A 72,089-nucleotide genomic window follows, 5' to 3' on the forward strand; every position below is an offset into this window, starting at 1 on the left:
TTCACTTTTGCCCACCAGTTGTTATGATGCTGGTCACCAATGTTATGCAGATCACCATTATTATCTCTATACTTAAATACCTCTTCTGGCTTATATTTTGCAGATTGCTTTTATCACCACTGGAGACGTATTCCACAAGTGTAAAAAAGCCATGTATACACCCATTAACCTTTCTGTAATGTTGACTTCATTTACACACAGGTCTCTGTCCCTTTATTGGTAATGTGGTCTGGTTTACTTTAAATAAAGTAAAAAGGCAATGACCTTTGTGTGAATGAAACTTATTAATGTGACACTATACATTTTTATAACACCACTGTGTTTTTTAAGTTTAAAAAATAAAAACATAAAATAGTACACACCACTAAATTATTAAAATTTTTATTAAAACACTAAAAAAAATTCTAAAATCATCACTAAATTATTAAATACTTGAATTAAAACAAATAGCAAAAAAGTGTCACATCGCATGTCATTTTTGTACGATTGCGATGCGAGGCGCAGATCTTACGGGCTGACCATAATATTTCTCGCAATTGCATGTAAATAGGCAGACATCGCAGTGCATTTGTACTCCTGCGATCTGATCGCGTGCGCTTGCTTGGAGGAACTCATTTGACTGGCACCTTGGACACTCCCATACACACGCCCAGCAGCAGCAACAGTACGTTAGATTGCATGCGATAGATCAGATGTAAAATTACACTCAAGTAGCAAATCGCAATCGTAGGACTCCCAGGAAGCTGCCGGCCAGATCGCAGGAAGAAAAGATCCAACTAATTGGTATGATAAATCTCACTAGTGGATGGGGGCCTTAAAGGAAAAGGACTACTCGAACTAGGTAAAAAAAAAAAAGCCTGGCCCTCCAGGAATTGACTGAATACAGCAAAAACCACAACAGCAATTTGGACGTTGATTGGGGTTCAAAAATCCCAAATCTCTGCACTGTATTCCTCAAAGAACACAAAAAGTGGAAGGAATCACTAAGATATTGAGCAGGGGCAGATGAGGTCCACCAGCTGTCATTGTGGTACTACGAACTGTTAAAGTTCACATTGGTACACAGGTTCCTGCTCCAATCTCGGTTCACATCGGTTACACATTTGAGAGAGGAAGTGGAAGATGAGTAAAAAACCTTCGTCAAAATACAATGTAAGCACACCATATAAAATGTTCAGTAGTCTGTAAAATGTCCAATTTGTGCTGGATAGTTTATTTTATGCTTTCCTCCTGCCCAGAGCCGGCCCTAACCAATATGATGCCGTAGGCAAGATTTTGGTTGGTGCCCTCTTGTACAGACGCTAGTTCTGCCACTCACCCTGTACCCCTTTCCGAGCACCATCACCCTTCACCTATAGTAGTAATCATTTTGGTGCTGCTACCCCCTATATTTTAAATATGATCTGTGTGCACATTCAGTGCGCAGCCCAAAACGGTGCGTGTTCTTGCTGGGAAGGGGCATGGCCAGACAATAATACCCCCCAGTTGAAAGTAGGCCACACAGTGCTGCAACTTTATTCACATTATATCATGCAATAGTGTCTCTTATTCACGGTACATCACACAGTAGTACCACGTTACTCCTCACAGTAGTGCCCCTTATTCACATTACACCACACCATATTGCTCTTTATTCACATTAGACCACACAGTAGTGCCCTTATTATACTTTTCGCCACCAAGTACTGTAGTACAACTTATACACATAATGCCTCACATTAGTGGGTGGCACTTGATATGCCGGTTGTCGGGATCCCGGCACTCAGCATACCCGGCGCCGGAATCCTGACAGCTGTCATACCGACAGCTGTCATACCGACAACTATTTTCCCTTTTGGGTGTCCACGACTCCCCTGGATGGAGAACAAATAGCGTAGCGTGACACCGTACCGAAAAGGGGCTCTTGTGCGCTTGCCCCACTGCCGGTATGCAGATAGAGCCGCAGTCACACACAGAATGCTACATATCATTTTACTCAGCAGAAGCTGCTTGTGCCCCATGGCATTACAAATGCCATAGGCATTTGCCTAGTTTGCCTATGCCTAGGGCCGGCTCTGCTCCTGCCATGGCACTGCCCCCACTATGTTAAAATAGGTCAGGTATTCCTCCCTGACCTGTTTTACATGTCCAGGGGCCATTTGTAGAACTCCTGATACAGCTACCGTTCCATGTCCTTGTTTTGGTCTGTGTCATCTGGCCAGGTCCAGCCCAAGCTTATTTTTTTTAGTAAGCAAAAATCTATTTTGGCGCCCCTTGATGGGATAAAAGTGGTGTGGTCTTACAATAAAGGGGTGTGGCTACATAATTGTACTTCCCATGGTAAAGGGGGATAGTGGGTGACAGAGATAATATGTTACTGGTGAGGCAGGGGTGACAGGGAGAGCGCAGCGTGCGCCTCTCCTACTCCGGGCCCTCAGTCTCCGGCGGTGGTGTCTATCTTCAATTCGGCGCCGGCCCGTGAGCCAATCAGAGCTCGCAGTCCGGCAGCCAATCAGGAGCCTTAACTGCCGGTCCACGAGCTCTGATTGGCTCACGGGCCAGCGCCGAATTGAAGATAGTCACTGCCACCGGAGACTTCTGTGCGCGCCGGGCAGCGGTGGCCGGGAGAGGATCGAGCCACTTTCTGGCCACCGCTGCTGTAGAGAGTGAAGTCACTGTGACTCACTGTCAGCAGCAGCGCCCTCTACTGCCTGGCGCTCAACACGGCTGCGTAGCCCGTGTATGCGTCGGGCCGGCCCTGCATCTGGCACAGCTCTACAGCCATGGCCAAAAGTTTTGAGAATGATACAAATATTAATTTTCACAAAGTCTGCTGCCTCAGTTTTTATGGTGGCAATTTGCACATACTCAAGAATGTCATGAAGAGTGATTAGATGAACTGCAATTAATTGCAAAGTCCCTCTTTGCCATGACAATGACATTAATCCCAAAAACAACATTTCCACTGCATTTCAGCCCTGCCACAAAAGGACCAGCTAACATCATGTTAGTGAATCTCTTGTTAACACAGGTGAGAGTTTTGATGAGGACAAGGCTGGAGAGCACTCTCTCATGCTGCCTGAGTTAGAATAACAGACTGGAAGCTTTAAAAGTAGGGTGGTGCTTCAAATCATTGTTCTTCCTCTGTTAAATATAGATACCTGCAAGAAAACACGTGTAGTCATCATTGCTTTGCACAAATAGGGCTTCACATGCAAGGATATTGCTGCTAGTAAGATTGCACCTAAAACAACCATTTATCGGATCACCATAGAACATAGGTATGCAAACTCGGCCCTCATTACCCCACACAGTGCATGTTTTGCAGGTAATCCAGCAGGTGCACAGGTGTATTAATTACTCACAGACACATTTTAAAAGGTCCGCAGGTGGAGTTAATTATTTCACTTGCAATTCTGTGTGGAGACCTGCAAAACATGCACTGTGTCGGGTAATGAGGACCGAGTTTGCAGACCCATGGTATAGAACTTCAAGGAGAGAGGATCAATAGTTGTGAAGAAAGCTTCAGGGTGCCCAAGAATATTCAGCAAGCGCCAGGACCATCTCCTAAAGTTGATTCAGCTGTGTGATCGGGGCACCACCAGTGCAGAGCTTGCTCAGGAATGACAGCAGGCAGGTGTGAGTATATCTGCACGCACGCACAGTGAGGTGAAAGTTTTTGAAGGGATGGCCTGGTGTCAAGGACAGCAAAGAAGCCACTTCTCTCCAAGAAAAACATCAGGGGCAGACTGATATTCTGCAAAAGGTACAGGGATTGGACTGCTGAAGACTGGGGTAAAGTAATTTTCTCTTATGAGTGCCCTTTCAGATTGTTTGCGGCATCTGGAAAAATTGCTTGTCCGGAGAAGGGAAGATGATTGCTACCATCAGTTTTGTGTCATGCCAATAGTAAAGCATTCTGAGACCATTCATGTGTGGGGTTGCTTCTCAGCCAAGGGAGTGGGTTCACTCACAATTTTGCCTAAGAACACAGTCATGAATAAAGAATGATACCAAAACATCCTCCAAGAGCAACTTCTCCTAACCATACAAGAACAGTTTGGTGACGAGCCTTTGCCAGCATGATGGAGCACCTTGCCATAAGGCTAAAGTGATAACTAAGTGGCTCAGGGGAAAAAAAAAAATCGACATTTTTGGGTCCATGATCAGGAAACTCCCCAGACCTTAATCCCATTGAGAACTTGTGGTCTATCCTCAAGAGGTGAGTGGACAAACAAAAACCCACAAATTATGACAAACTCCAAGCATTGATTAGGCAAGAATGGGTGGCCATCAGTCAATAAGTGGCTCAGAAGTTGATTTACAACGTAAGAGGGTGAATTGCAGAGGTCTTGAAAAAGACGTTTCAACTAGTGATGAGCGCCTGAAATTTTTCGGGTTTTGTGTTTTGGTTTTGGGTTCGGTTCCGCGGCCGTGTTTTGGGTTCGACCGCGTTTTGGCAAAACCTCACCGAATTTTTTTTGTCGGATTCGGGTGTGTTTTGGATTCGGGTGTTTTTTTCAAAAAACCATAAAAAACAGCTTAAATCATAGAATTTGGGGGTCATTTTGATCCCATATTATTATTAACCTCAAAAACCATAATTTCCACTCATTTTCAGTCTATTCTGAATACCTCACACCTCACAATATTATTTTTAGTCCTAAAATTTGCACCGAGGTCGCTGGATGACTAAGCTAAGCGACCCTAGTGGCCGACACAAACACCTGGCCCATCTAGGAGTGGCACTGCAGTGTCACGCAGGATGTCCCTTCCAAAAAACCCTCCCCAAACAGCACATGACGCAAAGAAAAAAAGAGGCGCAATGAGGTAGCTGACTGTGTGAGTAAGATTAGCGACCCTAGTGGCCGACACAAACACCGGGCCCATTTAGGAGTGGCACTGCAGTGTCACGCAGGATGTCCCTTCCAAAAAACCCTCCCCAAACAGCACATGACGCAAAGAAAAATAAAAGAAAAAAGAGGTGCAAGATGGAATTGTCCTTGGGCCCTCCCACCCACCCTTATGTTGTATAAACAAAACAGGACATGCACACTTTAACCAACCCATCATTTCAGTGACAGGGTCTGCCACACGACTGTGACTGATATGACGGGTTGGTTTGGACCCCCCCCAAAAAAGAAGCAATTAATCTCTCCTTGCACAAACTGGCTCTACAGAGGCAAGATGTCCACCTCATCATCATCCTCCGATATATCACCGTGTACATCCCCCTCCTCACAGATTATCAATTCGTCCCCACTGGAATCCACCATCTCAGCTCCCTGTGTACTTTGTGGAGGCAATTGCTGCTGGTCAATGTCTCCGCGGAGGAATTGATTATAATTCATTTTAATGAACATCATCTTCTCCACATTTTCTGGATGTAACCTCGTACGCCGATTGCTGACAAGGTGAGCGGCGGCACTAAACACTCTTTCGGAGTACACACTTGTGGGAGGGCAACTTAGGTAGAATAAAGCCAGTTTGTGCAAGGGCCTCCAAATTGCCTCTTTTTCCTGCCAGTATAAGTATGGACTGTGTGACGTGCCTACTTGGATGCGGTCACTCATATAATCCTCCACCATTCTTTCAATGGTGAGAGAATCATATGCAGTGACAGTAGACGACATGTCCGTAATCGTTGTCAGGTCCTTCAGTCCGGACCAGATGTCAGCATCAGCAGTCGCTCCAGACTGCCCTGCATCACCGCCAGCGGGTGGGCTCGGAATTCTGAGCCTTTTCCTCGCACCCCCAGTTGCGGGAGAATGTGAAGGAGGAGATGTTGACAGGTCGCGTTCCGCTTGACTTGACAATTTTCTCACCAGCAGGTCTTTCAACCCCAGCAGACTTGTGTCTGCCGGAAAGAGAGATCCAAGGTAGGCTTTAAATCTAGGATCGAGCATGGTGGCCAAAATGTAGTGCTCTGATTTCAACAGATTGACCACCCGTGAATCCTTGTTAAGCGAATTAAGGGCTCCATCCACAAGTCCCACATGCCTAGCGGAATCGCTCCGTGTTAGCTCCTCCTTCAATGTCTCCAGCTTCTTCTGCAAAAGCCTGATGAGGGGAATGACCTGACTCAGGCTGGCAGTGTCTGAACTGACTTCACGTGTGGCAAGTTCAAAGGGCAGCAGAACCTTGCACAACGTTGAAATCATTCTCCACTGCGCTTGAGACAGGTGCATTCCACCTCCTATATCGTGCTCAATTGTATAGGCTTGAATGGCCTTTTGCTGCTCCTCCAACCTCTGAAGCATATAGAGGGTTGAATTCCACCTCGTTACCACTTCTTGCTTCAGATGATGGCAGGGCAGGTTCAGTAGTTTTTGGTGGTGCTCCAGTCTTCTGTACGTGGTGCCTGTACGCCGAAAGTGTCCCGCAATTCTTCTGGCCACCGACAGCATCTCTTGCACGCCCCTGTCGTTTTTTAAATAATTCTGCACCACCAAATTCAAGGTATGTGCAAAACATGGGACGTGCTGGAATTTGCCCATATTTAATGCACACACAATATTGCTGGCGTTGTCCGATGCCACAAATCCACAGGAGAGTCCAATTGGGGTAAGCCATTCCGCGATGATCTTCCTCAGTTGCCGTAAGAGGTTTTCAGCTGTGTGCGTATTCTGGAAAGCGGTGATACAAAGCGTAGCCTGCCTAGGAAAGAGTTGGCGTTTGCGAGATGCTGCTACTGGTGCCGCCGCTGCTGTTCTTGCGGCGGGAGTCCATACATCTACCCAGTGGGCTGTCACAGTCATATAGTCCTGACCCTGCCCTGCTCCACTTGTCCACATGTCCGTGGTTAAGTGGACATTGGGTACAGCTGCATTTTTTAGGACACTGGTGACTCTTTTTCTGAGGTCTGTGTACATTTTCGGTATCGCCTGCCTAGAGAAATGGAACCTAGATGGTATTTGGTACCGGGGACACAGTACCTCCAACAAGTCTCTAGTTGGCTCTGCAGTAATGATGGATACCGGAACCACGTTTCTCACCACCCAGGATGCCAAGGCCTCAGTTATCCGCTTTGCAGTAGGATGACTGCTGTGATATTTCATCTTCCTCGCAAAGGACTGTTGGACAGTCAATTGCTTGGTGGAAGTAGTAAAAGTGGTCTTACGACTTCCCCTCTGGGATGACCATCGACTCCCAGCAGCAACAACAGCAGCGCCAGCAGCAGTAGGCGTTACACGCAAGGATGCATCGGAGGAATCCCAGGCAGGAGAGGAATCATCAGAATTGCCAGTGACATGGCCTGCAGGACTATTGGCATTCCTGGGGAAGGAGGAAATTGACACTGAGGGAGTTGGTGGGGTGGTTTGCGTGAGCTTGGTTACAAGAGGAAGGGATTTACTGGTCAGTGGACTGCTTCCGCTGTCACCCAAAGTTTTTGAACTTGTCACTGACTTATTATGAATGCGCTGCAGGTGACGTATAAGGGAGGATGTTCCGAGGTGGTTAACGTCCTTACCCCTACTTATTACAGCTTGACAAAGGGAACACACGGCTTGACACCTGTTGTCCGCATTTCTGTTGAAATACCTCCACACCGAAGAGCTGATTTTTTTTGTATTTTCACCAGGCATGTCAACGGCCATATTCCTCCCACGGACAACAGGTGTCTCCCCGGGTGCCTGACTTAAACAAACCACCTCACCATCAGAATCCTCCTGGTCAATTTCCTCCCCAGCGCCAGCAACACCCATATCCTCCTCATCCTGGTGTACTTCAACACTGACATCTTCAATCTGACTATCAGGAACTGGACTGCGGGTGCTCCTTCCAGCACTTGCAGGGGGCGTGCAAATGGTGGAAGGCGCATGCTCTTCACGTCCAGTGTTGGGAAGGTCAGGCATCGCAACCGACACAATTGGACTCTCCTTGTGGATTTGGGATTTCGAAGAACGCACAGTTCTTTGCGGTGCTACTGCTTTTGCCAGCTTGAGTCTTTTCATTTTTCTAGCGAGAGGCTGAGTGCCTCCATCCTCATGTGAAGCTGAACCACTAGCCATAAACATAGGCCAGGGCCTCAGCCGTTCCTTGCCACTCCGTGTGGTAAATGGCATATTGGCAAGTTTACGCTTCTCCTCCGACAATTTTATTTTAGGTTTTGGAGTCCTTTTTTTACTGATATTTGGTGTTTTGGATTTGACATGCTCTGTACTATGACATTGGGCATCGGCCTTGGCAGACGACGTTGCTGGCATTTCATCGTCTCGGCCATGACTAGTGGCAGCAGCTTCAGCACGAGGTGGAAGTGGATCTTGATCTTTCCCTAATTTTGGAACCTCAACATTTTTGTTCTCCATATTTTAATAGGCACAACTAAAAGGCACCTCAGGTAAACAATGGAGATGGATGGATACTAGTATACAATTATGGACGGACTGCCGAGTGCCGACACAGAGGTAGCTACAGCCGTGGACTACCGTACTGTACTGTGTCTGCTGCTAATATAGACTGGTTGATAAAGAGATGTAGTAGTATGTATGTATAAAGAAGAAAGAAAAAAAAACCACGGGTAGGTGGTATACAATTATGGACGGACTGCCGAGTGCCGACACAGAGGTAGCTACAGCCGTGAACTACCGTACTGTACTGTGTCTGCTGCTAATATAGACTGGTTGATAAAGAGATGTAGTAGTATGTATGTATAAAGAAGAAAGAAAAAAAACCACGGGTAGGTGGTATACAATTATGGACGGACTGCCGAGTGCCGACACAGAGGTAGCTACAGCCGTGGACTACCGTACTGTACTGTGTCTGCTGCTAATATAGACTGGTTGATAAAGAGATGTAGTAGTATGTATGTATAAAGAAGAAAGAAAAAAAAAACCACGGGTAGGTGGTATACAATTATGGGCGGACTGCCGAGTGCCGACACAGAGGTAGCTACAGCCGTGAACTACCATACTGTACTGTGTCTGCTGCTAATATAGACTGGTTGATAAAGAGATGTAGTAGTATGTATGTATAAAGAAGAAAGAAAAAAAAACCACGGGTAGGTGGTATACAATTATGGACGGACTGCCGAGTGCCGACACAGAGGTAGCTACAGCCGTGGACTACCGTACTGTACTGTGTCTGCTGCTAATATAGACTGGTTGATAAAGAGATGTAGTAGTATGTATGTATAAAGAAGAAAGAAAAAAAAACCTCGGGTAGGTGGTATACAATTATGGACGGACTGCCGAGTGCCGACACAGAGGTAGCTACAGCCGTGAACTACCGTACTGTACTGTGTCTGCTGCTAATATAGACTGGTTGATAAAGAGATGTAGTAGTATGTATGTATAAAGAAGAAAGAAAAAAAAACCACGGGTAGGTGGTATACAATTATGGACGGACTGCCAAGTGCCGACACAGAGGTAGCTACAGCCGTGGACTACCGTACTGTACTGTGTCTGCTGCTAATATAGACTGGTTGATAAAGAGATGTAGTAGTATGTATGTATAAAGAAGAAAGAAAAAAAAACCACGGGTAGGTGGTATACAATTATGGACGGACTGCCGAGTGCCGACACAGAGGTAGCTACAGCCGTGGACTACCGTACTGTACTGTGTCTGCTGCTAATATAGACTGGTTGATAAAGAGATGTAGTAGTATGTATGTATAAAGAAGAAAGAAAAAAAAACCACGGGTAGGTGGTATACAATTATGGACGGACTGCCGAGTGCCGACACAGAGGTAGCTACAGCCGTGGACTACCGTACTGTACTGTGTCTGCTGCTAATATAGACTGGTTGATAAAGAGATGTAGTAGTATGTATGTATAAAGAAGAAAGAAAAAAAAACCACGGGTAGGTGGTATACAATTATGGATGGACTGCCGAGTGCCGACACAGAGGTAGCTACAGCCGTGAACTACCGTACTGTGTCTGCTGCGACTGGATGATAAATAATGATATAAAAAATATATATATATCACTACTGCAGCCGGACAGGTATATATTATATAATGACGGACCTGCTGGACACTGTCTGTCAGCAGAATGAGTTTTTTATAGAATAAAAAAAAAAACACCACACAAGTGAAGTCACACGACGAGTGTTTAACTTTTTCAGGCAATCACAATATAGTATACTACTAACTATACTGGTGGTCAGTGTAGTCAGGTCACTGGTCAGTCACACTGGCAGTGGCACTCCTGCAGCAAAAGTGTGCACTGTTTAATTTTAATATAATATGTACTCCTGGCTCCTGCTATAACCTATAACTGGCACTGCAGTGCTCCCCAGTCTCCCCCACAATTATAAGCTGTGTGAGCTGAGCACAGTCAGATATATATACATAGATGATGCAGCACACTGGGCTGAGCAGTGCACACAGATATGGTATGTGACTGAGTCACTGTGTGTATCGTTTTTTTCAGGCAGAGAACGGATATATTAAATAAAACTGCACTGTCTGGTGGTCACTGTGGTCAGTCACTAGTAAACTCTGCACTCTCTACACTTCTACAGTACTCCTAAGCTCCAGTAAATCAGGTCAATCTCTCTCTCTCTCTTCTAATCTAAATGGAGAGGACGCCAGCCACGTCCTCTCCCTATCAATCTCAATGCACGTGTGAAAATGGCGGCGACGCGCGGCTCCTTATATAGAATCCGAGTCTCGCGAGAATCCGACAGCGTCATGATGACGTTCGGGCGCGCTCGGGTTAACCGAGCAAGGCGGGAGGATCCGAGTCTGCTCGGACCCGTGAAAAAAACCATGAAGTTCGGGCGGGTTCGGATTCAGAGAAACCGAACCCGCTCATCTCTAGTTTCAACACTGCAAATATTGACTGTTTGCATAAACTTAATGTAATTGTCAATAAAAGTCTTTGACACTTATGAGATATTTGTAATTTTACTTTAGTATACCATAGTAACATTTGACAAAAAGGTCTAAAAACACGGAAGCAGCAAACTTTGTGAAAAACAATATTTGTGTCATTCTCAAAACTTTTGGCCATGGCTGTACGTGATACACTTTTTTTGTTGTTGGATGGTCTTCCGCCTCAGAAAATTCTGCAGGGCACAGCATGCCAAGACAACCCAATTTATCTTGTCCACACGTTGATGGCTGAGCAATATCCTGAATAAATTGTTGAGGATGCCAAATGCATTCTCCACAACACGACTTGCCCTGGAAAGCCTATAGTTGAAGAAATGCTTCTCCTTGGTCAGCCTCCTTTGCACATACGGCTTAATGATGTTCTCATGCAGTGCAAATGCCTCATTGGCAATGAAAACAAAATTTAGGCTGTACTTGGTTTCCTCATCAGATAGTAAATTGAGGGTTTAGGCGATGAGCCTCTCGTAGAAAGTAGTCTGCTTCAAAGACCCACCATCCAAAGCACGGCCATTTTTGCTAACATCTACATTTAGAAATTCATAGTTAGCAGTGATGATGGCCATCATAGCAATGCTGGGGGTTATCCTCCCATGTTTACTTTTAATGGCTCCCCCTCAGTTAGAGATGTTCCACTGCAATTCAAACTCCTCAACAATGCTTTTTCATTCCTCCGGAGTTGTAGGGAACTTGAATGGGAAAAAAACAGTAAATACATTAAGTTTTTCTAAAACGTTATTCTTTTACAGACATCAACACCGATTTGGACATTGACACTGCCATCAACGTGCCAACTGAAATGGTGAAAAGCAAGGCTGAAAGCACCCCACAGCCACCCGCCATGAAGAATAGGAGGATGCCATCCAAACCAACTGTGATAACTCCAACTGCATAACTCCAACATCCAGGAAGCATGCCGAGCAAGTTCTGCAACCCTGCAGCCCCCCCCCCCCCGATAAGTTTGATATGTTTGTGCCTCACCTAACCTGCCGAATGTGGGAAGTGGACAAGGACAACACATGTACTTTGAAAGAATAGTGTCTGATACAGTGGTGCATGCCATGGGTGGGCAATTAACTGCGCACACTTTGCTAGTGGAGCCACAAAACAGGCCCCTTCCCACTACAGACACCTATCCCTTCAGTACAGGTATGATGGCTCACGCACCAACAATCCCTCAGCATTCATCCAACCATCCCTCTGATACAGGTATGATGGCTTACATTCCAACAAACCATCAGCCCCCAACCACCCATCCCTCCAGTACAGGCATAATGGCTTATGGGCCGTACACACTGGCCGATACTAGTGAAAGATATGAATGATCTTGTTCATTAATGAACAAGATACTGTTCATATCTTTCAGTGTGTAGGCACCAGTGATGAACAATGTGCGGCCCGCGCTCGTTTGTCGCTGTGCCGGCTCGTTTATACATGCAGGCCAATATGGACAATCTCGTCCATATTAGCATGCAGTGCTATGGAGGCGGGTGACGGGGGGAGTGGAGAAACTTCATTCCCCCCCACTGCCGGGTCACCCTCTGAGGAAACGACCAGTTTGTGCCGGTCGAGAAACGCGTCAGAGCTGCATTAGGATCCAAGCACATTCCACAGTTCCACGGCCTCCACTTATTTCAGTTCCATCTACACCGCCGGGTCCGGTCTGCCCAATTGGAGCCACTTGCACTGGTCCCCTTTGCAATACGGGGACCGTGGCCGCCAGCCTACCTCCTTGAACCAGCGGTGCCTGGTTATCTACAGCACCGCTAGAATACTTCTGGAAGTGGTAAGCGTTAACCGCTCTGACACGCTGCTACAGTGAGAGAGCGATAGACGTAGCCGCTAGAGCCAGCGGCGCCTGGTTACCTGTTAGTGCCGCTAGAACACTCCTGGAAGCGGTAAGCGTCTACCGCCCCCGACACGCTGCTACAGTAAGAGAGCGGCAGACAGAGCCGCTGCAGGGTATCTTGAATACAGACATATAGTGTTTAACAATATGTTAAACAACCAGGAATTTTGCTTAATTTCCAAAAGTAACAGTGCATTTGCTACATATTTATTAATTTCAACCTGATAAAGGAAAAGTACTTTTAACCACGGGACTGAATTATTAATATTATCTGAGATTTTCCTTGATAGAACTATCAGCTGTTGGCTTCTTTTATGAACTGAAGGATACATTGATTCTAATTTAAGGATCACTACATCAATCAATTTGATATCCATTAGTGCACTGATCCTGTGGGAATATTTATGAACTTCAGTGTGGATCCTATCAATACTAATCTATTGGTTCTATGTTATGTATCATTAGTCATATGTAAACAAATTTTAATACGTTGTGACTGTGTATATTTTAAGATTAAATTTGTTTAATTTAAGTGTAGTCTGCTTGCGCTCTCTTCTCCTTTTCCTTGTCTTGCATTTGTATAGGGTTGCTAATACCCTATTCCTCTGAGAGCAGCAGGCAGCATATCAACATAGGCTCAGTTAGGCGCCTTTCTTTGGTAGACCCGTATCAGCCGTCAGGCAGTTCGGCGGCGGGTTGCATTGTGTGTAGGGCCTTTACACACAAACAAACCCTCAGCCCCCATCCACCCATTCCACAAGCAGGTCAAGCAGAATGTATTCTGCAATGCTTAACATGGAGGCTCCAACTCAGGCAGATCCACAGTTTTACAATTTATAGTTTTATGTGTTTTTATTTTTGGTTTCTATTTGCACTACAATGTGCGTTTTGTAATGGTTATAGCATTTTATTAGGTTATTTATTTCTTCTAAATATATTAGAATAATCTTGTTATATTAAAAAAAACTATTTTTTTTTACCATCTTCAGACGGTACACAATTTGTAGACTTTTAATAAAGAAAAATTATTTCCCAAGAAATTAAAGGGTGGTGTTTTCTTACTTTAAAGTATTGCTCCTTGAGGACAGTAATGAATGCTTTGCAGGTCTCTGGTATGATGAAGCACAAAGCTTGAGGGGAGATGAGGGAGACAAATTTCAGGTCAGCCAAGAACTTGCCAATCACCAGGAAGCACATGGCAGCGATCAGCCTCTCCGCAGCAGGTACTCTTCTCAGTATCCTGCCTCCTGCCTCCGGATGTAAAGTGTTACCAGACTCAGCAACTCCTGAAAGGTGGCATCAGCCATGTGCAGGGAGTTGCGGTAGTGTCAGAATTGTTCTCTGGAATCTCCATGAGCAGTGGCATGTGAGAGAGAGAATCCCTCTGCAGCAGCAACTCCTTCGTCCAGTATGATCTCAAGCATCTCCTATTCTGGGTTTCAGTATGGAATCCCGATGGTCGGGATCCCATCGATTATAAGACCGACGCCAGAATCCCGACAGGTGGGATCCCCACGGTGAGTGCAGTGTGTCCCCTCGCAGGATCACTGCGCTCACCATGGTTCGGGCCCAGTGGTGAGCCTGGCTCACCACACTCATTTATTCCTCCTCTGGGGGTGGTTTGGACCACCTCTCGAGTGGGGATTCCGGTGCCCTGGTTAGGATTCCCATGGCTGTCGGGATTCCGGTATCGGTATCCTCACCGCCGGGATCCCGACAGCCAGGAAACCTACTGCTTCCCCTATTCCTGGCCCTCTCCCTATCAGCTAAGACCACAGCTGCATCATGATGTGACAATTTGATAGCAAAAAAGGATCCATCACAAGAGTATGAAGTAGATAAAGGGGATCATTCTGACCCGATCGCACACTGCAGTTTTTCGCAGCATGGCGATCGGGTCAGAACTGCGCCGGTGCCGCAGTGCGCCGGCGCATGGCCGGCCGTCACTGCGCTACGATCGCCTCTGCCTGATTGACAGGCAGAGGCGGTCGATGGGCGGGAGGTGCGAAATGGCTGCGTTTGGCTGGCGTTTTGTGGGCGCGGTCCGGCCAACGCAGACGTGGCCAGACCGTGCCGGGAGTGGCCCGCCGCAGCTGCGTGATGTCACATGCAGCCACTGCGGGCCGGAGAGCGAATAGTAGCTCCCGGCCAGCACGCTAAAGCTGTGCCAGCCGGGAGCTACTCTTGAAGTGCAAAGGCATAGCCGTTGTGCGACGCCTTTGCACTTTTGCGGGGGGGGGGGGGGGCGGCGGCACCATGAGGGGCGGACTAGCCCTGTGCTGGGCCTCCCCCTGCATGTCTGAGTTAATGATCGTAGCTGTGCTAAATTTAGCACAGCTGCGATAAACTCGGAATGACCCCCTAACTGGTCACCGTCTCCTGAAGTTCTGTCTACCCCTCCTGAAACTCCTACCCAGTATTTAAATTAGGCTGAAACCCAACAATTTGCTAATGTCGAACGACTCAAATATATACACAAGGAAGAGAGAAAAATAAGTCTCTTTGTTGGCGCACTAGAATAAATTATATATAAAATATATATAGAACTCCCAGCTCCGGCACTCCCCAGGTTAATCAGAAATACTTTGCCAGGTGCCTTCCATCACGTAGTCATCCAGGCTGCGTGCATCATATGTCTCCAACAGCGGCACTCCGGACGTGAAAAGAATACTCAGAGTCGGCTAATATAAGCAACGTTTCAGCGCTCTGCGGCGCTTTTTATCAAGCCATATACACCCAGGTACAACACCAAACAGCTTTATACATCCCGCCACCGTCGCCCGTGGTCCGCGCCGAACTCCCAGTTCTGGTCACTGCACTGACCTCACAGGAAGTGATGGCGGGGCTCCATAGCAACAATACAAACATAAACATACCAACGTGAAGTGACTACATATCACATATGCAATACAACTAGTTAAAAACAAATCAACCACAATAATTGTAATCGGAGCCGCGTGTCATGTAGAGTGTACATGTAACGAACGTAATCCATCCTGGCGATTTACGCCGGTGGTGCCACTCTAGCAAAAATGCTGAACATTATACCTCTAAATGTACACTCCACATCCAAAGTCCGGCGCCGATCCAAACTACAATACACATGTCACTTATGAGAAATACATGTCTATATACAATTACAAGCACAAATTTCACATGATAACTACTTAATGCGTGTGATGTAGATCTTATTAGATAAAGATCTGCATTCCCAAATTCTCATTAAGGCCACGAGGGTCCAACGTGTCCAAACGCATAATCCATTCGCATTCTCTCTGTAACAACCGAGCAGATTTATCACCACCCCTAGATGGGGGGAGGGTACATGATCTATAATGCTGTAACGTAAAGATGACAAATTGTGTCTGGTCTCACAAAAGTGTTGGGAAACCGGTTGTACACAGCTAGAGAGTATGAGGAAGCTCCAATTGGGAGCGAAACGCGTCAGTGAAAGTGCCCTATTTGTGACCCAGCTGACATAATTTGCTGTCCCTTATTGGTGTGAGTACGTGTGCATCGCTGCTGTTTGTGGCTGACAAGCGGGAGAAAGGAGGACGCTATATGCGGCGGCTGGAAGACGGGAGCTCAATCAGCTGGTAGGCGCCTGCGGTGCGCCGAGCCCCGGGAGCCGGACTTCATCCTCCAAAGCCAAAAGGTGTGTGTATTGCTTCTGTGAGGCTGACATGTGGGAGACGGAGGACGCCACTTGCGGTGACTGATAAACGGGAGCTTAATCAGCAACTAGGTGCCTGTGGTGCGCCGAGCCCCGGGTTCTTGATTTCATCCTCCGGGATTTGAAAGACATTTCTCCCAAGTGAGAACTTACCTGTGAGCACACGGACATTTCCCTGCATTGGTAACAAAAATCTCCATCTACGCTTTACTGTATGATATCCAATTTAGGGGACAACATATAGCACACCGTATGGGACTGTCCTATTTAGGAATAAAATAAGGACACTAACATTTCTGCAATTATCAGATTAGTCCACTGTGGTCAATTATAGAAATATAGATTTATGATCCACCTCTTATGCTTAAGTACCAATATTTTTATTTTTGGGGTTTTATATGCGCATATTAACTTTTGATGTTAGTATTCTTTATATGATTGATTTCATAGATATTAAAAATATTACAAAGTAATTAATCTATTGAGTACATTCATGTCCTGTTGCCTCAATTTGATTTTATTAGCGCGAGGAGATACAATATTTATATTATCAACCTGGAGAAAGCAGCTTCCGATGGATGAATATGTTCAAGATAGACCGAGCCTTCAAGCAGACAGATAGCGAGCCTTGTTTTTATTAGCAATTTAAACACTTTATTCACTGTGTGTAATATATCTATGTGTGTCTAATTTATTGTCTTTATTTCGTGGTTGAACTTTTTAAATAAAACAATGATACAATAAATGTCATATTTTACATTTATTCTAGTGCGCCAAAAAAGAGACATTCTTTTTCTCTCTTCCTTGTGGTCATTAATATTGTCTCTGGTAGCACCCCCAATAACGAATTGATACTTATATGATTTGTGATGGTTATTAATTGGGTTTATCCTCAGCGTATTACATTTTGTATTCAACTTGTGCAGAGTTACATCCATTTACCCATTCCCACATATGACTCAAGTATAGCGTTTGGTCGTTTGTAAAATCCCTCAGTGTGTATGCACAATATCGTTTGTCTGGGATAGCAAGCCACCTCTTAGTGTATAAGATCCTTTCTGTCTCCAGGTAAAGCCAGTGGCACTACAAGATTGAGGGGTATAGTTACTGCTGGGCTTCATAATTATTCAGATGCAGGGACAGGGACTCCGATAGGAGCCTTGCCCTGTGATGTGTAAGAAGTAAAGTGTTTACTGTTGCAATCACTTCCAGGTTTAGACCCAAGCTTTGGTACTGCACAAGTGCTTCCATTGGACTACGCATTTGCAAGTGGAGACTACTGAGGGTGGGGGGAGGGAACCATGGAAATCTACGAAGGGTGCATTTGCAATTGAAAATAAGGACCTTCACCACATATCTGCTGTGTTTGACTATAAATACATCCAGGATTAGGTTAATATTTGCGAACAGATGTTTTTGAGGGACATGCCAAAAATGTTATTGATAAATATGCTCCTGAGAGTTATAAAAGAAAGTTCTCCATATTTCATTTATGCACTAGTTGGGCATGGTTTTTTTGTTTATTGTCTTCCTTATTTTTTAGATAGCTTTAATAACAGAGCAAGTAGTAGAGGCATATACGCCTGAAATAGAAACATGGTGTATACAGAGCATTTACAACTTCAGGGGCCGGATGTAATGAAGTCCGAGTTGGCCGGAGGTGTGGGTTCCCAGCCGAACTTAGATTTTTTTTTAAAAGTGGCAATCATTTACAAGGCATGGTTCGCCCAGGAACCCGCGCCTCCGGCCAACTCGGACTTCATTAAATCTGGCCCCAGGTTTGAAGTTAAATGTTATGATAAGCAAATTAAAATATAAATTAATAAATCTTTAGAAAAAATAATCTTATGAGGATGATTTTTGTTCCAGATATCAATTGCTAGTCTGTGCATTAGAGGACAAAATCAACAATTACAGTACATGACCCAAGATTCCTGATTGAGGCTTTTGGAAATCAAAATCAAAAGATAACAATGATATGACCCAAAGTAAAATGGAATTCCTTAAAATTGCTTTAAGGTAAAAGAGGATTTCCCTTGGTTGAAATTATTTTAGTTTTGATTAAATACAGTAGTTACAGTATTTTATTTTTTCGTTTATTCAGATGCAAAACTTAAAGGGTCGTGTATAGAGTACTAGTGTTTGATGGGGAGGGGAGATGGAAAGGTTGGATACAGAGCTCTCCATTGATAGATATAAATGCTTTTAATCAGCAGTATAAAGTCCATCTCAGGGGAACAATGTAAACGATTTGAAAATATGTTTGTGGAATGTTGGTGGAATAATCTCCCCCATTAAAAGGAAAAAAAAATATTTTCTATCTAAATAAAATGAAAGCAGATGTTTCTGCAGGAAACACATTTGGATGATAAAGAACATGAGAAAATACCCATGTTCAAAAAGAAGGTGTTAGGGTATGTCTCCGAAATCTCCACATCAAGAGGAGCTGCCATTCTAATAAAAAAAAAATCAAAAGTGACAGTTTATGCCCAAAATATAGACTCAGATGGAAGTCCCTTGAATAATCTCCCTTGGCCTTTGATATTGTCTTAGTGTGGATGACCGTCTGAACATTAGCACAGTTTGTAAGATTTTTTTTTACCACACAGAGAGTATTTATTCTTCTGCACACCCACATACTGAAGAACATTGTGGAACAAGAAAAAAAATACACCACCCCATCTGTCTCAATACACAGTGCGTAGATGGCCCATTTGTCAGCCCATCATGGAGAGAAGGGTGGTAAGTCAAACTCGTGTATATATATATATATATATATATATACAGGTTGAGTATCCCTTATCCAAAATGCTTGGGACCAGAGGTATTTTGGATATCGGATTTTTCCGTATTTTGGAATAATTAGATACCATAATGAGATATCATGGTGATGGGACCTAAATCTAAGCACAGAATGCATTTATGTTACATATAAACCTTATACACACGGCCTGAAGGTAATTTTAGCCATTATTTTTTAGAACTTTCTGCATTAAACAAAGTGTGTGTACATTCACACAATTCATTTATGTTTCATATACACCTTATATACACAGCCTGAAGGTCATTTAATACAATATTATTAATAACTTTGTATATTAAACAAAGTTTGTGTACATTGATCCATCAAAAAACAAAGGTTTCACTATCTCAATCTCACTCAAAAAAGTCCGTATTTCGGACTATTTGGATATGGGATACTCACAGAGGCAGAACTCTGGGAGGCAACGGAGTCATCTGCCGACGGGCTCCTGCTCTGAAGGGGGGCACCTCTCCTCCCATTCTGTGAGACCATTGAATTAAGTTAATTGATAGCTGCTGCTGTCTTTTCAGTGGCCGACTTCCTCACTGGTCCCTGCACCTTACAAATCACAGCCTCTTTATTATACATATTTTACAAGTGTCATACCCAGGATTAGAAACCACAACCTATTACACTGGAAGCAGACACCATACTGATGAAGCTGTTTGGTCTTGTATAGAAAATATGAGAATTTTAACTATATGAAGATACTTCTCTGACAATTACACGTAACTTCATATAGTTAGCATTCTGATGCTTCCTCTACAGGAGCAAATAGCTCCATCAGTAAAGTGTCTGCTGTTAGTGTAACAGGCCATAGGTTCTAATCCTGGGTATGACTGCTAAGAAATGTGTGATTTAAAATAAAAGACAATTAAATGTATAAATATAGTATATACATTTTTTTCAGAACACTCCATACACACATACATACATACATACATACATACATACATACATACATACATACATACATACATACATATATCTTGATATAGGAAATAGGGGGGCATCAATATTTATCTTGCCTCCGGGCAACTGGGACGAACTTACGCCACTGGATACTCAACCTGTATATATTGATTAAAATAATGAATACATTTCATATATAATATCTACATATATAAAAGCCAAATACCACTGACTGACTCACTGACTCACTACGAAATCTCCAGAACCATGAGGATTAGGCTCTTTAAATTTGGACAGTAACTTTGATTTGTGACGTAGGCACCCACTAAGAAGGGTTTTTTGAGATAATCCACCCCCAAACGGGTGAAAAGGTGTGAAATGTGTTTTTTTTTTAAATAATTCTTCATTATTTCTTAATCCAGGTAAGATTGATTTGTTTTTTGCATTACGTTACCAAATTAAGTGCCCAAGTAGGTGTATATATTTTTAGCAGCATGTTCATCTAGGTTTTAAAAACAAATCATTTTTTAACGATTCTTTTACCGAAAATCTGTAGATTTTTTGTTTCATTTTAAATTGGAGGATTGTTAGGGGCTTCTTTAGCATCCACCCGAGAATTCCTCTGATCCCATCTGGCTACCATTTACCGTTCAAACGGCTGCAGTTCCCGGTAAAGGTCTGCTATGCCATGACCATTAACAAAGCTTTGAAAGTGGCTGGTGTGGATCTGAGGAGTGACTGCTTCTCCCATGGCCAGTTGTATGTTGCCTGTTCCAGAGTCAGCTCCTCTGACAGCCTGGCCATTCTCCAGCCTGAAGGAAAGACTAAAAATGTAGTTTACCAGGAAGTCCTTCAAAATAAAAGTTACACGCATGGAAATACTTGACAAATCTAACTCTTCCTGCCAGAGCTGGCCCTAGCCAATTTGATGCCCTAGGCAAGATTTTGGCTGGTGCTCCCTAGCACAGCCGCTAGGTCCGCATCTGACCCAGCAACACCCTGTGGGCAATTCAAATACTGTATAATGTCACACAGTAATGCACCTTACATACTGTTTATGTCCCACATCCGTAATGCCCATAATTCCACACAGTAATACACCTTACACATATGCCCCACATTAGTAATGCCCATAATACACATAATGCCACACAATAATGCACCTTACACATATACCTCACATTAGTAATGCCCATACTACACATAATGCCACACAATAATGCACCTTACACATATGCCTCACATTAGTAATGCCCATACTACACATAATGCCATACAATAATGCACCTTACACATATGCCCCACATTAGTAATGCCCATAATACACATAATGCCACACAATAATGCACCTTACACATATGTCCAACATTAGTAATGCCCATAATACACATAATTCCACACAATAATGCACCTTACACATATGCCCCACATTAGTAATGCCCATAATACACATAATGCCACACAATAATGCACCTTACACATATACCTCACATTAGTAATGCCCATACTACACATAATGCCACACAATAATGCACCTTACACATATGCCTCACATTAGTAATGCCCATACTACACATAATGCCACACAATAATGCACCTTACACATATGCCTCACATTAGTAATGCCCATACTACACATAATGCCACTCAATAATGCACCTTACACATATGCCCCACATTAGTAATGCCCATAATACACATAATGCCACACAATAATGCACCTTACACATATGCCCAACATTAGTAATGCCCATAATACACATAATTCCACACAATAATGCACCTTACACATATGCCCCACATTAGTAATGCCCATAATACACATAATGCCACACAATAATGCACCTTACACATATGCCTCACATTAGTAATGCCCATACTACACATAATGCCACACAATAATGCACCTTACACATATGCCCCACATTAGTAATGCCCATAATATACATAATGCCACACAATAATGCACCTTACACATATGCCCAACATTAGTAATGCCCATAATACACATAATTCTACACAATAATGCACCTTACACATATGCCCCACATTAGTAATGCCCATAATACACATAATGCCACACAATAATGCACCTTACACATATGCCCAACATTAGTAATGCCCATACTACACATAATGCCACACAATAATGCACCTTACACATATGCCCCACATTAGTAATGCCCATAATACACATAATGCCACACAATAATGCACCTTACACATATGGCTCACATTAGTAATGCCCATACTACACATAATGCCACACAATAATGCACCTTACACATATGCCCCACATTAGTAATGCCCATAATACACATAATGCCACACAATAATGCACCTTACACATATGCCCAACATTAGTAATGCCCATAATACACATAATTCCACACAATAATGCACCTTACACATATGCCCCACATTAGTAATGCCCATAATACACATAATGCCACAAAATAATGCACCTTACACATATGCCCAACATTAGTAATGCCCATACTACACATAATGCCACACAATAATGCACCTTACACATATGCCCCACATTAGTAATGCCCATAATACACATAATGCCACACAATAATGCACCTTACACATATGCCCAACATTAGTAATGCCCATACTACACATAATGCCACACAATAATGCACCTTACTGTCAAAGTCTGAAAAATATCACGCTACACACTGCCATATTTGCACCTCATGCGAGTGCCTGTTGCACGTTCGTGAGCCCTGCCGTGCGTGCGCATACTCGCCGTTGCGGGTACCCGCAGGCGCACGGTGTGCGCATTTACGGTAAAGTTTATGTGCGTCTAGCGGGCGACTCGTTCGTAACATATTTTAACTATATAATGTATTTTGTAGATTATGGTCCCTTTGATAGAATCTGAAAGTTTAGTTAATGTAGCATGTTCATAGACAAAGAGATCCCTCTTTGTTTGATACGAAGGGTAAGACAGGGGTTACACAGTGGTGTTTAGTATCCATCGGAAGAGTATTTAATTAGCAATATTCCGGTGTTGGTTTGGAGCGGATTAATCGCTCGTGCGAATAGTTATGGACATAAGAAGTTTATGGACATTTGCTATTATTTGCACTTTATTATCCATGCGGCGGGAAACCTCGTTTCCCACCCACCTGAGCAGTTGGAAATAGTCACAGCCCACCTGTATGAATCAACCTATGACCTTTTGTTATAATGCGAAGACGAATTCCTGTGTCCAATGAACAATAAGAATTTAGGGACCATTGTACTGTATTATGTGTAGGGTATAAAAGGACAAGCCGATCTGGGCCAGCTCTCTATTCTCTTCAACGGTTCTCACCACTGATAATCGGGAGCTGGATATCCAGAGGCGCATGCGATTGTTTCCCTTGAGCGTAAGTTTCTCCGCAACCATATTGCCTTTATTGTTATTGTGAGCCATATCTCTCACTCTCTTCTCCTCTTTCTCTCTCTTTCTCTTAAGTGTTATTGTACTGCTATTGTATTTCATGTGTAGTTATCTGGTTAGGTAGTCAATGTTATTTTGGTAGTGTATGACTTGTATTGTATTATTCTTTTGCAAATAGAACGTTCATATAAGGTGTTAGAACCTAATACCGGTATCTGTGTATTTATTATATTTCTAAGTATTCTCAGAGCGTCGGAGACGCTCGTACAGCTTTCAAGTTAATAAGGTTACACTGTGTTACATTTACACCCTATCACTGCACCAAGGTTTATTGCATAAATACATTGTTTATGGTATAGTTATAAAGGTTTAACATTGTGAGCATCAGCGCCGCTTGTGATCTCCTCGTGGTCCCAAGCGTCCGCTACGCTAGTAGCATATCATTACGTTAGTCGGCAGCCTATAGCGTGCCTGCCTGTGATCTCTTGGCCGTGAGCGAACGTGACGCTCGAGCGTCTCGACTACGGCTAAGCGATTGTTACGCAACGTGCGTACCCTTACGGTATACCATACGCCAATAGCGTACTGTGTTCTTTCACCTTTTAGAGGGTTTTAAGTAAGATAAAGAGTAGGCTTTATCAATTGGCCGCTCGTCCGTCCTTCACATATCTGCACTAGGTAATTTCAGCAGACATTATCCATCAGCAAAGGGCGGGAGGTCATATTCCTCGTAGTGCTGACTGGATAAGCGTCTGCTTCGCTTGGTAAAGGGTGCTGAAGGAATCCGGAACCGGAGGTAAGAACAATACGCTAGTGTCTTTTAAAACTGTTTATTTCTGTCTTGCGTACGCACGCACGCATATATCTGCATTTCTTTTCATTCGTGTATTTTCACATATCACTCTCCTGTTTGCCATTTCACAATTGATAACGTGCTAAGAAAGATTTGTTGCTATTAGTAGTTAAAGAGTAAAAGTAATACATTAAGGGGTAATTTGTAAAGCACGCACACAGCTTTGCCTAAGATACAAGGAAAGACCTGGGTGGTGCTCGGTAGATGATTACAATTAAAGACCATCTACATTGATAAACGTGTTAATTGTATTTTCTGTGGACATATCTGGCTGGCATACACGTGTTTCTAACAAAAGGGTTAGACTAGTGTACGCAACGTAAAGGCCGACGCACGCAGCGTATATTATGCAACGGAGCATCTGGGTACACCCACGTAACTCAAATCACACTATAGTATTATTTTAACAGGCGAAAAGGTGGCAACGCGATAAATAGCGCAAGTCAATTTTAGTGTCTGAAATTTAAACTAATAGATCCTTCTCTAAATTTACGACTCATCTGGTCTAAAGGAAAGAAATTTCTGCGCAGAAATAGAAACAAAAGTAAAGTGTACATGTGGTGAGTGAGTGTTTGTATATATATGTTTTTACAATTTTTGGGTTGAACCACAAGAAGTCGAGTTCTCGTGAGGTACATACATGTAAGTGACGTGCATGGTGGCTGGGGAGGCATCCCTTGTTAAACATAAATTTGAGCATTAGAGTATAGCAGACCAGGAGGTCTACTGTAGCACAGACCAGGAGGTCCGGAACAGACCAGGAGGTCCAGGTACAGCAGACTAAGAAGTCCGCTATAGAGAAAAGAGCACAACCCAGGGGGTTGGTGCAGAACCCATATAGGCCATTAAAGCTCTGGCTGAAGGAATTCGCAGCCAAAATTTTCGATTCCACTGGTCGCTCCGCACATAAGATTAGTTGCTTATGTGCCGAACGATTGTACCGCACGTAATTGTGTGCATTAGTTAGTAATTTGACCCAGTACCATTTGCGTACGCTAGAGGGGTCATAAACGCTATTTGTACATTTTAACGTGATTTGTGAAATTTTTTTTATTTTAAGGGAGGTTCGCTGGTCACTCAGGGACTATCCAACAACCAATAGTTACTGGAAAGGGTCAATGCTCTGCGGAACACACTCACATGTTCCAGTAAATAAAGGTTCATAGGGGCCCTAGGTCGAGTACGCCAGCGCTAAGGCAGTGTGTGGGCGTATTGGTCGGCGTGGGCGAGTGAGTGGGGTACTCGGTAAACCGCCACCGTCGGCCTATCTTGAACATCTTGGTTTTTGTAAGGGTTCGCCGAAGACCCTGATTAAGGTCAGAGGTAGTGAAAGCAACACCTGCAAGTTATGGGGGCCAGTTGTTCAGGTAGGGGGCGATCAACCTCGGTTCGGGTTGATTCAGTAAACCGACCAATCGGGTCGGCAAGGTATGTAATGTGTGAAAAATACGGTTCACACACAGAGGTTTTATGTGATGAATGGGAAAGAATGACTGTACATGACGGGGAGAAGTTCCCAAGAGTAGGCAGCTTTAGCCCAGATGTGTTACTAAATCTAAGGAGAAGGATATGTCTCATTAAATCAGCAAAGAGACGGATCAAACATTATGATTATTTACAGTTATGGCAACAGGAGGGTGAAATACAGAGAGGATTGGCTCAGGCGGCGGGATCTAACCCTATCAGGAAACTGATAGCTACGGCACCACCGCCACCTTACATAACGGGAGAGAAGTTGGTTGCGGAGAATGACGCACTAATGTGTAATAAACAGGCACTTAGTAACTGTATAAATGTTAAGGATAATATGAATAAGATGAGTAATGCAAGTATTAACCCGTGCAAGTTGTACCCTGTTTTAAACTTTCCCCAGGAGTGTGATCAAGAGGACGAATCGGCAACAATATCGGCGCTCTCTCTAGCAGCCACCATATCAGAAACAGCAGTAGGCACGTCCCAACCCCCGAGATTAGTATCAAAGGCCCCTAGCGGAGGGACAGGTGAGGTCGTATCAACGGGTAAGTACGGCACCATACACTATGTTGAAACCATATCACCACAGGCTGTAGAATCTACTCAGAATGATGTTATTAAACTTAATCCCGTTAGGGTAATAGCAGTGCCAAATGGGAAAACGGACACTTCAGGAGTCACTCCTGTCAGAAACATTGCCATGCACTGCCCATTTTCCCGAATAGAATTAAGAGCAATAGTGTCTGAATTCCCTGACCCTAGAAAAGATCTAGTTGCTAGTCAGAAATACATTAGAGACCTAGGGAATACGGTAGAGCCCAATAACAAAGACTGGCCGATATTGCTGAGGGCATGTTTACCCTCCAATGTCGACTCAGCACAATTTCTAGCTGACTGTAAATTAGATGAAGATGTACCCCTTACGGATGTGTACAACCAAGATAATGTAAAGAGGATAAATTTACAGTTAAAAGAGTATTTTCCAGCTGTAGTTAAATGGAACAAAATTTTCTCCATTAAACAAAAAGAGTCAGAAACAGCTGCTGAGTATTTTCATAGGGCACTACTAGAAATGGCTAAATACACAGGCATTGAAGACATTAAGACAAATGTAAATCATAGAGAAGTAGCAGTATCTGTGCTAATGGATGGTTTGAAAGAAGCATTAAAGACAAGAGTACAGACCACGCAACCATGTTGGCGAGGTCTGTCGGTGGCTACTTTGAGAGAGGCCGCTGTTGATCATGATCGCAATATCACCAGACACAGAGAGTCACAAAGTGATAAGTTAATGGCAGTAAGTATACAGGCCCTGACCACAAGGCAACCTTTGTATAAATCTCCAAACCCTGTGGGTAAGTCAAATGTGGTAACTTGTTATTCCTGTCATAGAGAGGGACATTTTGCACGAGACTGTAGAGTGAAAAACACACAAAAATCATATCAACCCCCTAGACAACGACATGACACACAAAATTGGGATCAGGGACCGCAGAGACGGAGTCATGAGCCACATGCAGGGGAAACAAAAAGGTATCCCCCAAAAAGAGACTGGCAAGTCTCGGGTAGTTCCCATTTACCCCCTTCTCAAGTAGTTGCTGCCAGCGCGATTCAGGGAGGTCACCATACCCAATAGGGGTGTGGCCATACCTGTAATCTGCAGCCAGTGAAATTGATTGCAAGCCTTGGAAGTGAACCCGAGGTCACAATTGATGTAGCTGGTAAATCATTAAATTTCCTTGTAGATACGGGGGCAGCCAAATCAGTGATAAATTCGACAGTGGGCATGAGAACCACTGGTAAGACAATTCCAGCCATGGGAGTAACGGGAGTAGTCCAGCACTACCCTGTTAGCAAACCAGCAGAGATTACAATAGGGCCTTTGCATACCAAGCATTCCTTCTTGCTGGCAGCATCGGCACCGACTAATCTCCTGGGAAGAGATTTATTGTGTAAAATGGGGTGCGTCATTTATTGTACTCCTGAAGGTGTATTCTTAGACATACCTGAGAATCACGCTCAGGAAGTGCGAGACATGTTAGACTCCCCATCAAAATTAATGTCCCACACTGTTATATTAAATAGGAATCCATCCCAGGTAGAAGAAATGACATCCCAAATACCAGAGTCACTGTGGACTAAAGATGGACAAGACACTGGATTAATGGCAAACGTAGCTCCAGTAGTTGTGCAAGTAAAAGATGGTAGGATAGCTCCAAAAATCCCACAATACCCTCTGAAGCCAGAGGTGGAGTTAGGAGTTTACCCAGTAATAGAGCGCTTGCTACAACAGGGCATTCTGGTAAGAACATCCAGCACTGCCAATAGTCCCATCTTCCCTGTGAAAAAGAGTGGGGGGAGGGGTTACAGGCTAGTACAGGATCTAAGGGGGATTAACAAAATAGTTGAGAGTCAGTTCCCTGTAGTGCCAAATCCAGCTGTCATCCTTATGCAGATCCCTCCCACTGCGATATTTTTCACTGTTATTGACCCCTGCTCCGCCTTCTTTTCGGTACCCCTGCATCCTGACAGCCAATATTTGTTTGCATTTACATACAGAGGAGTCCAATACACATGGACTCGATTACCACAAGGTTTCATAGACAGTCCAAGTATATTTTCACAAGCTTTGCATGATTGTTTACAGTCTTTCCAACCAGAGAGTGGATCAATATTGATACAGTATGTGGACGATTTACTACTGTGTTCAGATTCACTGGAAGCGTCCCTGAAGGATACGAAACAGCTCCTGTTTCATCTTTCAGACACAGGACACAAGGTTTCCAAAGACAAGTTGCAATTATGCCAGCCTAAAGTAAAATATCTGGGACACTGTCTAACACAAGGACTGAGACACCTGACCGCTGATAGAATTCAAGCAATTAGAGACATGACTCTGCCACAAACCCAGCAACAAATCAGAACGTTTTTAGGAATGTGTGGGTATTGCCGTAACTGGATCCCAGGGTTTTCCATTCTAGCATTACCTTTGCAGGAGATGGTTTCATCAAACAAACCTGATCGGATTTCGCATACAGACGAATCCGAGATGGCATTTGAGAGACTCAAACAGTGCCTAACGCAGGCGCCAGCATTAGGTATGCCAGACTATGGGAAACCCTTTCAGCTGTACGGAACAGAAAGTGCTGGTTGCGCGGCAGGCGTCCTAACCCAAAAGCACGGTGATACCAGCAGGCCGGTAGCATACTACAGCGCTCAGCTAGATACGGTAGCGCGATCCCTCCCTACATGCTTGCGAAGTGTCGCTGCGATAGCATTGCTAGTCACAAAAAGCGAAGATGTAGTGCTAGGACACAACCTCACAATTCATACACCACATGCAGTGTCAGCCTTGCTGAATTCTGCCCAAACCAGGCACGTCTCATCAGCGCGGTTTACAAGATGGGAATTGGCATTAATGGCCCCCGTAAACATCACAATAAGGAGATGCAGTGCCTTAAATCCTGCAACATATCTCCCAGGTGTGCCTGGACAGGCACAAAGGGTGGAGGATGTGAGTGATGGGGAAGGAGGATTTAATACAAGGGATGACACACATGATTGTATGGAATATTTGACCCAAAATTTCACGGCAAGACCTGACATCAGTGACAACCCACTGGAAGATGTAGATTTTACTTTCTACACTGACGGTAGTTGTCACAGACAGACGGACTCGGGAGACTTGTGTACTGGATACGCAGTCGTAGATGACCAAGGCACCATAGAAGCAGAACCGCTAGGCCCACCTCACTCAGCCCAGGTTGCTGAACTGGTTGCCCTAACCAGAGCATGTGAATTGGCTAAGGGAAAGTCAGCCAATATCTACACCGATTCTAGATACGCCTTCGGGGTAGTCCATGATTTCGGAGCCCTATGGCGCCTCAGAAATTTCATGACGGCAGCTGGTACACCGATAGCGCATGCAGCTCACATCAAAAGACTTCTAACCGCGATACAGGAACCCGACAGAGTGGCTGTTATCAAGTGTAAAGCACATACATATAGCCAATACCCAGTATTACTTGGTAACAGCCGAGCAGACGAAGCTGCTAAGTTAGCAGCTGGTACCCCCAGACAGACAGACACCACACAACTGATGGTATTCAATACCATCAACACACAGAAGTTGTGTGAAATGCAAAATTTGTGTTCCACACAGGAAAAGGCAGTTTGGAGGTCAAAAGGATATGGCCAGAGTCCTCAGGACTCTGGACAGATGGACAGGGTAAACCAGTGGCCCCCAGAACATATCTTCCATGTTTAGCTGAAGCAGCACATGGGCTGACTCATCTGGGCAAGGAAGGAATGTGCAAGTTGGTAAGAGCATATTGGTGCGCCCCAGGATTCTCATCCCATGCAGGTAAGAGAGCAATGTCATGCCTTACCTGCTTGAGGAAGAATATCGGAAAGGCAATACCAACAGAACCATCTCATATCCCACCTACAAGCGGCCCTTTTCAGGTAATACAGATTGACTTTATACAATTACCCCCTTGTCGAAATTTGAAATATGTACTTGTTTGTATAGATGTGTTCTCAAATTGGGTCGAAGCATTTCCGGCGGCCACAAACACCGCTATGTTTACTGCTAAGAAAATTGTGCAGGAATTTGTGTGTAGATATGGTATCCCTAGAATAATTGAAAGTGATAGGGGTACCCATTTTACAGGTGATGTCTTTCAAGGAATGTGTAAGTTGATGGGAATTGATAGTAAGCTGCACACTCCATATCGCCCCCAGGCGAGTGCGAAGGTGGAAAGAGTGAACAGCACTATTAAAAATAAACTGAGCAAAGTTATGGCAGAAACAGGATTGACATGGCCAGAAGCTTTACCCATTGTACTATACAGCATCAGAACCACTCCCAGGTCCCCTCTTAATCTGTCCCCCTTTGAAATCTTGTTTGGTCGACAACCGCATGTTATGATTAACCCTCAGGATGATTTGAAGTGTAACAATGAAGTGACTGTAAAATACCTGGTTAACATGAGTAAACAGCTAAGGAATCAGAATGACAATCTGAAGTTAGTGATTCCTGATTTGCCAGATAGTAATTGTCATGACATTGAACCTGGGGATTATGTAATGATACAGAACTTTCTACGCTCAGGTTGCCTTATTGACCGATGGGAAGGACCGTACCAAGTCTTATTGATTAGCACGACAGCATTGAAGGTTGCCGAGAGAGAGACTTGGGTTCATTCGTCCCATTGTAAGAAGGTTGCTGATCCAGAGAGGTCCCGTGATAAAGAACAGACGGTAGAGGAAGTTGTATCACTGGAGTGTCTGTTTCAGGAGGACTGAGACGGCACCTGAGCATTGAAAATAATAAGATCAGAGGCAGTTGTCGATCCCCTGTTCCCTTTTATTGTTTTTCTCCACTTCCCATCCCATCTCCCTCAATTATTTCTTTCCCCCTTCTCATTCTTCTCCATTTCCTCCTATAAGATGGACTTGCCCCAAGAGACTGTGATCCGGATTTTCCTGTTGACCATGATGTTGACCAGAGCAGTCTGTTCCGGCGAGAGTACCATGGAGGTCGAGAGAGATTCTGGAATGGGTTCTGATGACAGAGATGGAGGCGTAGTTTTCCAAGAACAACATAATCAACAAGCAAAGGCGAGTATCAGAAAACGATCCGATAGCATTGACAATAGAAGAAATTGTGAAGGATTGTTAGCTGAAGAGAACTGTATCTGTAGGCTCTGTGACAGTGTAGTTGAGGATGGGTGTATCAAGAAATGCCAATCTAGTTTTAATATCCACATGGACCGGCATCCATTGAGTGACTATCACTCCTTAGTGGGTAAAGTGTTAAATCAGACAGATTGTAGGGTATGCTCTCAAGTACCTCAAGGCCATAGCAAATCAGGATTAGTGCCCTTCCCTTTAACTATAGGGGAGGTACTTGAGCTAAGTGGTGGGAGGCCGGTGGACAGGAGGTTTAATATCTCCAGTCCTCCTAGTTTGAAGCTCCACCAATATCATGTGGATAGATCCCTAGTATGTTTTAACATTTCCAATCCCCGAAAGCCGGGAAATTGGGAAGTGTCATGGAATAACCAAACCATGACCTTTTCATACAGAGCCGATAGAATGCCAACAGATACAGAACTTATACGCCACATAGCCGGTAGTGGAAAATATTTCCGATATAGGTATACCCTAGGAAGTAGGATCATGAGAGTTGGAGAGGTATCACCAGGATACTGTGCACACATCGTACAAACCGATACGTGTACTAAACAGATGGGAGAATTAGGGTTAGGAAATTTCATATGGAAAATGTGTAATATGGTTATGTCCTACTCCGTCCCATATGTTCTCCCCGATGATGCATATTTCATATGCGGGAGAAAGGAGTATAAGTGGCTTGCCCCAAACTCAGAAGGGTTGTGTTATATTGGAAAAGTACTGCCTGAAGTAATGACTGTATCACATACTAAAATGAAGGATATTCACCGCAGTGCCCAAGCTCCTTATACTCACACTCATTACGAGCACATCATTAAACGGCACCTGATAGAGAGAACAGAGCATCCGGCCTCTGACCTGATCAGTGAATCCACCGGGATTCAATTCCTAATCGCGTTAGATATCACTCGTACCGCCAGAGGAGTGATAAATTATAAATATATATCTGCGCTTGCAAATTTGTTAGACAACATCACTGAAATGTATGATGACACATTTAGGTATACTGGAAGGGAGCTCCAAGCTTATAAAACAGAACTGGTTCAGCATAGGATGATTCTCAATTATCTCACAGCTGTGACGGGTGGGTATTGTGTCACCCTAGCAACTCAGTATGGAATAAAGTGCTGCACGTATATCACAAACAGCACCGAGGACCCGGTCGAGGTCATAGACAAAAAGATGGACGACATTCTCCAATTAAAATGGGAGTTCCGAAGGAAACACAATCTCACCCTTGCCGCTGTGGGTAATGAGCTGACCAGTTGGGTGTCATGGTTGAACCCGCGAAATTGGTTCTCTGGTTTAGGAGAATGGACCCAAGGTATTATCATGGATGTAGGGAAATTCCTTTTGTGTGTTCTGGGTGTCATCATATTGGTCGGTCTGATATTTAGATGCGTTCGGGTTTTAACAAAGTGTAAACGTAGCGCCCGAGTGATGAGTTTAAGGAGTGAAGATACTGTAATAACAACGACTGATGTGATTTATGACCCAACGATAGAGACAATGTTGTGATGAAAATGTGATTCCACGGTCCGTTTCTTTCACCTGTTTCTCGTTTTTCTCCAAGGTAAAAAGACCCGCTTGGAAGAGGAATTTGACGACCTTGTATGCAGACAACAGAAGGACTAAAGAAGAAATTTGACAAACCTTGCACGCAGACAACAGATGGACTATGCCATAGACCCCCATTTCCCTAGTGACTTTAATGAAAACGCTAGCCCAACACTTTTTGTAAGTCTATGGACATTGATAAAGCTTTGCTTACGTTTATTAGCAAAAGCACAAAGAGACTACAGTCAACATGTACATCAAGACAAGACAAGACAAGACAAGACAAGACCTCAATCGGCAAATGTATATTAACTCACATAGTTTATCAATGCATTTACCATAAGTGTTCTTTATCTTCATCTCTACAACCTTCAGGTAATGACACACATAGTCGATAGGGAATACAGGCACAGATATCAGCACTCACATATTCCCCCCCATTCATGTATCATCAACTAAAATGTGCTCCCCCATTTTGTTGCAACTAAAAGCTGAAAAGAGCTCGGTAAAGTTTGACAGCCCATCCACAGACCCGTACCACGGGATAAGAAGGAATTCAAATGTATACTTCGCAATACCTCGAAGCTTGATCTAAAACACGTACGGCACGATGATACATGACCCTCCAAACATGGACTCATACACACATGCTTCTGCTATCTCACTAGGTCATACCCTTTTCTCACCTTCTCCTCTCCTCCCCTACCCAACCATAGAAATATTTACACATGACATATATATTTTTCTCGTTTTGAAATGTTTTAGAAAGTGGCAGTTATTGGTGACTGCCAAAGGGTGGACTGTCAAAGTCAGAAAAATATCACGCTACACACTGCCATATTTGCACCTCATGCGAGTGCCTGTTGCACGTTCGTGAGCCCTGCCGTGCGTGCGCATACTCGCCGTTGCGGGTACCCGCAGGCGCACGGTGTGCGCATTTACGGTAAAGTTTATGTGCGTCTAGCGGGCGACTCATTCGTAACATATTTTAACTATATAATGTATTTTGTAGATTATGGTCCCTTTGATAGAATCTGAAAGTTTAGTTAATGTAGCATGTTCATAGACAAAGAGATCCCTCTTTGTTTGATACGAAGGGTCAGACAGGGGTTACACAGTGGTGTTTAGTATCCATCGGAAGAGTATTTAATTAGCAATATTCCGGTGTTGGTTTGGAGCGGATTAATCGCTCGTGCGAATAGTTATGGACATAAGAAGTTTATGGACATTTGCTATTATTTGCACTTTATTATCCATGCGGCGGGAAACCTAGTTTCCCACCCACCTGAGCAGTTGGAAATAGTCACAGCCCACCTGTATGAATCAACCTATGACCTTTTGTTATAATGCGAAGACGAATTCCTGTGTCCAATGAACAATAAGAATATAGGGACCATTGTACTGTATTATGTGTAGGGTATAAAAGGACAAGCCGATCTGGGCCAGCTCTCTATTCTCTTCAACGGTTCTCACCACTGATAATCGGGAGCTGGATATCCAGAGGCGCATGCGATTGTTTCCCTTGAGCGTAAGTTTCTCCGCAACCATATTGCCTTTATTGTTATTGTGAGCCATATCTCTCACTCTCTTCTCCTCTTTCTCTCTCTTTCTCTTAAGTGTTATTGTACTGCTATTGTATTTCATGTGTAGTTATCTGGTTAGGTAGTCAATGTTATTTTGGTAGTGTATGACTTGTATTGTATTATTCTTTTGCAAATAGAACGTTCATATAAGGTGTTAGAACCTAATACCGGTATCTGTGTATTTATTATATTTCTAAGTATTCTCAGAGCGTCGGAGACGCTCGTACAGCTTTCAAGTTAATAAGGTTACACTGTGTTACATTTACACCCTATCACTGCACCAAGGTTTATTGCATAAATACATTGTTTATGGTATAGTTATAAAGGTTTAACATTGTGAGCATCAGCGCCGCTTGTGATCTCCTCGTGGTCCCAAGCGTCCGCTACGCTAGTAGCATATCATTACGTTAGTCGGCAGCCTATAGCGTGCCTGCCTGTGATCTCTTGGCCGTGAGCGAACGTGACGCTCGAGCGTCTCGACTACGGCTAAGCGATTGTTACGCAACGTGCGTACCCTTACGGTATACCATACGCCAATAGCGTACTGTGTTCTTTCACCTTTTAGAGGGTTTTAAGTAAGATAAAGAGTAGGCTTTATCATTACACATATGCCCCACATTAGTAATGCCCATAATACACATAATGCCACACAATAATGCACCTTACACATATGCCCCACATTAGTAATGCCCATACTACACATAATGCCACACAGTAATGCACCTTACACATATGCCCCACATTAGTAATGCCCATACTACACAATTCCACACAGTAATGCACCTTACACATATGCCCCACATTAGTAATGCCCATACTACACAATTCCACACAGTAATGCACCTTACACATATGCCCCACATTAGTAATGCCAATAATACACATAATGTCGCACAGTAATGCACCTTACACATATACCCCACATTAGTAATGCCAATAATACACATAATGTCGCACAGTAATGCACCTTACACATATACCCCACATTAGTAATGCTAGTAGCTTTTATTTATAAAACTTTCTTTTGCTTGCTGGCAGTCAGTGTGTGCGCCCATGCAGCTCCCTGGATCCGGGACTGTGCTTTGTGAGGTGGCAGAATGGGTGGGTGCCTGCTTGCGCTCGTACAAGGGATGTTACCTCACAGGGTATTCCATCCTTTGCAGGCCTCACCCTTTATTTCTCATACGTCCTAGAGGATGCTGGGGACACCATAAGAACCATGCGGTATAGACGGGATCCGCAGCAGACATGGGCACTTTAAGACTTTGACTGGGTGTGAACTGGCTCCTCCCTCTATGCCCCTCCCCCAGACTCCAGTTTAGTATCTGTGCCCAGGCAGACTGGATGCACACTGAGGAGCTCTACTGAGTTTCTCGGAAAAGACTTTATGTTAGGTTTTTTATGTTCAGGGAGCACTGCTGGCAACAGTCTTTCTGCATCGTGGGACTTAGGGGAGAGAAGTCAGACCTACTTCTAGTGAGTTTAAAGGCTCTGCTTCTTGGCTACAGGACACCATTAGCTCCTGAAGGTTTGGAACACTAGGTACGCCTAGGGGTTCATTCCCAGAGCCTGCCGTCACCCCCCTTGCAGAGCCAGAAGTCAGGTGAGTAGAAGAAGATAGAAGACTTCAGTGACGGCTTCTGAGGTACCGCACAGCGATCGCACTGCGCGCCATGCTCCCACACACAGCGGCACTACAGGGTGCAGGGCGTGGGGGGGCGCCCTAGGCAGCATTAAAAACCTTCTTTGAGACTGGCAAAGTGAAATTGGAGTGCCTAGACACTAAATTCTTACCCCCGCCAGTATAATTCGTTGAAAAATAGCGGGCTGAAGCGCGCCATGAAGGGGGCGGGGCTTAGCCCTCACAGCTCTCATCAGCACCATTTTCTCTTCACAGAGCTGCAGAGACGCTGGTCCTTCCTCACCACTGCTGTACAAGTAACAGGGTGCTAAACGGGGGGGGGGGGGGGGCACAGTAAATTTAATGCTAAAATAAGTTATTATTAAAGCGCTGCAGGGTCTGAGGCATTATATTAAGGTTTCAGAACCAGGATATGCGCTGGGTTGTGAGCTGGCAAACTCCCTCTGTGTTTCTCTGACAGGCTTTACTGTGGGTCTGTCCCCTATTGGCCCAGTGTGTCTGTGGGTGTCGGTACACGTATGTTGGCATGTCTGAGGCGGAGTGCTCTTCCCAGGAGGAGACTGCGTTAGGGGCAGAAACGGATGTGGGAGTGACCCTGTCGGCAGCGCCGACTCCTGATTGGGTAAATGTGTTGAATGCTTTGAATGCTAATGGGGCTCTTATTAATAAGAGATTAGATAAATCTGAGTCTCAGAACCAGGTATGGAAGAAATCTGTGGAGGATGTGTTGTCACAGGTCCAGACCCCCTCGGGGTCACATAAACGTTCGTTTGCTCAGTTGGCAGACACAGATACCGACAGTGACACTGACTCCAGTGTCGACTATAGTGATACCAGATTAGACCCAAAATTGGCAAAGAGCATTCAGTACATGATTTTGACAATAAAAGACGTGTTGCATATCACCGAGGACCCTGCTTTTCCTGATACTAGGGTCTGTATGTATAAGGGAAAGAAACCTGAGGTAATTTTTACTCCCTCTCATGAATTGAATACCCTTTTTGAAAAAATGTGGGAAAATCCTGACAAAAAGTTTCTGATTCCCAAAAGGATTCAAATGGCGTATCCGTTCCCCTCTGGGGATAGAGAAAAGTGGGAGTCACCTCCCATTGTGGACAAGGTGCTATCACGGTTGTCTAAAAAGGAGGCTTTACCGTCTCCTGACACGGCAGCCCTTAAGGATCCTGCGGATCGTAGACAGCAAAATACGTTAAAATCCATTTACGTCACCACAGGTACACTACTCAGACCAACTATTGCATCTGTGTGGGTGAGTAGTGCTATCGAAAAGTGGGCAGATAACTTGTCATCTGATATAGATACCCTAGATAGGGATAACATCATTTTAACGCTGGGTTATATCAGGGACGCTGCAGCCTACCTAAAGGAAGCGGCGAGAGATATTGGCCTTTTGGGATCAAGGGCCAATGCCATGGCGGTCTCAGCTAGAAGAGCATTATGGATTCATCAATGGAATGCTGACTCTAAGAAAGCTATGGAATCTCTACTGTATAAAGGTAGTGTATTGTTTGGTGAAGGTCTCGCTGATTTGGTATCTACGGCTACCGCGGGTAAGTCGTCATTTTTGCCTTATGTTCCTCCACAGCAAAAGAAAGCTCAACACTTGCAGATGTAGTCCTTTCGGCCAAATAAATACAAAAAAGGCCGAGGTTATTCCTTCCTTGCTAATAGAGGAAGAGGAAAAGGTAAAAGATCTCCGGCCGTGGCAGGTTTCCAGGAGCAGAAGTCCTCCCCGACTTCTGCCAAATTCTCTGCATGACGCTAAGGCTCCTCTGCGAGAGTCCGCACCGGTGGGGGCACGTCTCAAGCTCTTCAGTCAATTCTGGGCTCGTTCGGCCCTAGACCCATGGATTTTAGAAATAGTGTCCCAGGGGTACAAACTGGAGTTTCAAGACGTTCCCCCTCGACGTTTTTTCAAATCAGCCTTACCCGCTTCTCTTCCGAACAGGGAGGTAGTATGTGATGCAATACAAAAGTTGTGTCTGAATCAAGTCATTGCCAGGGTTCCTCCGTCACAACAGGGAGAAGGCTTTTATTCAAGCCTAGTAGGAAAGCAAGGCCCAGACGTGCTGTCACAGCTGCCAGTGAGGGATTGTCAGTCCCAAATAAACAATGTGAAAAGAGAAATAGACTGGCGCTACGTGCTTCTCCAATGATAATTGTTAGGTGCCGCGGTCCGCGGCGCCGCTCGGTCTGCTTCCGAGTGACGCTCACGGCCGCCGCACCTCCCTCCCTGCCCGCCCGGTGCCTAGCAACGCCAGGACGCCATGCGTACTGTAGCCGCTGGGTCCCTGGCAACGCTAGGACGCCGGGCGTCCTCAGCCGCTGGGTCCATAGCAACAGGGACGCCATTGGCGGACCGCGTTCCCCGTTGCCAGATAAGATTGATTAGTTGTTCGTGCAGCAGGGTAGCTGCACGGCAACTAGTAATTAGGGTCGGGGGGCTGGTCTTGCTGGCCCTCCTGTCATTGGCCAGCAGGGACTTTTTATGGGAGCCAGCACACTGCAGCCTCGCCGGTGATAGCTTCCTGTATGCTGTTCCTGCCTTGCAACGTCTTCTGTTCCTGGTCAGCTGTATCTGGTCGATCCTGCTCCCTGTGCTCCTGAGTCCCGGAGTTCTGAAGCCGGTCCTGGGAATCCTTCCTGTCCAAGTGAACCTGTTGCAGTCATCTGGGGGTTCTCGCTTGTTGGGGTTCTCTCCCGGTTTCGTGAGTAGCGGCTTCTGCCGCGTGTTGCGGCCTTGGCCGCTTAGTACTTGTGTTAATTTTGTATTGGTGGTTTTTGCGGAGGTTTCCGCTTTTTACTGTTCTCCCCGGTACACGGCGGTGCCGTGTGGGGGTGTGGACAGTGGTATCTTTTGTTGTTCTTTTCCCTTGGTGGCGTGCTGCACATATATTTAGTTTTAGGGTAGTTAGTAGCCCCTAGCTTTCTGTTTGCTTTAGTTAGAGGTCCCCTTGTTATTATCCTGTCTCGGTTCACGCTTTGTCTCACTCTAAGACCTGGGGGCATCGGAGTTGGGCAGACCTAATCCGCCCTTCAAACGCGGCTGCCGTGGGCCCAAGAAACCATAGTCACTCAGGCGTGAACTGACCACACGGGTAAAACAATGGAGGTAGGGTGCTAGGGACTATTCCCGTACCACCCCTTATTTCAGCGTCACGTCCTGGTGCTCTGGACTCACTACGCAACATCTCTCTAGTTCTGAGCATCAGGAACGTAACATTATCACCGGCCCAAAAACAAAAAAAGAAGAAAAAAAAGAAAAAATATAAAGAGTTATTTGTTTTTGGTGGGCCTTGAAATTCGGCCTCATGAATCCGGCAGTATTAGGACGGAATCCCAGCCAGCTTTTGGCCAACCAGATTCAGGAACTAACTCAGATGGTTCAGGATCTTACTCTTCGGGTGAGATCGCAGGAAGATCTTTTGCGAGCCTCCCTGAGTATGATTCCAGAACCAAAGATGCACCTTCCTGACCGTTTTTCAGGTAACCTAAAGGATTTTTTTAATTTCAAGGAAGCTTGTAAGCTTTATTTTCGTTTAAGGCCCCAATCCTCTGGTACTGAGTCTCAACAGGTCGGGATTGTGATGTCTTTACTACAAGGCGATCCGCAAACCTGGGCTTTTGGGCTAAAAGCCGATGATGTTGCCTAGCTTTCTGTAGATGCCTTTTTTAAGTCTCTAGGCCTTTTGTACGATGACCCTGATAGAGAAGCGTCGGCTGAGAGCCACCTGCGTGCACTTAAGCAAGGGAAAAATCCAGCAGAGGCGTATTGTACCGAGTTTCGCCGTTGGTCGAACGACTGTGGCTGGAATGACCCGGCCCTGCGCAGTCAGTTTCGCCTCGGTTTGTCTGAAGTTATTAAAGACAGTCTCCTTCAGTACCCCGCTCCAGAGACTTTAGACAAACTCATGGAGCTTGCTATTAAAATTGATTGTCGTCTCCGTGAGCGGAGGGCTGAAAGAGGAGCTAGTTTCAGGCCTAGTCCATGTGTGTATACTTTCCCTGAGGACGTCGAGGAGCCCATGCAAATGGGTCTATCCCGGCTGTCCCCAGAGGAAAGAACCAGAAGGCTAAATTCTGGTCTTTGCTTGTATTGTAGTGGCAAGGGACATATCGCGCGTAATTGCTCGAATAAGCAGGGAAACGCTCTGACCAAGTGAATTGTGAGGGGGTTCACTTGGGTCTGCAATTGATCTCCTCTACTGATTCCTTATTATTTTCTGTAAAAATTTCCTTTGGTAGTCTCAGTTCGTTGGTGTCGGCCTTCGTCGACAGTGGAGCTGCGGGAAATTTCATGGATCTTGGTTGGGCTTAGGCTTTGGGCGTTCCACAGATACCTTTGGATAAACGTATCACCATGCACGGCTTGGATGGTGGTCCGCTTTCTAATGGGGTAATCACTCACCGCACACCTCCAGTACAACTGACAGTGGGGGCCCTACATTCGGAGAAAATCGAATTTTACCTTACCCATTGTCCGGCTGTCCCCGTAGTTTTGGGTCACCCCTGGCTTGCCTTTCATAATCCCACCATAGATTGGCGGTCTGGGGAGATTTCCCGATGGGGTCCCTTTTGTGTTAAGGAATGTATTTTCCGTCCAGTCCGGGTTGCGGCAGTCACCCCAGAACTTATTCCTTTGGAATATCAGGACTTTGCCGATGTTTTCTCCAAGGGTAATGCGGATATTCTGCCTCCTCATCGGTCCTATGACTGCGCTATTGACTTAGTTCCCGGTGCCTCTTTGCCTAAAGGGAGACTATATGCCCTGTCTGGGCCGGAAACTACGGCAATGAATGATTATGTACAGGAGAGCCTAAAAAAAGGCTTCATTAGGCCCTCGAAATCTCCATTGAGTGCAGGGTTCTTTTTTGTTGAGAAAAAAGATGTGTCGCTCAGACCATGTATTGATTATCAGGCTCTGAATAAAATTTCTGTTAAAAATACCTACCCCTTGCCACTGATTTCAGTACTATTTGATCAGCTCCGGACTGCCGTTATCTTTTCCAAGATCGATCTTAGAGGGGCTTACAATCTCATCCGAATAAAATCTGGGGATGAGTGGAAGACGGCTTTCAGCACACAGTCGGGACATTATGAATACCTGGTGATGCCGTTTGGGCTGTCTAATGCTCCTGCTGTATTTCAAGATCTCATTAACGACGTCCTTCGCGACTTTCTAGGAAAGTTCGTAGTCGTTTATTTAGACGACATTTTGATTTACTCTGAGTCTTTTGAACAACATATTACCCATCTGCGACTGGTCCTTCAGAAGTTACGGGAAAATCATTTGTACGCCAAACTGGAGAAATGTGATTTCCACATCACAGAAGTGTCCTTCCTGGGGTATATTATTTCTCCTAAGGGGTTTTTCATGGAACCAAAAAAACTCCAGGCCATCCTAAATTGGGCACAACCCACGAACTTAAAAGCAATTCAGCGCTTTTTAGGGTTTGCAAATTACTATAGGCGTTTTATTCATACCTTCTCAGGTTTGGTTGCTCCTATTGTGGCATTGACTAAAAAAGGAGCCGACCCTTCCAATTGGTCGCCTGAAGCCAAGTCTGCCTTCCTGGCCTTAAAGCAGGCCTTTGTCTCAGCTCCAGTACTCAGACACCCTAACCCGGATCTCCCCTTTATTGTCGAGGTAGATGCCTCAGAGGTTGGAGTGGGGGCTATCCTTTCTCAGGAAGACCCGGAGTTTCAGGAATTACACCCATGTGCCTTCATGTCCATAAAATTCTCCTCCGCAGAATCCAACTATGATGTTGGTAATCGAGAATTGTTGGCAGTTAAATGGGCTTTTGAGGAGTGGAGGCACTGGCTGGAAGGAGCAAGGCATACCATTACGGTGTTTACTGACCACAAGAACCTGCAGTATATTGAGTCAGCTAAACGGCTTAATGCTCGACAGGCACGTTGGGCGCTGTTTTTTACTCGTTTCAGGTTTATTATCACCTTCAGGCCCGGTTCCAAGAATACAAAAGCCGATGCCCTGTCACGTTGTTTTCTTCCGGTTCACAATAACCACCCGGCTACTACCCCCATAGTCCCATCGTCTGTCATCCGGGCTGGCCTCACACAGGATTTATTTACACAGCTAGTCCAGCTTCAGCAGCAGGCTCCCAAAGTCACTCCTGAAGATCATCTCTTCGTCCCTTAATTTCTGAGAGGCACTGTTCTAGCTGAGTTTCATGATAATAAGGTCTCTGGTCATCCGGGTATCACTAAGACCTTGGAGTTAATCTCTCGCTCAGTGTGGTGGCCTAATCTTTCTAAAGATGTAAGGGAATTTGTCCGTTCCTGTCGGGTTTGTGCTCAGTACAAGGTATCTCGATCGTTGCCGGTCGGGCAACTCATGCCTCTAGCCGTTCCTCTCAGGCCATGAGAGGTAAAACAATGGAGGTAGGGTGCTAGGGGCTATTCCCGTACCACCCCTTATTTCAGCGTCACGTCCTGGTGCTCTGGACTCACTATGCAACATCTCTCTAGTTCTGAGCATCAGGAACGTAACAATAATGAGCAACTGTGGATGAATTTCATTTAAAATAACATGTAATTTATTATCTAGACATCACATACTACATGCAAAATATAAAATTGAATTAAAAATGTAGTTGTTTGAAAATATTTGAGAAATTTATATGTATATATATCTGCTTTGCTTCCTTTCCAACCAGATTTCATGATGTTGACCATCTCCGCATCCATTTGGTACAGGTGACAACTCTGTGTCACCTATGTGTGCCTTACACAGCCCTAGAGGTTTCCACGCACACCCGAGACGGGACAGTGGTTTTGCCTGTCAGCACGTTTAGGGTGAGCGGTCATTCGCTTACTATCCGAGTGATTTGGAAACTCCTGCTTGCAGGGGTTCATCCACGGCTGTGCAGGCACCCAATGGTTGCGGTGGGGCTGTTTTCACATGAGCTCTGGCTGTCCAATTAGTTTAATGTATAGAATTCTTGCCCAGATTGTCTTTTTTATACTTCTTTGTTATTTCTTTGTCAGCCTACCTATTTATTTATTACCATTGAATGCCTATTAATTCGAGAGGTCATTTGCGTGACCACAATCAATGTTATAAACACACCTGTGGGCTCTAAAGGCTACCTAGTGGGTTTATTATTCAAATATAATTGAGTCTTTTAGTGCCCCCGACTATGTAACTCAGGGGAAGTGTCTGTATATTATGGAGATGTATATATGGGTTACATGACAAGCATTTAGCCGCACCTCTTAGGAGTCTGGTTGATATAATTAATTTCTGGATAGTATTAAGAATTTTCATTGAGATCAGTCTCCACTTTTGTGGCTGTTTAGCAATCCATATTCATTACCAAATGTATCAATTATTGTGTTCAAGCGGTTATCTATATATCGACATGACCATGCTAAGCCGTATAAGTCTATTTCAGTATGATTCTATTTGCCCATTAGTGGGTATATCTTCTAAATACACCTGCAGCTCTCCGGGTTCCCGATCATGTGATAGCGGAGTGATGTCACCGCGCACCACGTTGGTGATCGCATGGGTTGCATAGCAACCAGGGTGCTCTCGTTCTGATAGTCTACTGGCCTCCGTCTATCACGTGACCCGGAAGGAGCGTGCAATGCTCCACGGAATCTCGCGGGCCATTTCAGCCGTCTAATATCAGACGGAGGTTTTGTTTAAGTGCTGCGTGCTGCGGGGGTACTGTGTCCCCGGAGATGTAGGGGATTTCAGGCGAATAGAGAGATTAATCGGGAACGGTGCTTCCGGTGCCTTGGGGTGAGTCACGTGATTGCCATGACCTCTGACCCCCACTATGTTAGAATCATGTCTAATTGTTCTGTTATATATATATATATATATATCAAGCTGGTAATTATTCTTTTCACTGTGGGTTTGCCTCCTATCGACTTCTGCATATATTTTAATTATATAGATTTTAGAGAACATTCGTTTATATTAACAATGTGGATGATTGAATGGAATGTTTTTTAGTGCACCTGTGTGGCATCAGGTCGTTAAATGGGGTTTAAATAGATCCCATATCCAGACTGAGCTTTACTTCTGATGAAGCTAGGTGACCGAGCCTAGGGAAACGCGTTAAGTGCCAAGCTGCTATCACCACAAGTGTTCTACTCTTCAAAGTTGTCACTGACCTGGGTTGGGAGTGTTGAGAACTCGGGGGTTCTTCCGATGATAGGGAAGAGGAACCACAGCTGGGCCGGAGCAAGGATGGCCGGATGTAGGTTTTCCTCATGCAGAACTTAGCCATTGTAACCGACGTGTAATGCTAAAGAATTAGTTGTGGCCAAGGCTGGGGGGCGATGCTGAAGTACACAGAAGAATGAAGAACTTGTGAGCGATGTTGAAGAAATGAATGAAGATTTGAGAACAATGTTGAAGCACACAGAAGAATGAAGAACTTGTGAGCGATGCTGAAGAGATGAATGAACATTTGAGAACGATGCTGAAGCACACAGAAGAATGAAGAACTTGTGAGCGATGCTGAAGAAATGAATGAACATTTGAGAACGATGTTGAAGCACACAGAAGAATGAAGAACTTGTGAGCGATGTTGAAGAAATGAATGAGGATTTGAGATTCAGTGTAACTCTGGAAGTTTGGGAGGCGTTCCACTTAGGGATACCCTGTAATACTGGAAGCACAGGAGGTGTCCCTCTGAGAGATACACTGTAACGCTGGTAACGCAGAGAATGTCCCACTGAGTGATACAGTGTAACGCTGGTAGCACAGGAAAGGTTCCACTGAGTGATACACTGTAACGCTGGTAGCACGGGAAAGGTTCCACTGAGTGATACACTGTAACGCTGGAAGCACAGGGAATGTCCCACTGAGTGATACTCTGTAACGCTAGTAGCACAGGGAATGTCCCACTGAAAGATACTCTGTAACACTGGCAGCACAGGGAATGTCCCACTGAAAGATACTCTGTAACGCTGGTAACGCAGAGAATGTCCCACTGAGTGATACACTGTAACGCTGGTAGCACAGGGAATGTCCCACTGAAAGATACTCTGCAATGCTGGAACACAGGAGACGTTCAGCTTGAGAACACGCTGAATGCTGCTAGCTGCTGTACGGAGTCTGCCTTTGAACTTCCCGCCCTCTCCCAATTGGCGGAAGGGGCCGATGACGTCACCAGCTCACCACGCTCTCGTGGATGTCGGGCGCAATGGCGGCGCCCACACCCCGGGAACCCGCCGGAGGCAGCGCCAGCAAGACGCGACGACCCGGAGCCCACCGGGGGCGACGACCGCCAGGAGACCCAATGCACCCGGAATGGTAAGCGCGGCAACCGCAGCGCCGCGAGTGTGACAGTACCCCCTCCCCTAGGAGTGGCCCCTGGACACTTTCCTAGTTTCGTTGGATGTTTAGAATGAAAGATCCGGACTAGTCGGGGAGCAGTGACTTCAGAAGCTTTGACCCAGCTCCTCTCCTCAGGAGCATAACCTTTCCATTGTACCAGATACTGTAAATTTTTGTGAAAATAACGAGAGTCAAGAATAGTTTTGATTTCAAATTCTGTTCCAGCTTCAGTGTCTACCGAGGTTGGGCTAGGAGACTCCGAATGAAACCGATTTAAAATGAGGGGACGAAGAAGAGAAACATGGAAAGAATTTGGTACCCGAAAGTGGGAAGACAATCCCAATTTGCAGACAACAGGGTTCAGGACTTGCAAAACGGGGTAAGGACCAATGAACCTCGGAGCAAACTTCATAGCGGGTACTCTTAAACGAAGATTGCGGGTAGAGAGCCATACCCTGTCACCAACTTTGTATTGAGGAGCTGCTCGCCGTTTTCTATCCGCAAAGAATTTGTAGCAGCCAGAGATTTTCTTGAGATTAGCATGAACCCTACTCCAGATTTGACTGAAGTGCCGGAGAGTGGAAGCTGCAGCATGAACATCCTCCGAAGGAAAAATTGGTAATTCTGGGACTCGTGGATAGAATCCGTAATTAATGAAGAATGGGGACTCACCAGTGGAAGAGTGGTACAGATGATTATGGGCAAACTCGGCCCAGGGTAACAGTTCCACCCAATCGTCCTGTGAAGGAGAGAGATAAACGCGGATAAAAGTCTCTAAATCTAGATTGACACGTTCAGTTTGCCCATTGGTTTGTGGATGGTAAGCAGATGAGAACTTAAGTTTTATTTGTAAGGCTGAGCAGAGGGCCCTCCAAAATCTTGCAGTGAACTGTACCCCTTGATCAGAGACTATCTCCCGAGGTAACCCGTGCAGGCAGAAGTGTTCACGAATAAATAGTAAAGCCAACTTGGGAGCCGTTGGTAAACCGTTCAACGGAACAAAATGTGCCATTTTTGAAAAGCGGTCAATAATCACCCAGATGGTATTGTAACCCTTGGAGAGGGGTAATTCGGTAATAAAGTCCATAGAAATACGGGTCCAGGGTTTCTTAGGAATGGACAGTGGACGAAGCAACCCCGCAGGAGGCAGACGAAGAGTTTTGTGCTGAGCACATTGAGGACATGAATTGACATAATCTTGTATGTCCTTCTTCATGGTGTCCCACCAATATGACCTTCGTAGAAATTCACACATTTTTTGAACTCCAGGATGACCGGAAAACTTGGAGATATGAGCCCACTGCAGTAACTTTGGTCGAAATTCAACTGGTACAGACATTCTCCCAGGAGGTGGACCCAGAGAGGTTGGAGCTGCTGAAATAGAGACTGGACTGAGAATTAAACTCTTTTCAAAGGAATTCTCCTCATCCGAGGCCGTTAAAGAACGAGACAGAGCATCAGCCTTAGCGTAAAGAGTCCCGGCCCGGTAATAACGAACGAGAACCGAGTGAAGAAGAGCGCCCATCTAGCTTTACGGGGATTCAAGCACTGGGCTTGATATACAACAAGTTCTTGTGATCGGTGTAAATAGTAATTAGGTGTTTAGCACCTTCCAATAAGTACCTCCATTCTTCTAGGGCAGATTTTATTGCTAAAAGTTCCTGATCTCCAATGGTGTAGTTTCGTTCAGCAGGAGAGAACTTACGAGAATGGAAACCACATGGATGTAACTTCCCATCAGAAGAGTACTGTGAAAGGACGGCACCGATGCCTACTGAGGAAGCATCGACTTCCAAGAAGAATGGTTTTGAGAAATTCGGTTGTTGGAGTACCGGAGCAGACATAAAGGCTGATTTCAACCGGGCAAACGCTTCTACAGCTTCGGAAGACCAGAGCCTTGGGTCAGACCCCTTTTTGGTTAGGGCAGTAATGGGTGCAACGATGGTAGAAAATCCCTTAATGAATTTCCGGTAGTAATTTGCAAAGCCCAGGAATCTTTGTACCACTTTCAAGGAGAGAGGCTGAGTCCAGTCCCGAATGGCAGTGAGTTTTTCCGGATCCATGCGAAGCTCCGTACCCGAGATGACATAACCGAGGAACGGAATCGAAGGGACCTCAAAGATACATTTGGAAATCTTGCCGTAGAGACGATTCCTTCGTAACGGAAGAAGTACTTCTTTGACCTGTACTCTGTGCTCTGCAAGATTCTTAGAAAATATCAGAATGTCATCCAAGTACACCACTACGCTTTGGTATAACATATCTCGGAAGATTTCATTTACAAATCCCTGAAAAACGGCAGGGGCATTGCTGAGGCCAAACGGCATTACCAGATATTCGTAATGCCCGTCCCTGGTATTGAAGGCCGTCTTTCATTCGTCCCCCTGTCGGATACGTATCAGATTATAGGCTCCTCTTAAGTCGAGCTTAGTGAAGACGTGGGCTCCACGAACCCTATCAAATAGCTCAGTAATTAATTAGCGGCAAAGGGTATTTGTTCTTTACGGTGATATCGTTTAAGCCACGATAATCAATACATGGTCTTCTTCTTCACGAAAAAGAAACCTGCTCCAGCCGGGGAGGTAGAGGGGTGAATGAATCCTTTCAGTAGATTAGATTTGATATAGTCCGACATAGCTTGGGTCTCGGGTAATGACAAGGGATATGTGCGTCCCCGGGGGGGCATTTTCCCTGGGATAAGCTCAATGGGACAGTCCCAGGGTCTATGGGGTGGTAACTGATCGGCCGCCTGTTCCAAAAACACATCTGTGAACTCCCGATAGGCCTCCGGAATGAGCACCTCATTCGACTTGGAAGATGCACGGAGCGGGTAAACAGGAGTGAGACAACTAGAGTGACAAAACGAACTCCAGGACAATATTTGTGACGACTTCCAGTCGACGTGAGGGTTGTGAATTTTAAGCCAAAGTAGACCAAGAACAAGATCGTGAGGCATCTCCGGAATTACTAGAAACTCCAAATGTTCTTGATGCAGAGCTCCGACCTGCAGCTTGATTGGCTCTGTGCAACTTGTAATAAGACCATTAGATATTTTGGTACCATTGATGGCAGTCAACGTTATAGGTCGTTTGACAGACTGTAACTGTAAACCCAGACTCTGAACACAAGAAAGAGAAACAAAATTTCCTGCAGCCCCAGAGTCCAGCAGGGCCTTAACAGGTTTGGCTACAGACTCAGAAAACAGAGACACGGAGAGTAAACAATCCACTGTCGGAGAAGATTTAGATGTAACCCCTTACTTGACTCCTCCGGAACAAGCTAGGCCTGCCCGTTTCCCGGACGGGACTTGCAGAGCTTGATAAAGTGATCCGCGGCTCCACAGTAGAGGCAGAGTTTACCCTCACGACAGCGCTGTCGTTCCTCTGGGGACAGCCGGGATCGGTTGATTTGCATGGGTTCGTCCGGACTCAGGGTAACTGTTTGCTTAGGCGGGAGAAGCCGGAATCTGGATCGATCCGACTACGTTCGCCACCTCGTTCCTGCATGCGAAGATCCACCTTGACACAGAATGAGATCAACTCTTCTAAAGGATCCGGCAGATCCCTAGTGACCAGCTCGTCCTTCAGACGGTCAGAGAGCCTGTTCCAGAAAGCGGCCCTGAGAGCATCATTATTCCAGCGTAGTTCTGAGGCAATGGTCTGGAAGTGAACCACATACTGTCCCACAGAACGGGAGCCTTGACGGACTCGGAGCAGGTCCGAGGAAGCATCGGTCATTCTGCCGGGCTCATCAAAAATCCTTCGGAATGACGCGATGAAATTAGTGTAACTGGAAACCAATGGGTCAGATCGTTCCCACAACGGAGACACCCAATCCAACGCTGAACCTTTAAGCAAGGAAATAATGTATGCCACTTTGGACCGATCCATGAGGAAATTGTGTGAGAGAAGTTCAAAATGCACCTCGCATTGGTTGAGAAAACCATGGCAATTCTTTGGATTCCCATTATAGCGAGAGGGAGTGGGAAGCTGAAGGCGTGACCTGGTTCCAGACGAGGATTGAACATTACTGGAGATGACTACTGGAGCGGGTACTGGAGCAGGAGCCAGAACTACTGAAGCCAGGGAGGCCTGAATTTGATCCAGCCGGCCGGATAATTCCTGGAGATACTGCATCACCTGGCTCTGTGCCGCCTCCTGACTCTGAACTCGGGAAGCCAAGTTTTGGATGGCGCTTGACTCTGGGTTCCGATCCCCCGGGTCCATGTGGCCTGAGTATACTGTCACTGACCTGGGTTGGGAGTGTTGAGAACTCGGGGGTTCTTCCGATGATAGGGAAGAGGAACCACAGCTGGGCCGGAGCAGGGATGGCCGGATGTAGGTTTTCCTCATGCAGAACTTAGCCGTTGTAACCGACGTGTAATGCTAAAGAATTAGTTTTGTCCAAGGCTGGGGGGCGATGCTGAAGTACACAGAAGAATGAAGAACTTGTGAGCGATGTTGAAGAAATGAATGAACATTTGAGAACGATGTTGAAGCACACAGAAGAATGAAGAACTTGTGAGCGATGCTGAAGAAATGAATGAAGATTTGAGAACGATGTTGAAGCACACAGAAGAATGAAGAACTTGTGAGCGATGTTGAAGAAATGAATGAGGATTTGAGATTCAGTGTAACTCTGGAAGTTTGGGAGGCGTTCCACTTAGGGATACCCTGTAATACTGGAAGCACAGGAGGTGTCCCTCTGAGAGATACACTGTAACGCTGGTAACGCAGAGAATGTCCCACTGAGTGATACAGTGTAATGCTGGTAGCACAGGAAAGGTTCCACTGAGTGATACACTGTAACGCTGGTAGCACGGGAAAGGTTCCACTGAGTGATACACTGTAACGCTGGTAGCACAGGGAATGTCCCACTGAGTGATACTCTGTAACGCTGGTAGCAGAGGGAATGTCCCACTGAAAGATACTCTGTAACGCTGGTAACGCAGAGAATGTCCCACTGAGTGATACACTGTAACGCTGGTAGCAAAGGGAATGTCCTATTGAAAGATACTCTGGAGACGTTCAGCTTGAGAACACGCTGAACGCTGCTAGCACTGGTGATCATGGGAAAAGACGATATTCAGGCGCCGGGGCTCTGTACGGCGTCTGCCTTTGAACTTCCTGCCCTCTCCCGATTGGCGGAAGGGGCCGATGACGTCACCCGCTCACCACGCTCTCGTGGATGCCGGGCGCAATGGCGGCGCCCACACCCTGGGAACCCGCTGGAGGCAGCGCCAGCAAGACGCGACAACCCGGAGCCCACCGGGGGCGACGACCACCGGGAGACCCAGTGCACCCGGAGCGGTAAGCGCGGCAGCCGCAGCGCCGCGAGTGTGACAAAAGGATCCAGATATGGACTTTTAAAACCTGCCTTTGGAACTTTCTCTGTGGGACTTTACCTCTACAGCATCGATTGGAGAGACCCAGTTTCTACATAAACGTCACAGCTTGCTTGCTATTAATTTCCAAGCCTCTGGAAGTCTCCGTCGCCATGGGTAACACCAGCTGTATCTAATTTATTTTCCCCAGGAAACTTTGCACACTGTTCCAGTCCGGGATCCTTTGTGGACACTCATTACCAGCCATTACAATTTCATTCTCAGCTCCATTTATGCCCTAAACTTCATGTTTTTTTTTTTAATTCAATTTTATATTTTGCATGTAGTATGTGATGTCTAGATAATAAATTACATGTTATTTTAAATGAAATTCATCCACAGTTACTCATTATCATTGGAGAAGCACGTAGCGCCAGTCTTTTTATTCAAGCCTGTTTGTGGTCCCGAAGCCGGATGGCTCGGTCAGACCAATTCTGAACCTAAAGTCCCTCAATCTTTACCTCAAAAAATTCAAGATGGAATCTCTCCGAGCAGTGATCTCCAGTCTGGAGGAATGGGATTTCATGGTGTCGGTCGACATAAAGGATGCCTACTTACACGTCCCCATATATCCTCCGCATCAGGCTTACCTAAGGTTTGCTACTCAGGATTGTCATTACCAATTTCAGACGTTGCCGTTTGGTCCGTCCACGGTTCCGAGGATTTTCACCATGGTAATGGCGGAAATGATGGTTCTCCTTCGCAAGCAAGGAGTCACAATTATCCCTTACCTGGACGATCTCCTGATAAAGGTGAGATCCAAAGACAAGCTGGAGCAGGACATTGCGCTCTCCCTGACAGTTCTGCAAGAACATGGTTGGCTCCTAAACCTGCCGAAGTCACAGTTGAATCCGACGAAGTGGCTGTTGTTTTTGGGAATGATTCTGGACACGGAATTACAGAGAGTTTTTCTTCCAGAAGAGAAGGATCTGGAAATTCAGAGTTTGGTCAAACAAATTCTGAAACCAGTGAGAGTATCAATTCATCAATGCACTCGGTTGCTGGGGAAGATGGTGGCGGCCTACGAGGCCATTCAGTTTGGCAGATTCCATGCCAGAGTGTTTCAGTGAGACCTATTGGACAAGTGGTCCGGATCCCATCTGCACATGCACCGGAAAATAATCCTATCCTCCAAGACCAGAATCTCACTCCTGTGGTGGCTGCACAGCTCTCACCTCCTAGAGGGACGCAGGTTCGGGATCAAGGACTGGATCCTAGTAACCACGGATGCAAGTCTCCGCGGCTGGGAAGCAGTCACACAGGGGGAAACCTTCCAGGGAAAATGGTCAAGCCAGAAAGTTTGTCTACACATAAACGTTCTGGAGTTAAGGGCCATTTACAATGGCCTTCTTCAAGTGGAACATCTTCTTTGCAACCTGCCCTTCCTAATACAATCGGACAATATAACAGCAGTAGCGCACATAAACCGCCAGGGCGGAACAAAGAGCAGGGCGGCAATGGCAGAGACCACAAAAGTTCTCCACTGGGCGGAAAGACATACAAGCGCTCTGTCAGCAATCTTCATTCCAGGAGTGGAAAACTGGGAAGCAGACTTCCTCAGCAGACACGATCTCCATCCAGGAGAGTGGGGTCTTCATCAAGAGGTCTTCACAGAAGTGACAAGTCTTTGGGGAATTCCTCAAATAGACATGATGGCGTCTCGCCTCAACAAGAAACTTCAGAGATATTGTTCCAGGTCGAGGGACCCTCAAGCAATAGCGGTGGACGCACTGGTAACACCATGGGTGTTTCAGTCGGTGTACGTGTTCCCTCCGCTTCCACTCATTCCAAAGGTGCTAAAGATCATAAGGAGAACAAAGGTTCAGGCGATCCTCATTCCTCCGGACTCGCCAAGGAGGGCTTGGTATCCAGATCTTCAGGAATTACTCATAAGAGATCCCTGGCCTCTTCCTCTACGAGAGGATCTGTTACAGCAGGGGCCGTGTGTGTATCACGACTTACCGCGGCTACGTTTGACGGCTTGGCGGTTAAACGCCGGATCCTAGCCCGAAAGGGTATTCCCAGTGAAGTTATTCCCACACTTCTTCAGGCTAGAAAAGGAGTAACGTCTAAACATTATCACCGTATTTGGAGAAAATATGTGTCTTGGTGTGAATCCAAGAAGGCTCCTATGGAAGAATTTCAGCTAGGGCGTTTTCTCCATTTGCTGCAAGCAGGTGTGGATGCGGGCCTAAAGTTAGGCTCAATTAAAGTACAAATTTCGGCCTTATCGGTTTTCTTTCAAAAACAATTGGCCTCCCTTCCAGAAGTTCAGACTTTCGTGAAAGGAGTTTTGCACATCCAACCTCCATTTGTGCCCCCAGTGGCACCATGGGATCTTAACGTGGTGTTGCATTTCCTTCAATCACATTGGTTTGAACCTTTACAGAAGGTTGAGTTGAAATTTCTCACTTGGAAAGTGGTCATGCTATTGGCCTTAGCATCCGCAAGGCGGGTGTCTGAGTTGGCGGCTTTGTCTCACAAGAGTCCTTATTTAATCTTCCATGAAGATAGAGCGGAGTTGAGGACTCGTCAACAATTTCTGCCGAAGGTGGTTTCTTCGTTCCACATAAACCAGCCTATTGCGGTATCAGTGGCTACTGACACCTTCGCGGAGTCAAAATCTCTCGATGTTGTCAGGGCCTTGAAGATTTATGTCACCAGAACGGCTCAACTTAGGAAAACGGAAGCTCTGTTTATCCTGTATGCTGCCAACAAGATTGGAACACCTGCTTCCAAGCAGACTATTGCGCGCTGGATCTGTAATACGATTCAGCATGCTCATTCTACGGCTGGATTGCCGTTACCAAAATCAGTGAAGGCCCACTCTACCAGAAAGGTGGGCTCATCCTGGGCGGCTGCCCGCGGGGTCTCGGCATTACAACTCTGCCGAGCAGCTACTTGGTAGGGTTCAAACACTTTTGCTAAATTTTACAAGTTTGATACCCTGGCTGATGAGGACCTCATGTTTGGTCAATCGGTGCTGCAGAGTCATCCGCACTCTCCCGCCCGTTCTAGAGCTTTGGTATAAACCCCATGGTTCTTATGGTGTCCCCAGCATCCTCTAGGACGTATGAGAAAATAGGATTTTAATACCTACCGGTAAATCCTTTTCTCTTAGTCTGTAGAGGATGCTGGGCGCCCGTCCCAGTGCGGACTCTATCTGCAGTTATTAGTTATGTTTACACACGGGTTGTGTTATGTTATAGTCAGCCTGTTGCTGACGTTGTTCATGCCGTTGACTGGAGTTCTATTAAATGCCATGTTGTACGGCGTGTTGAGGTGTGAGCTGGTATGTATCTCACCTTAGTTTAACAATAATTCCTTTCCTCGAAATGTCCGTCTCCCTGGGCACAGTTCCTATAACTGGAGTATGGAGGAGGGGCATAGAGGGAGGAGCCAGTTCACACCCATTCAAAGTCTTAAAGTGCCCATGTCTCCTGCGGATCCCGTCTATACCCCATGGTTCTTATGGTGTCCCCAGCATCCTCTACGGACTAAGAGAAAAGGATTTACCGGTAGGTATTAAAATCCTATTTTTCGCTTGCTAGTTGGACACAGATGGCAGCAATGTCCAGCTACTGCCATACTTACTGGTTATACAAACTGACCAATAACAAACATATAGCAACTGTCCATTCTCTTAAATGTTCAGTGTGTTTGCTGGTGTCTGTTACTCCTGGCAATTATATGTCCTTTATTTTATACTGCTGGAGCGATATGCTCTACTCTCCAGTCTGACACATTTGAAAGTCATGTTGGACTGACTGAGATATAAAAGTGTGGGGAGAACACTGCCCATATTACAACCCTACAGACACCTGGGATTTGCACAGGTATAAGTGACACACACAGGATGGCAGGGTCCCCCTTCCTCATGTGCACACTTTAAGCACAAGCAATATAGGTGATTTCAGTTTTATGTGGAACAGACTTCCAAAATACACATGTGGTTTCATAAGGAGCCATCCAGTAATAACCTTATATAGTCAGTAGTCACAGTGAGGTCCAGGAATTGCAGTTAACGGGCTTCTGCTGTCTGAGGTCTCACAAGTCAGGGGCATTCAAGCATGTTAGAGGGAGTTTAAGAGACTGTCTGCAATCTATTTGACAAATTTAACCAGCAGTGTATATAAGTACTGACTAAATACATTTGGAAAGTAACAGTTTACAGACTGTTCCTCCCCGCATGAGATCTTGCAGAGACATGCTTGGATGCCTTAGGCAAATTCTTAGCCTGCCTATAGCCAGTACCTGCTCTTGCCACGGGCAAGTAGGCTTTTTGCCTGGGGTGCCGCTGCCCTGAGGGCGCTGCCGCCGCCATGGCAAGAGCCACTACTCCTGATCCCCGCTCTCCCCAGGTGCAGCAGGCGCCGTGGGCTGTGTGGGCGCCCGCTGCTACTGGCTCCAGTGACAGACACTAGAGGTCATAATTGACCACTAATGTTTGTGCAGTGCTGCTATGGGAGAGATGTCATAACATCTCTCCCATAGAGAGGATCTGGCGGACGGAGACGGAGGACAGCACAGCAGCGGTCATGAAGCAGGAGCGAGGCTGTTATTTTTTTTTTTTGCTGTTTGAAGTGGCGCTACTACAGGGGTCACAACTACTGGGGGCACTGCTACAGGGGCCACAGCTACTGGGAGCAAATCAACCGGGGGCACAGCTACAAGGGGCACAGCCACTGGGGGGGAATCAACTGGTGGCACAGCTACAGGGTGCACAACTACAGGGGTCACAACTACTGGGGCACTGCTACAGGTGGCAAAGTTACTGGGGGCACAGCTAGGGAGCACTGCTACTGGGGGCAAATCTACTGGGGGCACAGCTACAGGATGCACAGCTGCTGGGGGCACATCTACTGGGGGCACAGCTACAGGGGGCACAAGTACAGGGGGATAACTGTGGCTATGCCCCTTCCCTATGAAGAAGCCATGCCCCTATTTTTGGGCGCGCACCAACTCTATTTTCCCGGGGGATGGGGGGGCACCGCAGAAAACTTTCGCCATGGGCACCACGAGGTCTAGAACTGGCCCTGCCTATAGCTAAGGCCGGCTCTGCACATGTCATATTTTCCCTACCTGTAGTGCGCATGGTTTTGCCCATTAGAGGAAGAATTTGCTTTTGTAATCAACCTTGTATTAGGACCTACTGTATATCCATTCTATTGTGTAAGCTCGGTTATATGTACAAGAGGTGTTATTTCTATGATAGCGCCACGTCGCATTACTCCTATCAGTTTGAATTACTGTACTTATACAGTTAGGTCCATATATATTGGACACTGACACAATTTTGGTAATTGTTTAACAAAACATATTGAAGTTACAGTTATAAAATTAATATTGTGTTAAAGTGCATCAGTGTGTCAGCTTTATTTGAGGGTATTCACATCCAAATTTTTATTATCTTGTTATTTCTACATTAATTAAGTAGGCAAAATGTCTGGAGTTTATTCAAAGTGTGGCATTTGTATGTGGAAGCTGTTGCTGTGAACCCACAACATGCGGTCAAAGGAGCTCACAATGCAAGTGAAAGATGCCATCCTTAGGCTGCAAAAAACAATAACAATCCATCAAAGAGAAAGTGAGAATCTCAGGAGTGGCCAAATCAACAGTTTGGTACATTCTGAGAAAAAAAGAATGTACTGGTGAAATGTCTGGACATCCACGGAAGACAACCATAGTGGATAATTGCAGGATCCTTTCCATTGTAAAAAAAACAAAAAACACTTCACAACATCCAACCAAGTGGAGAAGACTCTGTAGGAGTTAGAAAAAGTATTATCTAAATCTACCATAAAGAGAAGACTTCACAAAAACAAATACAGAGGGGGATATTCAATTGTTCGAAAAGTCAGTTGGGTGTCTGTTTTTTCCTGTCTATTAGATAGGAAAAAACAGACACCCAACTGACTTTTCGAACAATTTCAAACATTTGAATTCTCCCCAGAGAGTTCACCATAAAGTGCAAACCATTCATAAGGCTCATAAATAGAAAGCCATCCCAGTTCTGGAATACAGGTAGCATTCTTAGACATATGAAACTAAGACCAACCTGTACCAGAACGATGGGTTTAAAAAAGTATGAAGAAAGATGAAGTGAAGTATATAGAGATATACTGTCTGGTTAGAGTCAGTTAAATTCTACAAAGTTGTTTGGATGGCACATCACAGTACAGAAGGACAATAAACCAAAACATACTGTGAAAGCAACCTAGGAGTTTTTTAAGGCAAAGAAGTGGACTATTCTGCAATCACAGAGTCACTCATCTGATTTCAACCAGATCAAACATTTGTTTCACTTGCTGAAAATAGTACAAAGGAGGGAACCCAGCGTTTGGTGATATCCATGGGTTCCATTCTTCAGGCAAACATTTTTGACAAAGTATTAAAAATGAACATTTTGTTTGTAAGTATGTTAAATAGTCCAATTACATTTGAGCCCTTGACAACAGGGGACTGTGTATAAAAATGGTTGTAACCTATACGTTTCCTATGATATTTTTGTTCAACTCTTGAATTAATGCTGAAAGTCTGCACTTCAATTGCTTCTCCATTGTTTATTTTCAAATCAATTGTGATGGCTTACAGAGCCAAAATTAGGAAAATGTCAGTGTCCAAACATATACACATGTGGTGGACGGGCTTGGCTGGCCAGATCACTCCTCATCTTGAACATCTGGCCTGCCCTTATCAAAGGCAGTGCACTAAACCCAAACCTATTTCCATCACATGATGTTACCACTGTATACCTCAACAAGTTGGTGATGAATTCAGCTGATGTGCCCTTTAGATGCAGAAATTTCATTACACTACGCACCTCAATGTTTGACTATATTTCCACCAGCTCCATCATCTTACAACTGATGTTGGGACAGTATGACTGATGTGAGGCACAGTCTAATGGCCATGAAGGGAAGCTGTGGTCTAGCTGCTCTGGCCTAACAGTAAATTAGCATGGAATAGAGAACATTACAAACGCTCTTGTTATCTTACATATTGAACCACTCTCACAAATATGTGTGTGTGTGTGTGTGTGTGTGTGTGTGTGTGTGTGTGTGTAAGAGAGAGAGAAGGCACCTACTAGGTGTAGTATTTCAGAAAATGGTGTTATTCAGATATAAGCATTATAAATATGTCATCAAGATGGCATATAGAAACTGTTGCTCAGGTTCTGTTCCATGAAAAGAATGATTCCAGATTCCAGATTCCCGATGAAGTCACAAGCATTTGAAAACGCAATATATGATAAATACTAATATTTTGGACCCATCATTTGCTGAGTCGCTATTGTTCCCAGAGTTTAATCTGTTTTTATCCTCTCACTTCCCCACCCTTTCATCCAGTGGCGGAACTAGCGAGCGGTGGGCCCAGGTGCGACAAAATGCTTTGGGCCCCCCCATCCCTTCCAAGTCCACCCCCTCACCCCTGGAGAGGATCTGGTGAGGGGGACCTGCTCAGGGCCAGAGAAATGGATACCTAGCAACAGTGCCGTAACTAGACATTTTAGCACTGTGTGCAAGAAACGGCATCGGAGCCCCACCCCTGCATGCAAAACAGGGGCAGTGCGCGCCGTAGGCGTGCGCAAAATACATAGTGGCGTGGCTTCGTGGGGAAGGGGTGTGGACACAAAATAATACCAATTCATAAAACGGTGCACAGTAGTCTCCATTATTCAAATTATGCCGCACAGTAGCACCACTACACCAGGTAGAGACCCTTTTACACCTTAACGGCGGACAGATTCCTCTTTTTACATATTACGGCAGACAGCGTCCCCTTTTTACACATTACGGCAGACAGCGTCCCCCTTTTTACACATTACGGCAGACAGTGTGCACTTTTGACAGATAACGGCAGACAGCGTCCCCTTTTTACACATAACGGCAGACAGCGTACACTTTTTACACATAACGGCAGATAGCGTGCCCTTGTTAAACATAGCGACAGACAGCGTACTTTTTACACATAACGGCAGACAGCGTGCCCTTTTTATGCATAACGGCAGACAGCGTGCCCTTTTTCCACATAGCATCAGACAGCGTCCCCTTTTTACACATTACGGCAGACAGCGTGCCCTTGTTACACATTACGGCAGACAGCGTTCCCCTTTTTACACATTACGGCAGACAGCATCCCCCTTTTTACACATTGCGGCAGGCAGATTCCCCCTTTTTACACATTGCGGCAGGCAGATTCCCCCTTTTTACACATCACGTCAGGCAGACTCCCCCTTTTTACACATTGCGGCAGGCAGATTCCGATTCCCCCTTTTTACACATTGCGGCAGGCAGATTCACCCTTTTTACACATTGCCGCAGGCAGATTCCCCATTTTTACACATTGCGGCAGGCAGATTCCCCATTTTTACACATTGCGGCAGACAGTCCCAAGAAAGACAGAAAGAAAGAAAGAAAGAAAGAAAGAAAGAAAGAAAGAAAGAAAGAAAGAAAGAAGAATTATACTTATCCTCTCCGCTGGCTCAGGCTCCTCGGTGCAGCTTCTGGTCACGATTCCCGGGCAGGAGAGAAGGAGGAGGAGGGAGGAGGGAGGAGGAGGGAGCCGCAGCAGCGCTGTGTTATTGGTTGAGGTGCTGCTGCCCCTCTGCTTCACTATAGGCTGTTCTCGGAAGACAGCCTGTAGTGAAGCAGAGGGACAGCAGCAGCAGCAGCGCCTCAACCAGTAACAAAGCGCTGCTGCGGCTCCCTCCTCCACCTCCCTCCTCCTCCTTCTCCCCTGTGCCGCTGCAGTGCGCTCCTCTCCTCTCTGGGCGGCTGTGTGCTGCGGGCAGCGATTGCCCGCAGTACACAGCGGCATGTAATGAGTCAGTTTGACTCATTACATGCTTTAGGCCCCTGGACAGAGGCGGGCCCCAGTGCAACGCACTGGTTGCACTGGCGGTAGTTCCGCCTCTGCTCTCATCTCTTTTCCCCATCTCCTCCTCTTCCTGTGTCTCTCTTTCTCCCTTTTACCTCTTCTTCCTCCCATTTCTCTCTCCGTTTTCCCCTCTTCCTAGTAACTTTCTCGCTCCCCATCTCCTATCTCCACAAATTATGATCAGGTCCTGTTATTCACCATGTATAAGTAGTATGGTAGTATATGGAGACAACTGAGAGGAGTCCCATACAACACACCTATCATTGTTTAATATGTTTTGATGAACACTAAAAGTTTAAGCATCTCTGATTTTGGCATTGATTTTAAGGTCTGTTAGTCTCTGAAGAGTTTAAAACATCTGAAAAGCTTACAGGTATTGTAGGTTATTGTGCTGTCACAAAGAAGAGAAGGTTACATACTTTATAATGTGCTAAACCCAACTTCCTTAATGTCAAAATTATTTCCAACCTTATGTTGTAACACCTTTGCTTTGTGCATTTGTAACTATCATTTCATTTGTCATCAAACATGCAGCAAAGGGGAGTTTATGGCTTTCTATTTAAAAAGACGAACCTACTGTCAGATTAAGCATACTGGCACATTGCAGAATCAATGTCATTTTACAGGCCCAGGCCCTAAAGCAAAATCTCAGTTATAACCTATGCCATACTTGCCTACCTGACCCTCTCCATGAGGGAGAAAATGCTCTGTCCCTGACTTTCCTGGTAATGTATGATTGCCATCACCTGTGGTGAGCTAGTTAATTGATAAGAAAGGTGTTTCACCACAGGCAAGTATGACCTATGATGCTCCCTCAACGAGGCGTCATAAATGGGGTAATGTTCTTTGGTTGGAATGCATGTTTAAATGTATACTAACTTAAGGCTTGTCATGTATGCCAAAGTGTACTAGTTCTTCAGTGGTCCGCATTATCCAGATGGTCTTTTTGGAGAGCATGGTTACTCGGTATCCTCCCGGCGCGCCTCTCTTACCTAATGTTTCAAATATTTGGATTATAAATAAAGGCATTAGACTCTAAGGTTTTCCATAAATATGTAAATATGTGGCCACCACAGCACAAATGGTGTTTGTGTCTTTTTCTTTGTGAATGCACCCAAACTTATACAGCAACATACATGGAGGGTCGACATCTAAATAGAGATGAGCGCCTGAAATTTTTCGGGTTTTGTGTTTTGGTTTTGGGTTCGGTTCCGCGGCCGTGTTTTGGGTTCGAACGCGTTTTGGCAAAACCTCACCGAATTTTTTTTGTCGGATTCGGGTGTGTTTTGGATTCGGGTGTTTTTTTCAAAAAACACTAAAAAACAGCTTAAATCATAGAATTTGGGGGTCATTTTGATCCCAAAGTATTATTAACCTCAAAAACCATAATTTACACTCATTTTCAGTCTATTCTGAATACCTCACACCTCACAATATTATTTTTAGTCCTAAAATTTGCACCGAGGTCGCTGTGTGAGTAAGATAAGCGACCCTAGTGGCCGACACAAACACCGGGCCCATCTAGGAGTGGCACTGCAGTGTCACGCAGGATGTCCCTTCCAAAAAACCCTCCCCAAACAGCACATGACGCAAAGAAAAAAAGAGGCGCAATGAGGTAGCTGTGTGAGTAAGATTAGCGACCCTAGTGGCCGACACAAACACCGGGCCCATCTAGGAGTGGCACTGCAGTGTCACGCAGGATGGCCCTTCCAAAAAACCCTCCCCAAACAGCACATGACGCAAAGAAAAAAAGAGGCGCAATGAGGTAGCTGTGTGAGTAAGATTAGCGACCCTAGTGGCCGACACAAACACCGGGCCCATCTAGGAGTGGCACTGCAGTGTCACGCAGGATGTCCCTTCCAAAAAACCCTCCCCAAACAGCACATGACGCAAAGAAAAAAAGAGGCGCAATGAGGTAGCTGTGTGAGTAAGATTAGCGACCCTAGTGGCCGACACAAACACCGGGCCCATCTAGGAGTGGCACTGCAGTGTCACGCAGGATGTCCCTTCCAAAAAACCCTCCCCAAACAGCACATGACGCAAAGAAAAAAAGAGGCGCAATGAGGTAGCTGACTGTGTGAGTAAGATTAGCGACCCTAGTGGCCGACACAAACACCGGGCCCATTTAGGAGTGGTACTGCAGTGTCACGCAGGATGTCCCTTCCAAAAAACCCTCCCCAATCAGCACATGATGCAAAGAAAAAGAAAAGAAAAAAGAGGTGCAAGATGGAATTGTCCTTGGGCCCTCCCACCCACCCTTATGTTGTATAAACAAAACAGGACATGCACACTTTAACCAACCCATCATTTCAGTGACAGGGTCTGCCACACGACTGTGACTGATATGACGGGTTGGTTTGGACCCCCCCAAAAAAGAAGCAATTAATCTCTCCTTGCACAAACTGGCTCTACAGAGGCAAGATGTCCACCTCATCATCACCCTCCGATATATCACCGTGTACATCCCCCTCCTCACAGATTATCAATTCGTCCCCACTGGAATCCACCATCTCAGCTCCCTGTGTACTTTGTGGAGGCAATTGCTGCTGGTCAATGTCTCCGCGGAGGAATTGATTATAATTCATTTTAATGAACATCATCTTCTCCACATTTTCTGGATGTAACCTCGTACGCCGATTGCTGACAAGGTGAGCGGCGGCACTAAACACTCTTTCGGAGTACACACTTGTGGGAGGGCAACTTAGGTAGAATAAAGCCAGTTTGTGCAAGGGCCTCCAAATTGCCTCTTTTTCCTGCCAGTATAAGTACGGACTGTGTGACGTGCCTACTTGGATGCGGTCACTCATATAATCCTCCACCATTCTATCAATGTTGAGAGAATCATATGCAGTGACAGTAGACGACATGTCCGTAATCGTTGTCAGGTCCTTCAGTCCGGACCAGATGTCAGCATCAGCAGTCGCTCCAGACTGCCCTGCATCACCGCCAGCGGGTGGGCTCGGAATTCTGAGCCTTTTCCTCGCACCCCCAGTTGCGGGAGAATGTGAAGGAGGAGATGTTGACAGGTCGCGTTCCGCTTGACTTGACAATTTTGTCACCAGCAGGTCTTTCAACCCCAGCAGACTTGTGTCTGCCGGAAAGAGAGATCCAAGGTAGGCTTTAAATCTAGGATCGAGCACGGTGGCCAAAATGTAGTGCTCTGATTTCAACAGATTGACCACCCGTGAATCCTTGTTAAGCGAATTAAGGGCTCCATCCACAAGTCCCACATGCCTAGCGGAATCGCTCCGTGTTAGCTCCTCCTTCAATGTCTCCAGCTTCTTCTGCAAAAGCCTGATGAGGGGAATGACCTGACTCAGGCTGGCAGTGTCTGAACTGACTTCACGTGTGGCAAGTTCAAAGGGCATCAGAACCTTGCACAACGTTGAAATCATTCTCCACTGCGCTTGAGACAGGTGCATTCCACCTACTATATCGTGCTCAATTGTATAGGCTTGAATGGCCTTTTGCTGCTCCTCCAACCTCTGAAGCATATAGAGGGTTGAATTCCACCTCGTTACCACTTCTTGCTTCAGATGATGGCAGGGCAGGTTCAGTAGTTTTTGGTGGTGCTCCAGTCTTCTGTACGTGGTGCCTGTACGCCGAAAGTGTCCCGCAATTCTTCTGGCCACCGACAGCATCTCTTGCACGCCCCTGTCGTTTTTTAAAAAATTCTGCACCACCAAATTCAAGGTATGTGCAAAACATGGGACGTGCTGGAATTTGCCCATATTTAATGCACACACAATATTGCTGGCGTTGTCCGATGCCACAAATCCACAGGAGAGTCCAATTGGGGTAAGCCATTCCGCGATGATCTTCCTCAGTTGCCGTAAGAGGTTTTCAGCTGTGTGCGTATTCTGGAAAGCGGTGATACAAAGCGTAGCCTGCCTAGGAAAGAGTTGGCGTTTGCGAGATGCTGCTACTGGTGCCGCCGCTGCTGTTCTTGCGGCGGGAGTCCATACATCTACCCAGTGGGCTGTCACAGTCATATAGTCCTGACCCTGCCCTGCTCCACTTGTCCACATGTCCGTGGTTAAGTGGACATTGGGTACAACTGCATTTTTTAGGACACTGGTGAGTCTTTTTCTGACGTCCGTGTACATTCTCGGTATCGCCTGCCTAGAGAAGTGGAACCTAGATGGTATTTGGTAACGGGGGCACACTGCCTCAATAAATTGTCTAGTTCCCTGTGAACTAACGGCGGATACCGGACGCACGTCTAACACCAACATAGTTGTCAAGGACTCAGTTATCCGCTTTGCAGTAGGATGACTGCTGTGATATTTCATCTTCCTCGCAAAGGACTGTTGAACAGTCAATTGCTTACTGGAAGTAGTACAAGTGGGCTTACGACTTTCCCTCTGGGATGACCATCGACTCCCAGCGGCAACAACAGCAGCGCCAGCAGCAGTAGGCGTTACACGCAAGGATGCATCGGAGGAATCCCAGGCAGGAGAGGACTCGTCAGAATTGCCAGTGACATGGCCTGCAGGACTATTGGCATTCCTGGGGAAGGAGGAAATTGACACTGAGGGAGTTGGTGGGGTGGTTTGCGTGAGCTTGGTTACAAGAGGAAGGGATTTACTGGTCAGTGGACTGCTTCCGCTGTCACCCAAAGTTTTTGAACTTGTCACTGACTTATTATGAATGCGCTGCAGGTGACGTATAAGGGAGGAAGTTCCGAGGTGGTTAACGTCCTTACCCCTACTTATTACAGCTTGACAAAGGGAACACATGGCTTGTCACCTGTTGTCCGCATTTCTGGTGAAATACCTCCACACCGAAGAGCTGATTTTTTTGGTATTTTCACCTGGCATGTCAACGGCCATATTCCTCCCACGGACAACAGGTGTCTCCCCGGGTGCCTGACTTAAACAAACCACCTCACCATCAGAATCCTCCTGGTCAATTTCCTCCCCAGCGCCAGCAACACCCATATCCTCCTCATCCTGGTGTACTTCAACACTGACATCTTCAATCTGACTATCAGGAACTGGACTGCGGGTGCTCCTTCCAGCACTTGCAGGGGGCGTGCAAATGGTGGAAGGCGCATGCTCTTCACGTCCAGTGTTGGGAAGGTCAGGCATCGCAACCGACACAATTGGACTCTCCTTGTGGATTTGGGATTTCGAAGAATGCACAGTTCTTTGCTGTGCTGCTTTTGCCAGCTTGAGTCTTTTCATTTTTCTAGCGAGAGGCTGAGTGCTTCCATCCTCATGTGAAGCTGAACCACTAGCCATGAACATAGGCCAGGGCCTCAGCCGTTCCTTGCCACTCCGTGTCGTAAATGGCATATTGGCAAGTTTACGCTTCTCCTCCGACAATTTTATTTTAGGTTTTGGAGTCCTTTTTTTTCTGATATTTGGTGTTTTGGATTTGACATGCTCTGTACTATGACATTGGGCATCGGCCTTGGCAGACGACGTTGCTGGCATTTCATCGTCTCGGCCATGACTAGTGGCAGCAGCTTCAGCACGAGGTGGAAGTGGATCTTGATCTTTCCCTAATTTTGGAACCTCAACATTTTTGTTCTCCATATTTTAATAGGCACAACTAAAAGGCACCTCAGGTAAACAATGGAGATGGATACTAGTATACAATTATGGACTGCCTGCCGAGTGCAGACACAGAGGTAGCCACAGCCGTGAACTACCGTACTGTACTGTGTCTGCTGCTAATATAGACTGGTTGATAAAGAGATAGTATACTCGTAACTAGTATGTATGTATAAAGAAAGAAAGAAAAACCACGGTTAGGTGGTATATACAATTATGGACGGGCTGCCGAGTGCCGACACAGAGGTAGCCACAGCCGTGAACTACCACACTGTACTGTGTCTGCTGCTAATATATAGACTGGTTGATAAAGAGATAGTATACTCGTAACTAGTATGTATGTATAAAGAAAGAAAAAAAAACCACGGTTAGGTGGTATATACAATTATGGACGGGCTGCCGAGTGCCGACACAGAGGTAGCCACAGCCGTGAACTACCGCACTGTACTGTGTCTGCTGCTAATATAGACTGGTTGATAAAGAGATAGTATACTCGTAACTAGTATGTATGTATAAAGAAAGAAAAAAAAACCACGGTTAGGTGGTATATACAATTATGGACGGGCTGCCGAGTGCCGACACAGAGGTAGCCACAGCCGTGAACTACCGCACTGTACTGTGTCTGCTGCTAATATAGACTGGTTGATAAAGAGATAGTATACTCGTAACTAGCATGACTATAAAGAAAGAAAAAAAAAACCACGGTTAGGTGGTATATACAATTATGGACGGGCTGCCGAGTGCCGACACAGAGGTAGCCACAGCCGTGAACTACCGCACTGTACTGTGTCTGCTGCTAATATATAGACTGGTTGATAAAGAGATAGTATACTCGTAACTAGTATGTATGTATAAAGAAAGAAAGAAAAACCACGGTTAGGTGGTATATACAATTATGGACGGGCTGCCGAGTGCCGACACAGAGGTAGCCACAGCCGTGAACTACCGCACTGTACTGTGTCTGCTGCTAATATAGACTGGTTGATAAAGAGATAGTATACTCGTAACTAGTATGTATGTATAAAGAAAGAATAAAAAACCACGGTTAGGTGGTATATACAATTATGGACGGGCTGCCGAGTGCCGACACAGAGGTAGCCACAGCCGTGAACTACCGCACTGTACTGTGTCTGGTGCTAATATATAGACTGGTTGATAAAGAGATAGTATACTCGTAACTAGTATGTATGTATAAAGAAAGAAAAAAAAAACCACGGTTAGGTGGTATATACAATTATGGACGGGCTGCCGAGTGCCGACACAGAGGTAGCCACAGCCGTGAACTACCGCACTGTACTGTGTCTGCTGCTAATATATAGACTGGTTGATAAAGAGATAGTATACTCGTAACTAGTATGTATGTATAAAGAAAGAAAGAAAAACCACGGTTAGGTGGTATATACAATTATGGACGGGCTGCCGAGTGCCGACACAGAGGTAGCCACAGCCGTGAACTACCGCACTGTACTGTGTCTGCTGCTAATATAGACTGGTTGATAAAGAGATAGTATACTCGTAACTAGTATGTATGTATAAAGAAAGAAAAAAAAACCACGGTTAGGTGGTATATACAATTATGGACGGGCTGCCGAGTGCCGACACAGAGGTAGCCACAGCCGTGAACTACCGCACTGTACTGTGTCTGCTGCTAATATAGACTGGTTGATAAAGAGATAGTATACTCGTAACTAGTATGTATGTATAAAGAAAGAAAAAAAAACCACGGTTAGGTGGTATATACAATTATGGACGGGCTGCCGAGTGCCGACACAGAGGTAGCCACAGCCGTGAACTACCGCACTGTACTGTGTCTGCTGCTAATATAGACTGGTTGATAAAGAGATAGTATACTCGTAACTAGTATGACTATAAAGAAAGAAAAAAAAACCACGGTTAGGTGGTATATACAATTATGGACGGGCTGCCGAGTGCCGACACAGAGGTAGCCACAGCCGTGAACTACCGCACTGTACTGTGTCTGCTGCTAATATATAGACTGGTTGATAAAGAGATAGTATACTACTAATATTATATATACTGGTGGTCAGGTCACTGGTCTCTAGTCACACTGGCAGTGGCACTCCTGCAGCAAAAGTGTGCACTGTTTAATTTTAATATAATATTATGTACTCCTGGCTCCTGCTATAACCTATAACTGGCACTGCAGTGCTCCCCAGTCTCCCCCACAATTATAAGCTGTGTGAGCTGAGCACAGTCAGATATATATATACATTGATGCAGCACACTGGGCTGAGCAGTGCACACAGATATGGTATGTGACTGAGTCACTGTGTGTATCATTTTTTTCAGGCAGAGAACGGATATATTAAATAAAACAAACAACTGCACTGTCTGGTGGTCACTGTGGTCGTCAGTCACTAAACTCTGCACTCTCTTCTACAGTATCACAGCCTCAGGTCAATCTCTCTCTCTCTCTCTCAACCCTAATCTAAATGGAGAGGACGCCAGCCACGTCCTCTCCCTATCAATCTCAATGCACGTGTGAAAATGGCGGCGACGCGCGGCTCCTTATATAGAATCCGAGTCTCGCGATAGAATCCGAGCCTCGCGAGAATCCGACAGCGTCATGATGACGTTCGGGCGCGCTCGGGTTAACCGAGCAAGGCGGGAAGATCCGAGTCGCTCGGACCCGTGAAAAAAAACATGAAGTTCGGGCGGGTTCGGATTCAGAGAAACCGAACCCGCTCATCTCTACATCTAAATGGTAGCATCTGTAGGATGCTATATTGTGTGTTCTGATGGGGGGCACTGGGCACAATGGGCTTGGATATTTCCATTTAGTCTTACAAGTATATAGATTTATATAGAAAAATAAATATATTTTTTTCCATCATGATATTTAAATGAGACTCTAGGGATGGAGAGTGCAGCTACTAGGCTGTTTCCCAGGTTGCAGCAAGCACACAGCTTTTACTGAAAAAGCATGATTTATTTAAGGAGAAAAACTGAATACTTTCAATAAACAGCAGTGATTTCAATGTTTTTATGGGGAGATGAATGCACTTTCCTGTGGCTGAGGGAGACAACTAGTGCATTTACACAAACAGATAGGTATTGTAGTCGATGTGCTTTATTTTGCTCAGATTTATGCCTCTGTGAGTATTGTACACATGTGGATATTTTTGTGGGTGACTTCTGTGCTGTTTGGGCCTTATTCAGGATTGTTTGCAAACCAAAAAGTTAGCAATTGGGCAAAACCATGTGCACTGCAGGTGTGTGTGTGTGTGTGTGTGTGTGTGTGTGTGTGTGTGTGTGTGTGTGGGGGGGGGGGGGGGGGGGGCAGATGTAACATGTGCAGAGAGAGCTAGATTTGGGTGGGATGTGTTCAAACTGAATACTAAATTGCAGTGTAGAAATTAACGGCCAGTATTTACCCTGCAGAGAAACAATATAACTGACAAAAATCTAACTGTCTCTGCACATATTACATCTGCCCAACATACAGTGCAGCATGGTTTTGACCAATTGCTAACTTTTTTGTTTCGCTAACAAACCTGAATAACCCCCATTTGTCCTACTTTCAATGTATTTATTTACTTTGAATTTATTAAGGCCAGACTTAGTAATTCTTCCCCACTTTCCTGCCTCACAAGTATTAGAAACTCTCTCTGAAGTCCTTGGGAATTTCTTTTGACCCTTGAATGATAATGGGGGGGGGGGGGGGGGGGGAATACCTCATTTTTACACTTCAATGTCATGTCACCTCATTGACTACAGTATAAAACTTTTAGTAACCCAAAATAGAGTTTATTGTCCAGGCAATTCACATACATCTTTCAACAAAGACTCTGAATGCTGGATGAAAGTGTTCCATTGGTTTTAAGAAAGACCTGTACACTATAATATAAAACTAGAAATAGAAACAAGCAGATAACATATTTGCCTTAAATAATGTGCTACCAATGCTTTGCCAAATCAAAATGAGAATGTGGCAACATTAAAGAGTCCATATTAGAGTGTCAATTGCTCTATATCTATCCTGAAATGTGACTTCTACAGTATGCACTTAATCAAGGGTTCTCAGAACTAATTGACTATGGCCCTCATTCCGAGTTGTTCGCTCGCTAGCTGCTTTTAGCAGCATTGCAAACGCTAGGCCGCCGCCCTCTGGGAGTGTATCTTAGCTTAGCAGAATAGCGAACGAAAGAGTAGCAGAACTGCTAATAAATTATTTGCTGCAGTTTCTGAGTAGCTCCAGACCTACTCCTAGACTGCGATCACCTCAGTCCGTTTAGTTCCTAGTTTGACGTCACAAACACGCCCTGCGTTCGGCCAGCCACTCCCCCGTTTCTCCAGCCACTCCTGCGTTTTTAATGGCACGCCTGCGTTTTTTAGCACACTCCCTGAAAACGGGCAGTTTCCGCCCAGAATCACCCACTTCCTGTCAATCACACTACGATCACTCGAGCGATGAAAAAACGTCGCTCGACCTTGTGTAAATCTACAAAGTTTTGTGTGAAAGTACTTAGCGCATGCGCACTGCGTACCATGCACATGTGCATTTTTGCAGTTATTTTACTTAATCGCTGCACTGCGAAAATCGTCAGTGAGCAAACAACTCGGAATGACCACGTATGTCACTGATTTCTTGGCTTATTATACCAATCAGATGTTCCCCAGTTGTTTTATGGAATTTACATGTTTTATTTTAAGAGAGGGAGACAGACAGACAGACAGATAGACAGAGACAGAGAAAGATGTCACATGTTCCTGACTAGTAACTTCTGCATATAATTGCTATTGTAAATGCCAATGATTATTGCGTAATAGATCCAGAATCACTGGGACAAATTAATATAAATGTAATTAATGCTGCCCTTAATTTGATATGCCTTCCAGTAAATCATTATAGCTGGCACCAGTGCACTATGGAATGTCTGATGCATTTCAACATAACATACAAAGCATGCAGCAGTTATGGGTCTCTATCCAATTCATTTGCGGTTATGTTTTTTTATAGTAGGCCATTTAACATTTTGTCACTTCATAACCTCAATGGAAAGTATGTTACCAGACAATGGATGTAATTATCCTATGGTGGGTAATGCCTATATACCTCATACCAGAAAATCATTTAGACAGATATCCAAATAGTTACAAAAGTAGTGTACAGTATCTTATTTAGTTTTCTCGTTCCACTTTTAGGCAAATTACTCTGGGACGGGGTCCTGTCAATAGTAATCTTTTCAGAGCAAATAGCTTCCAACTTGTACAATTCCAATGTAAGCATACTGTATATGCTTGATCAGAGGCAGATTGGCCATAGGGTCTACAGGGAAGATTCCCGGTGGGCCGACGCACCTGTGGGGCCTGTTTTGTTTGAGGACATGTGGTCCATTTAATAGATATAATGAATAAGATGCAAAATAATTTGCATATATGAAAATTACTTTGCCACTTAGCCTGTGATTGCAGATAATCTAGTGCAGCGTTTTTCAACCGCTGTGCTGCGGCACACTAGTGTGCCGCCAGCGGTTGTCAGGTGTGCCGCAGCCCGCCGACCGCCACCCACCAGACATGTCTTACACAGTGCTACACTGCCCGCCCGCTGACAGCGACAGTGCTCCGCTGACGCCCTCGTCCTCCCAGAGATACCTAGGTCCGTCTGCCGTTGGGCTCAGGCAGCGTATTCAGCTCTTCCGCGACTTGGCCGTGACCTATGGTGACGTGCTGTGACACATAGGTCACGCACGCCACACCACACCACATTCCCGCCCGCCTACTGGTGTGTTCTGCTGCCTGCGGACCAAGAATAAACAGGACTGCAGGTTGCCATTACAGTGGGGGCAGTGTGTACTATTACAGGGGAGGGGGGGCAATGAGTTTGATTTACATCTGTGGGGGCCAATGTATTTGATAATAGTGGGGGCCAATGTGTTTAATAACTGTGAGGGCCAATGTGTTTGTTAACTGTGGGGGCCACCGTGCTTGATATCTGTGGGGCCAGTGTGTATGGGTTTTTTTTTTCCCCAGTGGGAGACAGCCTGCCTTGGGAATTTTAAAGTCTTGTTAGGTGTGCCGCGAGTCAAAAAGGTTGAAAATCACTGATCTAGTGTATGCTCTGTCTGCCTGCTTTGCTGACATATAAGATTGAGTGAATCGTGATTGGGATACGGTTAATGTAATAAGCAAGAAAATATATGTTTCTAAAGAATGATATAGTTTCCTAAATTCTGATGGTGTATCATATAATGTGCTCATAATATTTAGTTTAATTTCTTTGTAACTTCCCCCTTGATGTTGGACATGCCCACTATTTGGAAAGTGTTGGGGTAGGGGGGTGGGGGGTGCTGTTGCCATGGTGCTGCCCATGTGGGGCCACTAGTACACATTTTTCCAGGGCCGCTTTTTGTTCCAAATCCGCCCCTGTGCTTGATAAAGAGGCAGTGCAAGTATGCAGCGTTCCTTTATTCCACATAAATAACCATAAGGACAAAGGTATCCCTCATTGTTACAGGTGTTGCTGGTTATACTCTATTATAGGGCCTGATTTAGAGATGAACGAAAATGTATTGACAGCTGCGAATGTGTATCCAGCGGCTTTGTGAAAAATATGCAAGTGACGCTGATAATCAGCTACTAAAAAAAAAAATATCAGGCCCATAGAGTATAGTCATCCAGTGGTTGTACATAGGTAGGGTGTGTAATTAGAAA

Source organism: Pseudophryne corroboree, chromosome 4 (genome assembly GCF_028390025.1).
Source record: "Pseudophryne corroboree isolate aPseCor3 chromosome 4, aPseCor3.hap2, whole genome shotgun sequence".
In the NCBI taxonomy this organism is placed as follows: domain Eukaryota; kingdom Metazoa; phylum Chordata; class Amphibia; order Anura; family Myobatrachidae; genus Pseudophryne; species Pseudophryne corroboree.